Source organism: Leopardus geoffroyi, chromosome C3 (genome assembly GCF_018350155.1).
Source record: "Leopardus geoffroyi isolate Oge1 chromosome C3, O.geoffroyi_Oge1_pat1.0, whole genome shotgun sequence".
Lineage (NCBI taxonomy): Eukaryota > Metazoa > Chordata > Mammalia > Carnivora > Felidae > Leopardus > Leopardus geoffroyi.
The window spans coordinates 61,664,113-61,735,733 of record NC_059338.1 but is presented as its reverse complement, the minus strand read 5'-3'; the positions used below and the strand labels follow the sequence as shown (position 1 = coordinate 61,735,733).

The 71,621-nt window shown below is 42.0% G+C and overlaps 2 protein-coding genes across 5 annotated transcripts; both read right to left on the bottom strand.

Moving 5' to 3' along the window:
• Positions 1-14,004: 14,004 nt before the first annotated feature.
• LOC123586583 (microtubule-associated proteins 1A/1B light chain 3C-like) lies at positions 14,005-18,120 on the bottom strand. Its single transcript, XM_045455811.1, has 4 exons — positions 17,808-18,120; positions 17,642-17,697; positions 17,370-17,485; positions 14,005-14,365 (listed from the first exon to the last, which is right to left on the bottom strand). The coding sequence occupies exons 1-4, from the start codon at positions 17,863-17,865 to the stop codon at positions 14,005-14,007; spliced, it is 591 nt and encodes a 196-aa protein (XP_045311767.1). The 5' UTR covers positions 17,866-18,120.
• A 10,854-nt stretch (positions 18,121-28,974) lies between these two features.
• EXO1 (exonuclease 1) lies at positions 28,975-70,225 on the bottom strand. 4 transcript variants are annotated; one of them, XM_045453111.1, is made up of 16 exons: positions 67,382-70,225; positions 66,583-67,019; positions 64,506-64,679; positions 63,526-63,645; positions 60,431-60,554; positions 59,295-59,432; positions 58,150-58,362; positions 56,381-56,568; positions 55,711-55,807; positions 50,482-50,707; positions 45,291-45,534; positions 39,996-40,086; positions 39,306-39,884; positions 36,000-36,101; positions 32,206-32,399; positions 28,975-29,541 (listed from the first exon to the last, which is right to left on the bottom strand). In XM_045453111.1, the coding sequence occupies exons 3-16, from the start codon at positions 64,664-64,666 to the stop codon at positions 29,400-29,402; spliced, it is 2,619 nt and encodes an 872-aa protein (XP_045309067.1). In that variant the 5' UTR covers positions 64,667-64,679; positions 66,583-67,019; positions 67,382-70,225; the 3' UTR covers positions 28,975-29,399. The 4 variants fall into 4 exon arrangements, with proteins under 4 accessions (XP_045309067.1, XP_045309068.1, XP_045309066.1 ...); XM_045453112.1 differs by having other exon boundaries at positions 39,306-39,892; positions 40,004-40,086; XM_045453110.1 differs by having other exon boundaries at positions 39,306-40,086.
• Between the last annotated feature and the right edge of the window lie 1,396 nt (positions 70,226-71,621).

Below are 71,621 nucleotides of genomic sequence, written 5' to 3'. Positions count from 1 at the left end.
CTCCGAGAAAGACAAATAAAAAGAAAGTCATACCTAAACACACCACAGTAAAACTGCAGATAATCAAAATCAATGAAAATATTTTAAAAACATGGAGGGAGGAAGGAAGGGAGAGAGAGACCGACAGAGACAGAGAGAATGAATTACCGTCAAAGCAGCTATAGTTAATTTGATAGCTAACTTCTCATTAGCAAAGATAGAAACCAAAAGAATATACAAGGACTTCATTAATGCATTCAAACAAAAGAATTGCAAACCCAAAATTCTATACTGAATGAAAACATGTATAAGGATGAAGATAAAACAAAAACATTTTTAATTTTTAGGTCAACAAAAAGAGAGTTTGGGGGGATGGGCATTAAGGAGGGCACTTGTTGGGATGGGCACTGAGTGTTATACATAAGCGATGAATTGCTAAATTCTATTCCTGAAATCATTGTTATACTATATGTTAACTTGGATTAAAATAATAAAAATAATTTGCAAAATATTGGATAATTGTTGAAACTGAATAATGAGCCATTCAGATTCATTTCATCATACAATTCTGCTTTTTTTAAAAAAATGTTTAATGTTTATTTATTTTTGAAGAAGAGAGAGACAGAGTGTGAGTGGGGGGCGGGGGCAGAGAGAGAGGGAGACACAGAATCCGAAGCAGGCTCCAGGCTCTGAGCCGTCAGCACAGAGCCTAACGCGGGGCTCGAACCCACAAACTGCGAGATCTTGACCTGAGCCGAAGTCGGACGCTCAACCGACTAGCCACCCAGGCACCTACAATTCTACTTTTATATGTGGTTGAAAATTTTTATAATAAAAGTTAAAAATAAATTTTTTAAAAAAGAAGAGGGCTTATCACCAGCAAACCTCAATAAATGAAATGATAAAGGAAGTGGCAAACTTATGGCACAATTAATGCCTGATGGGGCTTAAAAAATCCTTAAAGAAAGTGTAATGGTGATTTTCAAGGGCTGGGGGAGGGGAGAGTGGAGGGTACAGAGCTTCAGTTTGCGAAGATGGCTCACCCAGGACACAGGGTGATGGTTGCATAGGAAATGCGAATGCACTGAAAGCCACTAAACTTAAAATTGATACATCTAAATGGCCATAAATAGCGTTGGACAACTCTGGAAAACAGTACGGAGGTTCCTCAAAAAACTAAAAATAGAACTACCCTACGACCCAGCAATTGCACTACTAGGCATTTATCCATACAGGTGTGCTTTGAAGGGACACATGCACCCCCATGTTTAGAGCAGCACTATCAACAATAGCCAAAGTATGGAAAGAGCCTGAATGTCCACAGATGGATTAATGGATAAAGAAGATGTGGTATATATATATATATATATATATATATATATATATATATACACAATGGAGTATTACTTGGCAATCAAAAAGAATCAAATCTTGCCATTTACAACTACGTGGATGGAACTAAAGGGTATTATGCTAAGTGAAATTAGTCAGAGAAAGACAAAAATCACATGCCTTCACTCATATGAGGACTTTAAGACACAGAACAGATGAACACAAGGGAAGGGAGACAAAAATAATATAAAAACAGGGAGGGGGACAAAACAGAAGCGACTCATAAATATGGAGAACAAACTGAGGGTTCCTGGAGGGGTTGAGGAGGGGGGATGGGCTAAATGGGTAAAGGGCACTAAGGAATCTACTCCTGAAATCATTGTTTCACTATATGCTAATTTGGATGTAAACTTTAAAAAATAAAACATAAAATAAATTAAAAAAAAAAATTTTGTTGGACCACAAAAATACAAGTCCGAGGAAGTGGGCAGGTACAGGTCATTTACCCGTTGTTTTCTCTGCGCCTGAAGCCCTGGAGGAGCTGGGGAACCACACCTCCATGTCTGCAACCCGCTGCCCCTGGCATCTCTCTCTTCCATGTCCCTCCAGCCACTGAGGCCCCCGGGGGGGGGGGCGCAGGGGGGACTCACTCCCTTCCTGCTTTGGGCCCCAGGGAGGCCCAGAGCCTAAGAGCAGCAGCAGGTGCCCGCCTGAGGTCTGAGGCTCCCTCCATATCCTCAGTCTCTCTTCTCTTTCACCCCTTCTGCCCTCTAGCTAACCTTCTTCTCCGTTTTTCTCTTCCTGCTTTTAAACATCTCATGGCAAGTTTCTTCCATCAAACATCTCTGCTTACAATACCCAGAGCGGCTCTGTTTTGGTGCTCTTCATGACCCTCTCCCTGCCTCAGCCCCCAGCTCCACCTGGCACTTCCTTTCATTGTCACCCCTCAGCTCCTGCGTCGCCAGACTGGGTTTGCAGTTCTGCTCCACCCCTGCCCCTCTTCTGTGCGGGAGAGAAGAGTCCAGCCCACGGAGGGGCCCTGCTGGTCTCCTCACACAGTGGGAGAGTCAGGTCTCTTTGGATCGAGGGGAAATCTCCCCAGTGATCTTGAGTTTTTCCTGAAACAAATCTCAATCGGGATAGAACTTGGGGGACATTTTGTGAGTGTTGTTCCAATTGCTGGGGAAGGGTCTGGAAGGGACTCTGTCCTGTGGCCAGAGAGCACCTGTCTCCCTCTGGGGCCTCAATCTGAGCTGTGGTGGACAACGGGAACTGCGGCATCCTGGGTGAGCCTGAGGCCAGCGTCTCCGGGAGCCTGTCCAGTTTTGGGGACTGGTTTTCATCCTGCCTCCCAGTGACGCACACGGCCCTCCTGACGCCCACGCGTCCCTCCCTCCCAAACCTTCTCCACCTCCTCAGTGCCTCGTCTTTTTATGCCCTGAAACTTCCTCCAGAACATCATACCCCTAAAACAGTCATCAAATTCCGTCATTCTTTTCTTCAAAAATCTTTCAATGGCCTATTAGCATATTTTAAAATAATATCCTTCGTAACTTCCGGACAGTGGCCTATCTAAAAAGAAAACTGAAAGCTTCCAATGGCTTTCTTTCTTAGGCAGAGTGATCTTTCTAACAGGAGACCTGGACCACGGCACTGCAGTCTTTAAAAGCAGTAACCATCCCTTCTGGTCTTCTCAGGAGAAAGTTCACTCTTTTCATCTATCCTTTATTAAGGTCCTTACCCCTCTACTGCCTCCTAGCGCCCTGCTCCTGTTCACTCCACTCACTTCTCAAAGGTCCAGCCTCATTGAAATGATTTGTGCTCTTCAGACAGTCCATCCCATTTTCTGTGACCACAATATTTTTCCTCGTCTTCTTGGTCTGCCTAATGCTTCCTCATCATCTATCTGCTCTGACATCACTTCCTCCAGGGGTTATTGCCAGACTCCAGATTTGAGCTAGACTCTGTAAGTGCTTATCTAGAACACTGCACCCCTTACCACACTGCCTTGTCAAGTGCTAACCATTGTGAGCATGCAGTAGGGATCTGTTTAGTGAATGAAATACAGTTTGAAAATATGTATTTCACTATGAACCTGTGGTATGCTACTTTCTAACTAACATCAGCATGATAGCACTTTTAAAAGTAACTAATACATGTGTTAGGTGGCTCAGGAATGCAGAGGACTGGAGGAAGACAGTACATGAAAGGTGAATAGTGAGGGAATATGCATTTATTCATGGATATAAATTAAGAAAAAAAAATTTTTTAACGTTTATTTGTTTTTGAGAGATAGAGCACCAGCGGGAAGGAGCAGAGAGAGAGGGAGATGTAATGCCCGACGTTCCAAAACCTCCCACAAAAGACCACCAGAGTCATGAGTCAAAGCCAAGCGGCAAGGGTCGTTTATTGCAGGTTCGAACCTGGACCTCTGCACACTCGTTGCCGGTGACGCTAAGAGGCCTCGATTAGGGTTGGTACAGCGTTTTTATAGACAGGGACACACAGCATGGGTGAGGTTTCAAATTATGAGGGTCCTGATTGGTTGATTTTAAAGTAAGGCCATTTGTTGTTTTCTGACTGGACTGGGCGTCCTTTGTCTGTCCTTCGGCGGGAAGGCTCTGTCCGTTGATTGTGGCGGGAGAGAGAAGGGGGAAGGGGAGGAATGTGTTAAGCAAGCAAGATTACAGAAGCGAGAGACGCCAGTTGGTTTAAGTACAATTACTCATTTCATTACATATCAGACTATATTCATTTAGGAAGGTTTACAACCCATTCTACTACACAGCGGGTTACATCCAGGAAAGGTCTCACAATGCTCATAGCAAACAGCAAGCAAAACAGACTTCTCAGCAATTGTATTTTTTATCAAAAATCCATAATAAGCAGAAAAGAGAACCTAGCTTTAAACTAAGGTAGGGCTGTCATTTGGATTGCTCCTTTCATTCCCCCCTTTTTCTTGTGCCTAAAGAGCCAATCTTGGATCTTCAGTTTTCTATTTGTAATGTCTCGAGTGGTTGGTACTGAGTTCGTAAGACCATTAATTGTATAGCATTGAACCTGTCTTGGACAAAATTAATAATTTTGTTTATGATGCAGGGTCCGAATGTGAGAGCGAGAAGTAGGATGGCCAAAGGCCCGAGTAAGGCGGAGAGCAGGGTAGTTAACCATGGGGACGCCCTGAACCAGGATTCAAACCATCCAGCCTCCTGTTCTCTTTCCTTTTTTCGTTTATTTAGCCCTTCTCGGACCTTGGCCATAGAATCTCTTACTATTCCTGTGTGGTCAGCATAGAAACAACATTCTTCTCCTAGTGCTGCACAGAGACCACCTTGCTGTAGGAACAGCAGGTCTAATCCTCTCCTGTTTTGTAAAACTACTTCCGAGAGGGAGGTTAGGGATTTTTCAAGCGAAGTGATAGCAGTTTCTATTTTTTCTATATCTTTGTCAACCGCTTCTCTAAGTATACTAAATCCTTTGTTTTGTATAGTTAAGGCCGAAATCCCTGTCCCAGTTCCGATGGCCCCGAGTCCAAATATGGTGGCTAAAGTTAGAGTCCCTGCAGTAATGAGTTCTCGTTTAGTCACTTTTTTAGGTGCTATCCACATCTGGTCTACATATTCAGCTGTGTGGTATATGATTTTTGGGAACACAATTACCATTACACAGAATTCTGACTGATTGAACATATCTTTATAGAGGCAAGGGGTTAATCCCGCATGAGAACAAAGCCACCATGCGTTATTTGGTGGAATAATCCAGTTCACTGAAGTATTGAATATATTTCTGTTACTTATGCATAAGTGGCTATATTTTGTTGGTACTGCTCCTATACATGTCCCGTTTCCCGTAAGCACTGGTAGTGTGAGGCCGGGTCTTTTCTGTCCCCAACTGCAAGCGTCTGAGTTGTTTGCAGTGCTATAATTTCCTATTATTGCTACCGACTCGTAAAATGGAGGTTTTGTGGAATAACACAGCCAACAAGCTTCTGTTTCATTGGGTTTAGTATGGTTTAAGGCCTTATAAGTGGTATTCATTATTACCCATAAGGGGTCATCTTTGAATGGGATTTGAATTTTCGGGGCCTTTTTTTTGGGGGGCTACTTGGGTGTCCGAGGAGCCAGTACTCCTGCCTGTGATGGTATGGGGCCTAGTAGTGGGTTTTGGAGATGGCTTGTTAGGGCCCTTTCCCATGGGGCTTGGTCCCACTAGTACTGGTGGGACTTTGGGCTGTGCCTTTAATTTTATCTGAATGAGGGTTCCATAGAGAGGATACTGATATAAATAGAGTCCCCAAGTCAGCCCGTGAACCCATCGAGGGTCCTTTTTTCCCTCTTCTGTGAACTGCACACGGATGAGATTACAATTTTCATTATACCTAGTGCGAGTACATGGTCGGACATAGGACATTTCAATGAATTGGGAGGTTACTTTCCACTTCCATTCCCCATCATTAGTTGTGACACAACTCCATGCGGCGCAATAGAGAGATTCTATCCCCCCACAGGTGCGTTTCATCTTTCCTGGTTCCCTAAATCCCGGACATGCATAAAATCCATTTCTACTGATTGACACCCTTCGCTGTTTCTTCCTCCACTCACCCCCTTCCATATCTTCTAACGGACTGACTTTTTCTAGATTAAAATATAAATCTGGCCACCAGGTATTCAGGGGGACATCTGTCTTAGTGGTGACATTATATATTTCATGGGTTTCTAGGTTAGTAATTTCCCAGGTTAAAGTATAGGGTGTATGGGGGTTACTTGCAATGCTTATCAGTCCGTAGGAGGTGAGCAGGAGTACGCTAATGAGGGTTCCTCCGATCATTGTAGGTCCGGAGCTGCTGCAACAGTCCTGGTATGGGACACCCAGGCCTTTGGTCTTAGCTGGTTTTCGGGGTCAGGTTTTCGACGCAGAGTCAATTTTAAAGGATGGGTCTTACTCTGGTCAACCGTCCAGGCGGTGTTGGCTTCCGGCACGAAGTCTTTTTGAACCGCAAAGGTATCAGCTGGTCGGGCGTGGGTGTAATGGATCCAGGTAGCAATTCTGTCGACTTTGAGAGCAGTGGGTGTGGTTAGGATCACAATGTAGGGTCCCTTCCACCGTGGTTGGAGGGTCTCTTGCTGGTGTCTCCGCACGTATACCCAATCTCCGGGTCGGTAGTGATGCGGCTCAGGAGGGGGCCCGTTCTCATAAATGGCTCTCAGTCTGGGCCAAACTTCCTGGTGGGTGTGCTGGAGTTCCCTCAGGGAAATAAGAAGCTCATGATCATCAAATTCAGTTAACACATTAGACTATAGGTTGGGAATTATAGGGGGGGCACTCCATACATGATTTCAAAAAGGGGGTTAATCCACGTTTGTAAGGGGAGTACTGCACCCTGAACAGAGCGTAGGGGAGTAAAACTACCCAGTTAGCGCCAGTCTCCATGGTCAATTTAGTTAGGGTCTCTTTTAGGGTTCTATTTATTCTTTTTACCTGTCCTGAGCTTTGGGGTTTATATGCACAATGTAGTTTCCAATCGGCCCCAATAAACTACGCTATCCCTTGTATTACCTTTGAAACGAATGCTGGTCCGTTGTCTGATCCTATTAGGGTAGGGAATCCGTACCTGGGCATGATGTCTTCTAACATCTTCTTTGCTACTATCTGTGCAGTCTCATGCTTGGTGGGGAAGGCCTCTGTCCATCCTGAAAAGGTATCTATAAACATTAACAAATATTTATATCCATATTTTCCAGGCTTTACCTCGGTGAAGTCTACTTCCCAATAGGCTCCCGGCCTGGTTCTGCGAGTTCTGGAGTCAGGGTTTTTCCCGTGGTTGGTGGCGTTAGTTAGTTGACAAGCTTTACAGCTAGTAACTATCTGTTTGATTTTTGTCCTAGAGTCTTTGATGGTGATCCTAGCATGTCTTGCATTTTTCTTGTGCCCATATGAGTGGCTCGGTGCATCTTGGATAAGACTTTATTTCCCATTTCCTCTGGGAGGATTATGCTACAGTCCACTGCTTTCCACCATCCATTAAGGCACTGAGTCATAGGCAATTTTTGGATCCAGTCTAGGTCTTTTTTAGTGTAGGTGGGGCTTTCTGGTAAACTAGCTGGACCGGGGTCTGGTAGGGTGGTCATTAAAGCACAGTCCACCTGTAAGGCCACCTCTCGGGCCACCTGGTCAGCCAAATTATTTCCTCTGGCCACCGGTGTGATCGGTTTTTGGTGGCCTGGGCAATGTATGATGGCTAGTTGTTTAGGCAGCCAGAGTGCTTTTAAAAGAGCCAATATTTCTTGTTTTTGATGGTTTTCCCCTCTGCAGTTAACAGTCCCCTCTCTCTGTATATAGCTCCATGTATGTGGGCCGTAACAAAAGCATATCTGCTATCGGTGTACACATTTAGTCTCTTGTCTTTTCCCAAAGTCAGTGCCTTGGTTAAGGCCACAAGTTCAGCCCGTTGGGCAGAGGTGCCAGCTGGCAAAGGCTCTGCCCAAACAGTCTCAGTTTCAGTTGTGACTGCTGCCCCCGCGTACCTTTGACCCTGATGTATAAAGCTGCTGTCGTCAGTGAACCAGGTAACTTCGGCATCTGGCAGCGGATAGTCCTGTAAATCTTCCCGAACTCCATGAACCTGTGCCAATATCTCAGCGCAGTCATGGAGAGGGGTATCTAAGTCCGGGTCTGGTAACAGGGAGGCAGGGACGTAAGATGCCTAAGTCTAGGAGGCGACGGATATGTGGTGTGATGCCATTTTTGGCTTCCATTGACATCGGGTATTGTCGGACCCGAACTGGATCTGCCTCCGGCTTCAGCTCTATGAATAGAGCTGGGCAATGTTTAGCCAATCTCATACCCCCGGTTTCAGCCCATGCTTCCAGAAACTGCTGGAGCCAGGGCTCTATGTTTTGACTTTGTGAGGGTGGCCCCTGATGGAGTCGATATTCATCTTCTAATCTCAGAGTAAGTATGGTAATGGGTTGGTTGTGAGGGCCAGTCACTTGGGGGCCCCCTGGCGTAAAATGAATCTGGGCCCCCATTTTAGTGAGTAAGTCTCTTCCCAATAAGGGGCACGGGCTGTCAGGGATGACTAGGAAGGAATGGGTAACCTTCCCATTTCCTAGGTCCACAGTTCTTTGGGTGGTCCAGGGATATTTTTTATTCCAGTAGCCCCTTGGACCCAGGAAGATTTTTCAGAAATTTTTCCATGGGGTCTGATCAAGACCGAATGTTGTGCCCCTGTGTCGACCAAGAATTGAATTGGGTTCCCCTCCACTTGTAGCGTTACCCTAGGTTCGGGGAGGGGATCCGAACCCCGTCCCCCCTATTCTGCATCTTGAGTGAAGAGGGCGGGTGTGGTTTTTGGCTGCCACGGTTTTTGACCATGATGTGGCTTTTTCTTTTTAGGGCATTCTTGGGCCCAGTGGCCTTTTTCTTTGCAATAGGCGCATTGGTCCTTATCTAGGGGCTGGTGTTTATCCAGGGGCTTTTGGATAACAGTAGCCAGGACTTTGGTCATTTTCTCGGTGGCTTTAAGTTGCCTGTCCTCTGGAGTTTTTCTATTATTATAGACACGCTGGGAAATGCGGAGTAAGTCCTGAATCTGTTTTCCCTCCAGGTCCTTTATTTTCTGGAGTTTCTTTTTAATATCAGTGGCTGCTTGATTTACAAAGGCCATTACAACAGCAGCTTGATTTTCGGGGGCCTCAGGGTTTATGGGGGTATACTGTCTGAAGGTTTCCATTAATCTTTCTAAATAAGCGGCAGGGCTCTCTGTCTTACCTTGTATTATTGAATACACCTTTGCCAAATTAGTGGGGTTGCGTGCAGCAGCCCGGAGACCCGCCATTAGAGTCTGGCGATAAATGCGCAGCCGTCCCCTACCTTCTGCCGTGTTGTAGTCCCAGCCATCCTGTGGGGGTCAGGTCAAGGGAAAAGCTGCATTAATGAGATCAAGGTTAGCAGTGGGTTGGCCGTCATCTCCAGGAACCAGCTCTCTTGCCTCCAATTGAATTCGTTCTCGCTCCTCGGTGGTGAACAGGATTCGGAGGAGCTGCTGACAATCATCCCAGGTGGGTTGGTGAGTAAACATAACGCTGTCTAAGAGGCTTATTAAATCTTTAGGGTTGTCAGAAAATCGGGCATTCTGGGTCTTCCAGTTATATAGGTCACTAGTAGAGAAGGGCCAGTATTAAAGTCGGGGATTCCCCGTATCATTGGGAGGCCCTATTTCCCGTAAGGGTTAAGCTACGGTGGAGTCAGGAAGGCGGGGTCCTGGCTCACGTGGGGCCCACCTACGGGTATGTCCAGCCGGCCCTTGGATTTCGCCCCCACTAGGCATGGGAGCGGGTTGAGCCTCCCTATTCTCCAGTTCTCCTATTGGTAGGGCTATGGAAGGCTCTGCCGGCGCAGCAGGGATAGGGGCAGCTTGCGGAGTGCGAGGAGGAACCTGATAAGGGGGAGGGTCAAGGAAAGGTAAATCTTGGTTGTCGGGGAGATCAAAGGGTGCAGCTGGAGTTGGCGGCTTGGGAGGGTTTTTTACTAAATCTTGCCACACCAGAATATAGAGAATCTGATCCGAGTGACCTTCTTTCCCTGGTAGGAAAATTTTTGATTTTACTTTAAGGACCACAGGGAGGCAGAAGGTTCCCTCTGTAGGCCAATTAACCCCAAAGGTGGGCCATTCAGAGCGGCAATAGGTAATCAACTTCCTTTTGTGAATGTCTAGGCTTAAGCTGTGTCCTCTAGCTTTTACGTCCCTGAAGTTGGCGAGAAGGAGGGAGAGAGGGGTGCTCTGCGTTTGGCCCATATTATGATTCTGAGGAAGAGGAGAGGAGAAGGGGGGCGCCGCTGGCCAGGGGGCAAGAAGGAAAGCCGCAGAGAGCTGAGGAAGGAGGAGAGAGAAACAAAGGATGGAATAATTAATTCTGATCAGCCGAGAAAACACTTAATTCCAATAAAACATCCGACCCATGAAAGAAAAACAAGAACTAACAAAAATCTTTCGCAGCGGTTCCAACTTTCTTGGCTAGCCCGACAGAAAGGGTTACGGCGGTAATTACAAGAGCCCCGGGGTGACAATACATTTAGACTGACAAAGAAGCACTCTTTAGACTGACAAAGAAGCACTCGTGTACTCGCCCGTCCGTGTCCCTCGCGGGAACTTAGGTGCCTCTTAGCATGGGCGGGCAGGTATAAACCCCCTGCTCGGATCAAAAAGATTTTGACCGCCTTAAGCCGTATGAGGATCACCGCGGAAATCGGGTTAGAGCCCACTCGAATCCCGTAGCTTATGCTGTGGGACTACACATAGGGTAAGTCAGGCGCGTGCCCCTGACTCCCAACAATCATTCCATTCAACAGACAGACACACAGACATACATCACATCAAAATACCGGTAACAATTGGCATGCCTAGATGGTTTTTCTTCTTTTTTTTTTTAGACGCCTAGAGATATTTTTTTAGCACTCTGGAGGTTCATAAAGAAAATGAAAGTATTTAGTTCGCAGGCGCGTTGGGCGTAAGCAGCCCACAGAAAAGAATCCAGATGGGCCAAGCAGCCCCCAGATGGACCGAGCAGGTCCCCAGATGGGCCAAGCAGCCCCAGATGGACCGAACAGGTCCCCAGATGGACCGAACAGGTCCCCAGATGGGCCAAGGAGGCCCCCAGATGTCAGTGGACGTCTCCAACTGACCCCGGCTGGGTGCCCTATAGCGCGTCCGCCAGGGTCACACCAGCTTCCAGACAGAACCGGTTCTCCAGAGAAGAAGCACAGATCAGAGAGAAAAGGAAGAACGTTAGAGCCGGCTTACTTACCGATCGGAATCAGATACGACCCATTGATCAGAAGTCTGGTGGGCTCGGGGGAGGTCTCGGTGGAACCTCCAAATGTAATGCCCGACGTTCCAAAACCTCCCACAAAAGACCACCAGAGTCGTGAGTCAAAGCCAAGCGGCAAGGGTCGTTTATTGCAGGTTCGAACCTGGACCTCTGCGCACTCGTTGCCGGTGACACTAAGAGGCCTCGATTAGGGTTGGTACAGCGTTTTTATAGACAGGGACAAACAGCATGGGTGAGGTTTCAAATTATGAGGGTCCTGATTGGTTGATTTTAAAGTAAGGCCATTTGTTGTTTTCTGACTGGACTGGGCGTCCTTTGTCTGTCCTTCGGCGGGAAATCCATAATAAGCAGAAAAGAGAACCTAGCTTTAAACTAAGGTAGGGCTGTCATTTGGATTGCTCCTTTCAGGAGACACAATCCAAAGCAGGCTCCAGGCTCTGAGCTGTCAGCACAGAGCCCAACTGTGAGATCCTGACCTGTGCCCAAGTCAGATGCTTAACTGACCGAGCCGCCCAGGCGCCACTGTTTCTGGCTATAAATTACAGGAAGCATAGGGTGTGGCTGGTGGAGGAATAGGTTGTGTGTGCTTGTTAGAAGTGTATGGTAAATGAAATAAGGTCACCAATTCTTGGATATTTCCATTAAGAGGTGCTATTGGGGGCACCTGGGTGGTTCAGTCGGTTAAGTCTCTTGATTTCGGTTCAGGTCACCATCTCATGCTTCGTGAGACCGAGCCCCTTGTCAGGCTCTTCGCTGACAGCGCGGACCCTGTTTGGGATCTCCGCTTCGGTCTTTGCCCCTCCCCCGCTTGTGTGTGTGCTTTTGGATGTGCGCTCTCTCTCTCTCTCTCTCAAATAAATATTAAAAAAAGAGGTGTTGATTTCCCCACACCTTAAACACAGGTTTGACCAGAGGATGTGGCACAACGAACACCGGGCAGGTACCAGGGCCGGGCCACAAGGACACTTGCAGCTTGCACTTTTGCGTCCTTGGAACGCAGCCCCAAAAGCGTGCTCTCGGGAGCTGGCCCCGCCTACTGGAGGCTGAGAGGCAATGCGGGTGGTCCAAGCCCGCCAGCCCACAGCCAGGCCCACCTGCCCGCGCCGGTTTGGGAGGATCCTCCCCCCTTCCCACAGCATCACGGAATTCCCACGGTATCCATGGGGAAGACTAAATCCTCCTTTTATGTCACTAAAGTTTAAGGTGATTTGTTATGCAACAGCAGTTAACAAAACCTGGGGTGTGGTTTGTTTTGTTTCCTAATTTCCACCCCCCCCCCACCCGGAGGGTGAAAGGCTTGAAGGAAAAAGGAAGAGGCAGAACCCAACTGGAACATCAAATGGGGCTTAGAGCAGAGGAGACAAAATAGGTCCTGGGGGGATCTTCTTTTGGATCTTCCCGCATCTGTCCTGCCTGCCCCTTCTGTTCCAAGATCCCGACACCGCCTCTGAGCCCCGGGGGGGATACTCTTCACTGTTGTTTCATGTGTAATAGCTTAACTGAATGTAATGCCATCGCTTAGAATAATGGTTTAGTTTAATTTGGTTCAATGTAAGTGTTCCTTGTTCAACAAAAACTGGCCCACATCACTATTGTTTTTGCAGGGGTGGCAAAGAAACGGTCAAATGGAGTAAAACGAAGAATGAGGACAGAGAAAGGAGGGCTCATTGGAGACCCAGCGTCTGGAAAAATGACCAAATGAAGGAAGATGCCAGTAAATATTTGCTGAACTTGCCCTGTGTGCCCATTGTAGATAAAGCCACCGAAAATAACCCTATCCAACCGGACAGAGAAGCCAAAGCATGTAGGGAAGCAGCAGCAACAAGGAGACAAAACAAAACAACGCAAACCAGAAACCAAAATACCACCTCTGCTCACCACCACCCTGCACAGGCTCTGCCCACCGCCATCCTGCAAAACGTACAGGCTCTCCTCCCAGATCCACGTGGGACTGGCTCCTTTGTACTCAAGGGACTGAGTGCACATGTCACCTCCCGGACCACTGAGGTAAGGTGTCCCCACACCAGCCCTATCCCTGACCCCATTTCATTGGTCTTCCTACCACTTAGAATGCTTCTCTGTATTTTCTTTCTGTCCTCACTAGACAGAGCGACACGAGGCTGGTCGCTTACCTGTCTCACTCACCATTGTCGCTCCCACTGTTAGAAGCGTTTGGCACACAAGACATGCCTATTTGATGTTTATTCGCCACAAGTGAATTAAAAACAAGAAAAAGAAATTCCTTCCTAAAAAAAAGGCTTTTCAGTCTCTAAACCTAGGTCAAAGTTCACAACCTGGGACGCCCTCTGTGACCAAGCGTCCCTGCCTTTCGGCTGCCCTGTAACTAGTAGTTAACTGTTCTTACCTGACCAAGGTCCTCTGCAGGCATATGTCTGCCTCTTTGTCTCCTGTGTGGACAGGTGAACAAGTGGAATTCAGCTTCAATTCAAGATTAGCAGGTTCTCACCAAGTGAGGAAGTTTCTGTGTTATGAGCCTGGGTTCTACACCAGACTGATTTCAAAACCTAGTTTTGCTGCTTGCCAGCTGTGGGAACTTTGGGGAGTTTCTTGACCTTTCTCTGACCCAATTTCCTTATCTTTAAAATGGGAATAAAAGTACTTAACATGTAGGACAATTATGAGGAGTTAATACCTATAGACTACTTTGAACAAAGTCTAGTCCATAATGAAGATTTAAATGAAAGCCATTATTTTAAAAAAACTCTATTCTAAGGAAAACTGCTCATCCAAATTATTTGGAACTGAGTAGTTGCATCTTTGGCATAAATCCGTGTGGCATAAACAGATGAAACAGAATCCGAGAGGAAATAAGCCAAGTGGGAGTAGACTGGAAACACAACAATCATCTCGGGAATGGCACAGATAAGGACCCCTGCCCCCAAATGAGTGGGTTCATAAGGCCCCACACGGGGATTCCCCAGAGACCTGTCCCCAGGCTGAGGTTCCCAGTGACCGAGCCCACATGGAGTCCACCCACATGGGGTGACACCAGGCTCCAGACATGCTCTGCAGAGGATGGCAGGGTCTTCCCAGAGCCCAGGCAGCCAAACATCTCCTGGGAGGCGTAGGTCACGTACACGAAGCCGTCCTCATCCTGGTAGTCCCTGTAGACCTCTGCCATGGTCACACTCATGCTGACCAGGCTCTTATTGTTCACCAGCAAGTAAAAGGCTTCAGAGGCCCCCAGGACCAGGCGGCTCCTGGGAGGGGTGGGGCCGGAAAGGGAAACTTTAACTGGGCAGGGAATGGACTCCTGACCCAAGGCCTGACTTACCTCTGTTTGTTCACTGCAAACATGTCTACCCAAGGAGCCCACCTCCCCACTTTGGTGCGAGGTCCTCAAACTTGACAATGACCCAGGAGTGCCTGCTGAAAATGCGGATTCCTGGGCCCCACTCCAGATTTGGGTTTAGTAGATCCAGGAAGCAGCCTGGGAATCTGCAGGATTGTAAGAGAGGCACACCTGACTTTGAGAAAGATTATTCGAGAAGCACAGTCCTTCCACCTGCTTCCCTTGCTGCTGCCTGGAGGCTTTCAAAGCGTCAGATACATTTCCCTGCCTCTACCGGTCACTGCTGAAACAATAATTTATATGTGTCATTACTCAACTTTTTATACAAAACTTCATCTCTTGTCCCATTTGATTTCCTAATAACAGATAAAGAAACCAAAGCACAGAAGTTAAAGGGTTGGATAGAGGGAACCAACTGTCCATCAACAGGCCAATGGATAAACCAAAGTGGTTTGTACACACAATGGAGCATTAGCCTTATAAAGAAGGAAATTCTGACAAGAAATTGTTACAGCATAGATGAACTTTAAGAACTTACTCTAAGTGAAATAAACTAGCCAGGAAAAGACACTGTATGATTCCTCTTGCATGCTGTTCCCAGGGTAGCAAAATCAGAGAAACAATGTAGACTGGTGGTGGCCAGGGGCTGGGGGGGGGGGGGGGGGGGGGAGGGGGGGCGGGGGACACAGTGGGGAGTTAGTGTTTCATGAATACAAAGTTTCCATCTGGAAAGATGAAGAAGTTCTGGAGCTCAACAGTGGTGATGATTGTGCAACTGTGGGAATGTACTTAATGCCACCGAACTGTTCACTTAGAAATAGTTAAGATGCATTTTTATCACAATTAAAAATAAAAGAAAGGGAAGAACAGCGTTCTGCAGTATCTCTGGGGTGACAAGGGAGTTGTTGGAATCCTGCAGAAAGACTGTTCCCTTCCCTGGGGATTAAAAATGCCCTGGGACCCTCTGACGGGCTCAACATGCAAGGCCACCCCATCACTAGCTAGAAAAAGTATTCACAGCACCAAAATGCTAAGCAAATAGGTCTCTGTTTGCTATGAGTTTAAAGCAAAGAATTTCCTGTGTGGTGACAAGAGAATACGGAAAGCTGGGGATTCTGACGTCATTTAAGCAGCTCTGGGGTAACATTTGGAAAGGAATTACTGCCCTAAGGTCTGAAATTCCTCCCCTCGGGTTAATGCTGTAGAGAAACAGCTCCATTTGGTTGGAGTGCACGGCTGGATGGGTCTGTTGGTAATGGTTAGCCCTGTCTACTCCCCCTCGCCCAAACATTCGGGGCACAGCCACGGCGCTCCTGGGATACAGTGATGAGGGCTACATTTATGTGGTGGGTGGGAGGGGAAATAGTTTTGGATCCTGGTTACGAAAAGGTGGATAACCTGAAGACCAAACCCTGACCACTGCGCTGCTCTCCCTCAGGGAGCAAATGGCCATTCTGCCTTCTGGGAAAGGGTAAGGCTGGGGGGAGGGGCTGTTGCAACCTCGCGCCTCAAAATTGCACCTTCACCTTCATTCTTCCACCAGGCGGTCCTTTTGTTAAGGTTGAGGGGTCCCCAAGAGTGAACGCTGTGGTTCGGAAGATGTTCAGGGCAGGGATTTTCATCTGTTTTGTTCGGTGTTCTTCCTGCAGAGCTCGATACACAATGGGTGCTTAGTATCAATGTGTTTAAATGCATTAATGTAGAGATTCAAAGTTATTGGGATGGAGAATGGGGAGTGCCTGAAAATTGGAGGCACATCTATATGGAAAAAAGGGGGAAATGGGGTCAAAACTCACTTTCCAGTAAAGCCACCCATTGTCCCCCAGCATCTGGAGTCTGACCAGAGTTGGGATCTAAGGCTGACTTTGGTTTTCTTTCAGTTGCCCCCACTTTCCACTGGATCAACCTAACCCTTAGCGGGTCAGAGGAGAATGCGGAGTGTTCTAAAAGGGCTCATAAAAAAAAATCATAATAAACACTGTGAAGAAACTGTCAGCATCAGCCAAAACCTTTGGGAGGTGGTTTCCAGTACAGGGAGACTCACACCAGCCATATTTACTGAGCCCCAGTCAGCCACTTTTAGTTTTCATGTCATTTTTTTATTGAGGCCAGCTGGCAGGTGACAACTTCCATCGCTTAAGCTTTATTTTTAAAGCCAGCAACACTTGTCTGACTTCGCTCTTCCTTGTTCTGAGTGGGAGGAAGCTGGATATGGGGAAGGTCTGGCTCCTCTGCTCAGTGACTCCAGCAGGTGGGCAGACCATTGCTCTACCAAAAATTCCTTAGAGGCAAAATGCCGTCATTGGACATTTAAAACACCTGACACTGGAGGGTTCTTTGGACTCGTTTCCAAAGTTCCTTTGGAAGATTCTCAGAGAAATTTGAAGCCAGAAATTAGAACACAGTACCAGCAAAATTTTGAAAAATAAAAGAGAAAACAGCTCTTCTGTCGAATTGAGAGCCCCCACTCTCTTTAGAGTTGTAAGGTCCTTGCAACCTTTTAATGACTGGTTATTCATGAGACCATCCTTTTTATTTTTTATTTTTTTCTTAAAAATTTTTTTTGAAATGTTTATGAGAGACAGAGAGAGAGAGAGCGAGCGTGTGTGAGTGGGGGAGAGGCAGAGAGACAGGGAGACACAGAATCTGACGCAGGCTCCGGGCTCTGAGCTGTCAGCACAGAGCCTGACGCAGGGCTTGAACTCGTGAACTGAGAGATCATGAGCTAAGCCAAAGTTGGACACTCAACTGACTGAGCCACTCAGGCACCCCAAGACCATCCTTTTCAAAGGCACAATTGAAGGGAAAAGGGCCAAGCAGGACGACTTCCCTGCCTCCCTCTGCTAGATCCTATTGTTCTAAGAATCCTGGGCATACACAGCACACGTGCCAATGTGCGCTCTGTCACCTCCCAGATGACACTGGGGAAGAGGGTCATGGTCAGTGCCTGCAGGACCAGGAACCGAGTCTCGTCCAGCGGGGGCAGGAATCTCTCCCTGGGGTAGTGCTCCACTACTACTCTGTTAAGAGTCTCTGCGTGAATCTCTTTGGAAGCAAGTGTCCAAGAATGTGCTCAGTTCTCTGTGTCTTAGGAACTTGGAACAGAGAGAAGGTCATTGGGTGACTTTTGGTTTTTCAAAGAACAGGATATTGCAGGCACCACTCAGGAAGCACAACGGAGTCTTACCAGGATCTTGCTGGGGAACTTCGCCTGGATTCTAGCGACTTCCTCTCTTCTGGTTGCTGTGAACATGTAAGTTCAAATTAATACATCGGCATGTAATAGAAGTCTGTATCTCCTTTCCTCCCTGTCTCAAGGGCCAGAACCCAGACAGCTACTCTGAGAACTTTACCTAAACTCTTCCTCTGCTTGAAGGGTCTGAGGCTTTGGGTTTTCTGTGGAGGCTGCATTTTGCTCAACAGCTGTGTCTGTGTGTGACTTAAAAAAAAAAAAAAAAAAAAATCCCACAACCAGGACCTAATTCATTCCTCCAGCTGCTTCCAAACCACCTGCAGGAGCCTAAAGGAGGCCGTTAGGTAGGGCTGTGTCACATCAGGCATCTCCAACCCGCCTTCCCCTCCCCCTCCCTGGGCAGGAGGAGGTCAGTCCTGAGGAAGGACCTGGAACAGCCCCCTGCTTGCTGGTCTGAGAAGGCCGCTTTGCTCACAACCCGTAAGGAATTTGTTTTTGTTGAAGAGATTAAGATTTACAATGTAGTGCATTGGTCCTCACACTAATGCTTACCGATGGGCCTAAGCTTAGGACCCCTGGGTAGAAACAGCTTCGTGAGGACACTGAATATAGTTATGGAGCAGGTTGAAGATCGATTTCACCTCACCCCGAAACACACTGCTATTGTTCACGTAAGAAATAGATACTCCAGAAAGGTTGAGTGATTTTCCCAGATAAAAAGAGGTGGAACGGGATAAAACCCAGGTATGTATGAAAGTAGCATTTTACTCTGCAGTTTCCCAACACGTTTTGTCATATTTATGCGGTTCTGGGAATGTGGGTAGGACAGTTATGCTCATGCTCAGGGTCTTGTATTTAGAAAGTGATAGAACTGGGATCCACAGAAACGAACTCACTGGCCTAAGATCCAGTAGACAGGCAGATCCGTTCTCCTTTCTGGGCCACGATGTTCCACCCCACTGTGCTTGTCTTATGCACCAGTGTGGCTTTAGTGACTGCTTCCCCTTCAGGAACACAGTATTGCTACTGAGGTCAGCTGCCTCCTCACCTCACATCCCTCTGTCTTATTCAGACCTATCCCTGTCCTGAGAATAAACAGGACCCTTTGCACCTCCTGTCCCCGGCACCATTCCATGCAGACACCTGACATTTGAAGAGTCTTCTGTCAAATGATAATGATGTAGAGGAAAGTGACCAAACATTCTCCAGGTTGTTGAGGGACAGAAGGAAAGGTAGTATTTTATATAATTTTTTAAAATCTCTTTTATTTTATTTTATTTTATTTATTTTAATGTTGCCTTTCCTCCTGCCTAGAAGGCTGGGACAATGATTGCTGAGCTCACTCTGAGTCTTTGAGTCCACAGAGAGGAAAGGGAACGTGAATTTAGTAGGTAGAGCGTTTCTCAGTGGTTTCAATACAAGGGCTCCTTCTCCACGGACAACATCATTCCCTGCCTGTCTCGGCCCAGTGGGGGAAGTCAGGGCAGAGACTTGAGGTACCAGAGTCCAGTTGCAGGCTCTGGCATATCTTCCACAGAGACCCAACTGCCTTGGGACCTCTTTCTCATTCTTATCTTAGCCTCATGTCTCTTTCTTCCCTGTCTCCATGCATAGCATTCAACCAATCCCTTGAGCTGTGGGCTTTCAAATTGTTTCTTAATGTTCAAGAAGAAAGAATTCTATATATTCCATATCAACCTCACGAGATTTCTTTCCACGGTTATCTATACTTTACTTGGAAAAAAGGATCATTACTGACATTTAATGACTTTGTAGTTAGAACATGCTGTGCAATAAAAAATATACGCCACATCCATTAGTGAAACATAACGAAAGCTTCATTCTTCCCACATCACAGCGCACCTCACGTGGGAGGCTTTCCTGTTTGGCTCTCTTCCAGAAGAAATTCAGGTGCCCATGTGACTTTACACTTGCAATTGTGTCTTCTCAAAATCCTTTGCTTACACATGTTCAGAGGAGAAAACTAATTTGCTTTTTCTAAGCAAATTCTTTTTTCCCTCTCCTCTTTTTTTTCTTTTCTCTTTCTTTCTTTCTTTCTTTCTTTCTTTCTTTCTTTCTTTCTTTCTTTCTTTCTCTCTCTTCTTTCTTTCTCTTTCTTTCTCTCTCTTTCTTTCTCTCTCTCTCTTTCTTTCTCTCTTTCTTTCTCTCTCTCTCTTTCTTCTCTTTCTTTCTTTCTCTCTCTCTTCTTTCTTTCTCTTTCTTCTCTTTCTTCTTTCTCTCTCTCTTCTTTCTTTCTTTCTTTCTCTTCTTTCTTTCTCTCTTTCTTTCTCTTTCTTCTTTCTCTCTCTCTTTCTTCTTTCTTTCTTTCTTTCTTTCTTTCTTTCTTTCTTTCTTTCTTTCTTTCTTTCTTTTTCTCTCTCTCTCCCTCTTTCTTTCTTTCTTTCTTTCTCTCTCTCTTTCTTTTCTTTCTTTCTCTCTCTCTCTTTCTTTCTTTCTTTCTCTCTCTTCTTTCTTTCTTTCTTTCTTTCTTTCTTTCTCTTTCTCTCTTCTTTCTCTCTCTCTTTCTTTCTTCTTTCATTCTTTCTTTCTCTCTTTCTCTCTCTTTCTTCTTTCTTTCTTTCTCTCCCTCTCTCTTTTTTTCTCTTTCTTTCTTTCTTTCTTTCTTTCTTTCATTCTTTCTTTCTTTCTTGTTGGTTAAATTGATTTCTTGATTGACTTATACAATAGCTTGTTCCTAACTGATTTGGAACTTGTGGGTCACCTAAGAATGTGAATACTAGGAGGCAGGGATCATCAGGGGCCATCATGAGGCTGGCTACCATAGGAAATATTTTCTATGAGCTCCTGTTTCCTCTTCTATAATAATGGAAATAATTATTTTAACTCCACAGCAACATACTTTTATTCATCCATTTACCCACTCAGAAAAAAAAAAAAAAAAAAAATCCTTAGATACCTACCCTGTCACAGGCACTGTGGTAAGTGCTAAGGAAAGCAGTCATTACAGTTACATAGTTACTGTCTTTCCATCTTCATTGAGCTTACAGCTTACTGAGGAGTAGACAATAATAACAAATACACAAATAAAAGTAAGATCTCAAGTGAGGACAATTACCTGGGGGTTGCCAGTGGGCATTCTGACTGGAACTATATTTCAGTGACTAATTCTTGGCCTACCCATCCCTTCCCTTTCCTACCCACTCACACCCAATAACTGCTCACTGGAACTGCCCAGAGTTCAAGTCCAAACTCCAGTTAAGACCTTAGCAGTCTGAGCCCCTTCCTGAACTTCCAACCCCCGTCTTGCTCCCCTGGTGCAAACCCCCTGATCTGGCTCAGCTGGTCTGTTTTGTGCTAACACTCTGTGCATCTCCTTCTCTAAGCTTTGCTCACACAAAGTCCCTGTGCAGAATGCACTCCCCACCCCACTGCCTCTTATCTATCTCCATCACATACATCCCATTCAAGCTCCGTCAGGTTGTAAATCCTAAAAAGTCCCAAAGAGGGGCCTATCCTTTACCTTAGAAATATTTGCTGTAGGTACAACTCATTTTACATTGTCAGACATATTTATATTTAGCTTCTCTTGTGTACATGAAATGCGAATAACTCTGGCTCATTTCCAGCAAATATTTCCTTAACATTGCAGAGGATACAGAGATAACTAAGACACAGCTCCGACCCACACTGGGATGACCACACTTGGTCACTCCTTTCTTGTCTTTGTCCTCTGCATCAACAAGGCCATTTGTTGCTTGGGTCTAATCCAGTCTAGGACAAAAATACACTTGTAAAATGCCCTAACAGGCATGGCATCCAGGATGATTTACATCAGGGAATGGAGTAAATCTAATGCTTCCAAGGAAGGCTGCCAAGTGCTTTTCCCTTTTAGTCCCTTTTCTATAAATTGACTTCATATATTTGTGGCTAGTAAAATTTTAAAAACATTCCTACTTTGGTTAATAAATTAGCTTTAAAATCTTACTTACTATGAAATCTTGTGAGGCTCTTCATTTTTTTTTCAAAATGCAGTACTGAAATATTTGAGGAAATGTTTGAATACTGAAAAAAAATCTAAAAGTCATTAATTGAGAGACAAGTAAACCATGACACGTGTTATGGAGAACAATTAAAAACAAGTTAATCTATGTATATTAACAGGAAAAGATATTCAAGTCACATGTAGATTTTAAAAAGTTAGCTGCAGAAATCATGTTTTAAAAAATCACATAAAATAACACTTCATAATTTTCCATCAACCTGATAATAGGGGGAGGGGATTAGGATTGGGGTACTAATCAAAAGAGACTTGAAGCTGGTGTGTAATGCTAGAATTTTTGTAAGTGAGACTATATTTGTGCTCTATTTGTATAACTAAAATAAATAAAAATAAAGCATCGTACAAGAGGATTTTTAAAATAGACTTACAGATTCTTGTACTCGCCCTTCAGATATCAAGCAATGTGGAGGGGCTGCCCTCTTGTGGATCTTGTGGAACAGTCTTTAAATGGTTACTCAGGAATCAATTTACTGTGTTTTATTCACCGAATCTTGGAGTTGTAAACTTCTGAGTTACATGTCAACCCCTCATGTTTGTCCCATGAGAAAAAAGAAGACAACACAGCTTCTGTGGTTAACCCAAAGTCACTTATTTTAGGCAGCTAGATTACTATCTGGAATTCTTCAATGATTCTTCTGCCTCCCCTAAATCATAAGTCAACAAGCATTAAACACCAAAGTGTGTTTTGAAAGACACGAGGTGCGGTATAATGTTCAGCACTTGGTAGCTAGACGTCAATAAGAGGAATGAGGAACCCTGGCCCTTTTGGCAGGATCTTGCTGGGAGTTGAGAAACAAAGGAGGATAATGCTTTTATTATGTAGTGGATTGCAAAATCTAATATAACTGACACATTTAATAATAGGGTAACCTCAAGGCTGTACCTCATCAATAAACAAGCACCAAATAAGGAACAGCGGCCTACTGCTGGGAAGGGGCAAGGGCGTGGAGAGAGACCCCTTCTGGGCCACAGGTGCATGAGGAAGGCTGACGCCGAGGGTACTGCAGGAACACTGATGAAAACAATACAACCCTGGCACCAGAGCCCCACCCAACCACAGGCAACGCTAGACGAACATGAAGGCAGTGGTGCCCTTACGATGATTGTAGTAACAACAAATCCAACCCCATTAGACTCCTGACTAGCTTTCCCAATGCTCTGCTCTGATGAATAGAAGAGGCATGCCCACTTCTGGGCATAGACATTATTTCAGTCACTATAGTTCTATATCGGCATAGATGGCATTCAATCAAAAACAATGACACAAACACAAAAATAAATAGGGCAAAAGAAACTGTCAAACACACATGATACAGAACCAGACTCAGAGATGAGCCAGATGTTGGAAATATCAGACAAATAATTTATAATAACTATGGTGACTATGTGTTCCAGCAGGAAAAGTAGGTAATAGGCATGAACAGATGGGGGATATCACTAGAGATGGACACTGTAAGAGTAAAATAGAGAGGCGCCTGGGTGGCTCAGTCAGTTGAGCATCTGACTTCAGCTCAGGTCATGAGCTCACTTTCGTGGGTTCGAGCCCTGCGTCGGGCTCTGTGCTGACAGCTCAGAGCCTGCTTCAGATTCTATGTTTCCCTCTTCTCTCTGCCCTTCCTCTGCTCACACTCTGTCTCTCTCTTAAAAATAAAGATTAAACAAACTTAAAACAAACAGTAAAATAGAAACGCTAGAAATAAAAACCAAAAACACAGCAATAGAGATAAAGAGCCAAGTAAAGAACTGGTAAACTTGAAAATGGATCTGTAGAAATGACCTAAACTGAAAACCGAAAAACAGAGTAGAAGTTAGACATAACAGCATTAAGAGTATGGGACAATTTTGAAAGTGTGACACAGTGTAACTGAGATCCCAGCAGCAAAAGTGAGAATGGGAGGCTGAGCAGAGAGATGGGACTGGGGATCACACTGTCAGCTTATCTCTCATCATTCCTTCTTGCCAACAGCAACACCCCACCTGTCCCTCCACTATGCTCTTGGTCTTTAAAGTTCAGCAGCTGTCTGGTGCTGACTGTCCAGAGTAAACTTCAAGTCAGTGGGAAGTGAGGATAGCTGCTGGATTTTGTGTATGAGGGACAAGACCTGTGATGTCTAATTGCTGCATTTCATCTATTCTAAGGTACACATTGTAACATTTTTGAAAATAGTGTGTCTTAAAGTTGATGGTGTCAGTATAACAGATTTTCTTCTTTCAATGGTAAAAATAAAATAATGGTGCCCCTTACAATCAATTACATCTTCAATATGATGAATTACTATTTAAAAAATATCATAAAACAGAAAACTACACAAAAGAGCTAAATAGCTTATTATAAAATTGCCAGCCACTCCCAGAATCCCCTCCATGTGCTTTTTCCTAACATCAATGCCCTCCTCCTCCCTGGAGTAACCACTCGCCTGAATTTTAGTTATCACTGCCTTGTATCTTTATTGCTTTATCAACAGTGTGCATCCCTAAACAATCTATTTCAGTTTTTATCCAGCTTTCAAAAAAAATATGGACTTCCCCTCCTTATCCCTTTCCTTAGCTCGCCTGTTGAAAATCCCAGCGTATTGAATCTGTGGCTTCCCATTCTGGACTGTGCTAACTGCACATTTAAGATACAGTTCCACACGTTCCTCTGTCCTCCTTGTTCCTACATTTTGGCAGCTGCACCTAGACGCATGATCAGACTCCCCTCCCATCCCTTGGCAAGACTGTAAGAGGATGCTGAGTTCTTTCACTAAGAGGTATAATGTGTCCAGCTGTCTCTTGGGGTTTTAACTGCAGCTGACGCTCAACGTGTAAATCCATTAATCCACCAGGGGCTGCAAAATGGTGATTGTGATCTCACTTCTTTTTCATTATTGGAACACTAAAAAGTTTTCCTTCCCTCCTTCATCTGTTTGGGTACACAGTGGTGCGGTTCAGAGGAAAGAAGAAAATGATTGATGTTTCTCCTTTATTTCCCTGTTTTCAAGATGACGAGTTGGACACCCTATCACTCTGAAGGTGATCATTTGTCTTTAATCTGTTTCTGATGCATTTCAGTAAGTTGCAATTATTACCCTTTTTTCAAGATCAACTTTAACCATATTTGGGCTTCTTCAAGTTGGCTCCCGTCTTAGCTTCTGTTTTAATAAGCTATTCCAGGGCTTTCTTATATATTTTCTGCCAGGCACTTTTTCCCCCCAAGATGTTCTGGTTTCCTTTGATAAAAAATAGTATTTTAAGACTTAAAGTTGAGAGGGCACCTGGGTGGCCCGGTGGGTTAAGCATCTGACTCTTGATTTCGGTTCAGGTTATGATCTGTTTGTGAGATTAAATTGCTCATCAGGCTCTGTGCTGACAGCAAGGAGCTTGCTTGGGATTCTCTCTCCCTCTTTCTCTTTGTCCCTGCCCACTCACACTCTCTCTCTCCCCAAATAGACATAAATAAATAAACAAACAAACAAACAAACAAATAAATAAATAGGGGCACCTGGGTGGCTCAGTCAGTTGGGTGTCTGACTTCAGCTCAGGTCATGGTCTTGTACTCCATGAATTCAAGCCCCACATCGGGATCTGTGCTGACAGCTCAGAGCCTGAAGCCTGTTTCAGATTCTGTCTCCCTCTCTCTCTGCCCCTCCCCCACTCACCCTCTGTCTCTCTGTCTCTGAGAAATGAATAAACCTTAAAAAAATTAAAAAAAAAAAGAAAAAAATTTGTTTAAAATAAACATTAAAAATTTTTTTAGAGACTTGTTAAACTTAAACATTAAAAAAAAATAAAGACTTGTCTAAAAAAAAAAAAAAAAAGCCTATAAGCTGAGCAATGCTTATTAGCACTGGATTAGTTAATTTTTCCTAGGTCTCTTCAGCATGTATACATGCAGCATATATGCATATAACGAGGGTATACATACACACATATTTAAGTTTCTATCACTACTTCCAACTCAAATTTATAACTACAGGGATTAAAGGGGCGCTTGGGTGGCTCAGTCAGTTGGGTGCCTGACCAGCCCAGGTCATGATCGTATGGTTCACGGGTTTGAGCCCCACATCAGGCTGTGCTGACGGCTCAGAGCCTGGAGCCTACTTTGAAGTCTGTGTCTCCCTCTCTCTCTGCCCCTTCCCTACTCACACTCTCTCTCTCAAAAATAAACAAACATTGAAAAAATTTTTTAAAAATATCCCATAAATGTCCACATTATACACCCAACAGTCTAAACTAACAACACTATCAGATACCATGAGCTAAGCCAAATGTTTCTGCATCTGCTTTCCTCTTTTTTAGTTTTACTATCATCTGGACATGAAGCCGTTGCACATCACACTGTCTTGTTTGTAACTCCAATTAAAATACAATTTTTTTTTTAATGTTTTAGTTTTGAGAGAGCATGAGTGGCGGTGGGGAGGACGGGGAGGGGAGGTAGCAAGAAAGAGAGGGAGACACAGAATCTGAAGCAGCCTCCAGGCTGAGCTGTCAGCACAGAGCCGGATGTGGTGCTCCAACCCGCTAACTGGGAGATCATGACCAAAGCTGAAGTCAGATGCTTAACCACCTGAGACAATTAGGGGCCCCTTAACTCCAATTTCTATATACACAGGCTGCTATATTAAATGCCCACCACTAGTCTTTATGATGCTATTTCTCTAGTTATTTTGGTTTTGTAAAGGAGCTCATTTTCTGATAGGTTCTTTAGGAATAACTTAAGGGAACACTATTCCCAAATTCTTGCCTGGAGTATGTTCAAAATGTTCATTTTTTTTTTTTAATTTTTTTTTAACGTTTATTTTTGAGAGAGAGAGAGACAGCATGAACGGGGGAGGGGCAGAGAGAGAGGGAGACACAGAATCCGAAGCAGGCTCCAGGCTCTGAGCCATCAGCCCAGAGAGCCAGATGCGGGGCTCAAACTCACAGACCGCGAGATCGTGACCTGAGCTGAAGTCGGATGCTTAACTGACTGAGCCACCCAGGTGCCCCCAAAATGTTCATTTTCTTCAAGTAAAAAGTAATTGTGGAAAAATCTGTTTTTGCTTACCCCAAGGATTTCTTTTTAAGTAACTTTGTTACTTAGGTCTTGGTGTTGCATGTTTTGGATCAATAATCTTGGGTATGAGAGTGCCCTTTAAAAAGTTTCAATTTTTTTTTTTTATTAGGAGAGTTTTCTGAAATTACAATTTTTTTCCTTTAGAGACTATTACCTGTATATTGCACCTTCTGTCCCTATCTTCAATATTTGTTGCTTCCTAATCTTTTTTTTTCTTTCCGTTTTGTCCAGATTTTTACTTCCCATCTTGTAAGGTATTATCTGTAGTATCTGTTATCTTGTATTACTTCTGGCTTAGTTTTCACTTCTGAAATGTCCATTTCTAATGCTTTTCTGGGTTTACCTTAAATTTTTCCCATTCTAAATTTCCTTCATATCTATATTCCTTTTTAATTTTTACATTTTTCAAACGGACTGTTTTTCATCTGCTCTGTGGACTTTTTTGGGTAGATTTTCAATATCTATAAAGATGTTATTCTGCTCTTTTTAAATTATCATATGAGATTGATCCAAAAGCTTTCTCGTGGTTTCAAGTAAAATTAGTTTTCTTTGAAAAGGAAGCACAGTTCATGGGAGCTTCTTGAACATCAAATGTTTCTAAGTGTTCAAAAACAGGTATTCTGTGGAGATTTCTTGGTCACCCATTGCTCCTCCCACTATTTCAACCATCTCTCTCTCCTTTGCTTCTGTTTATCCTGCTCGATTTTGGGCTTCCTCTCACCAGTTTTCTTCCGTGGGGGACCCTGTCCCAGAAGGAGCCTTGGCCAAGTCGGCAGCTAAGTTGCAACAGTTCACGTGGACCAGTCAGCATTAGTTCCTTCAGAGGTCATGCAGGCCCCGAGCACTTACCACGGGAGTGGGAAAGGCTTTCCTGGGTCCAACGTGACCTACTATGTTTTAATGGTTATTCTGAAATTCTGTTCTCAGCTCCAGTGGACTCCCTGTTGCCTTCCTGATTCTCCATCCTGTGGTCTTGCTGTTGGGAGCTTGTCTTCACCCACTTATATCTTGGGATTTAAGGAAACTCCATCACCTGTGTCGTAATGCTGTTCATAAGTGTTTCATTTTGATATCCACTTGGTTATGTGGGGATTGGGAGGCTGATAATCCATGGCATGGCTGCCATCTCCCCACCCTCCTATACCAATTTTGAATGTTTTCAGCCAGCTCCATTTTCAGATTTACCTCCAGCCCCTGGTTTTGAAGGAAGCGGTGTTGCCAATTGCTGAGCCCATCTGAAGTCTGCCTCCTGTTGGCTTCTACCACTGCAGAATTGATCATTTCTTTGCTAAATCACTCACCACTTATCCATCTATTTCCTTGCCTGATGTCTCTTCCTCGGTTAACCTTTATGGATTTAAACTGTTTTATTCCTTTTCTGTCATTTAAGTGGCATTTTAAATGGGCAAGGAGATAAACATTTGTAGACAACGTTTGACTCACATTCTTAATTTGTTCTATAACAGGAAACATTCATAGAGTTCAAATTTTTTTTTTCCAATTGTTGGTTTTAAAAAATTTTTATGGTGTTTCTTACAACTTTTTTTTTTTCCATTCTGACTCTTTATCCAAGAGTCCTCTATCACATCTTATTTAAAAATTAAAATAATTTGGATCTCTTTCCTTTATCCTCTGTATCTCAGGTAAACCCTCTGCCCCCTGCCAGATTTTTCCTTCCTTCAGATATTCACCTGCATGGCTGGTTTTTTCTAGGTACCTGACTGTGGGGAAATAGGTTCTACTTACATAAATGGGTTAGAAAAACAGCTTAGGGTGGAAAGCCGCCACCACTGGGCGAAAGCACCCAAGGTTAGCTAGTGACATATTGTAACGGGATCATAAGTAACTTGTTATATCACCTGCAGGAAATTGCTTTCCATCTGGAGCCAATATACCTTGATCACAAACTCCGCTTGCCCCCTAGACCTTTTGATTCTTACACATACAAGTTAATGATTACGGTCTGATTGTTTTCTCCAGGTTCACACGTATAAGGTCTTGTTTTCCTCATGTTCACCACATGGGTAATACCTTATGAGCTCAATAGATATGGAGACGAAACCCCTGTTCCGGGCTCTTGTCTCCTCCTGGACATTAGCCTCTCGTATTCAATTCTGCGTCCACTCTCTTTCTGGACAAGAGAACTCCAGACTCATAGTCTGCGACACCTGACCACCCCTGTCGAGTGTACTCTTCACAGACCCTAATGCTTTAGTGTCTTATACCACACCTAAGACTCTAGTTAAGGGATTTTCAGCTCACACTTTAACCTTTCCAGCTACCTCTCCCATTCCAGAAACTTTATTTCCAATTCAACCCTGAGAGGAAATACAGTGATTCCCTCCAGGATAAAATGATTACAGAATTGTGGCTTTTCATTTACTATCCTTACACTTGACAACATGACACAGAAACCTTCAGAGTAGATTTTTCTAAATTCCAGGGGCCTTGCCCCAAAACATCAAAACTTCCAAAAACTGTCAAAGATAAAATTATTTCTCTATTTTAGCTTCTTACAAAATATAAAAAGCTGAACAAAAGAAATAGTTACAGTTAATATACAAAATGTACTCTACTTAAAAAATGGCATTACAGCTATGCATAAATCTTTCAGTCTGGTAACTGCCCCTTTCCCAAACAGCACTTCAAATTGATAGAGATTGTCTTGCAGGCAATAGCCTCCCAGCTGCCTGCATTTATTGGAATATTGCTCTCTGAACACGCATGCATTCAGATTTGTTAAATATATCCTCTTCTGCTTCTGGAGTTAGTTGGATGTTGTCTTTGACTGGCGACAGGGGATCTGGCTTCTTACAAGAAGGAAGCTTTTCAAAATCTCTGCAAAATACAAGAAAATGAATTTGGTGTTTTTGGGGTACTAGTTATTAGAGAATAGTCTACCTAGACAAAAGAGAGATATATGAAGACAAGACCTTCTAATTTGTCTCTCTTCTGAGTATCCCAACAAAATGTGAGTTTTGCTTCTCAGTTCCCCCTTCCTGCTTCCTAAATCACCTTTTAAAGCAGGTGCAAGGCCACTACTAAATATGTACTAGCTAAGAAAGAATGATTCCAATAAAGAACCTTTAGTTCCTTTCTCCTTAGCACCCTTCTCCAGTCTGGCTAAGAACCAACCTAAGTGAAGCATGAATAAGGTTTAAGCCCTATCTTTTACTCCTGCCTCCTCACAACCTTTTTTTTTTTTTGGGCTGAAAATCTCTAGGTCTATAAACATCCTATTAGGAACACACTTAGGAATACTTCTGCACCCTCAATTTCTCTTTAGTAGCAGTTCTCGAAATACGGCCCACGGTCTCCTAAAAATTCTCAAGACCGTTTCGGGGGTTTACAAGATCAAAACTATTTCATAATAATATTTACACTTTATCTGCCTTTTCCACCGTGGTGACATGTGCTCATCCAAAAGCTGAACTGACGTAGAAGCTACTGGCAACTTAGCATGAGTCAAGACAGCGGCCCCAAACTACACGAGAAATACAAGCAGTATTTGTATTCTCCAGCTCCATGCACTTGTAGTTAAAAAAAGCCAGTCTTAAGAATGTTCTTAAAAAAGCAGTAAAAATCATTAATTTTATTAAATCTCAACCTTCAACCTCTTAGTGTGAGAAAATGGGAAACCAAGGAGGCACTTTTGTTGGTACTGAAGGATGATGATGGTTATCTCCAGGAAAAAAAGCACGTGTGACACTATTAGGATTATTCAAATTTAGGTAATCGACTAACAGTATTTGTTGCCGAGGATAAAATTCAAGCTTTCAAGAGAAAGTTAAGATTTTGGAAAACTTCCTAATACTTAAAGACTTTGCTGATAAGATTGCGATTTCTTTATATTGTAAAATGAAATGTGTCAACATTTGGAAGATAACTCAGTAAGACAACATTTCCTAAATGACCACTTCATGCATGAAAAAAAGAGGCACTCAAGGTGCAATCTGGACCAATGGATGGTAATGTAACAATATGCAAAGTTGGCTGACAAGTTTCAGACTCTACACTGCAACCTTTAAGAAACCATCACTTGTTGGGGTGCCTAGGTGGCGCAGTCGGTTAAGCGTCCGGCTTCAGCCAGGTCACGATCTCGCGGTCCGGGAGTTCGAGTCCCGCGTCAGGCTCTGGGCTGATGGCTCAGAGCCTGGAGCCTGTTTCCGATTCTGTGTCTCCCTCTCTCTCTGCCCCTCCCCCATTCATGCTCTGTCTCTCTCTGTCCCAAAAATAAATAAACGTTGAAAAAAAAAAATTAAAAAAAAAAAAAAAAAAAAAGAAACCATCACTTGTTGAATTTTGGTATAATGTCAAAGTAGAAAATTTACAACTAAACAAAAAGTCTATTAAATTATATGTTTCCCAGCCAAAAATATGTGTGGAGCCAGATTTTATTCCTATACTTCAACCAAAACAATCTACCATAACAGATCGAACACAGAAGCAGAGATAAGAATCCAGTTCAGTCCTGTTAAACCAAAGTAAAGATTTGCAAAAAAACCATACTTATTTTATGTAATAATATACTATTGATTTTAATATGGGCTTGTCACTATTAAAGATAAATATTTTAAAATGTCCATTTTAATTTCTAAGATAGTTAAGTGCTGACAAGTATAATCATGTAAACCAAAGTATTATGGGGCCCTTAGTAATTTTTAAGGGTGTAAAGGGTGCCTGGAAGCAAATGTTTGAGAACTGCTGCGATATGGTATAATCCTAGGCTTTACACAATGCAAAATAAAAAAATAGTTGTCTGGCACTTGCTTATTTAAAGTGTGTCCCCTCATACCATCCATTTCATCTGCATCTGATTGTGACAACATTTCTATTAGATAAGATTTAATCCCACCACCAATGTAAGTTTCCCTCCCTCTACTCTTAGCACATTTGCTTTATTGAGAAGAACAAGAGAATAAGTTAATTATAAATCACAGCTACTCCAAGGCTAATTTTGTAGTCTAACAGAAGGAAGTACTACGGCTCAAAAAACATACATATACAGAAGATCAATTCTATTAAAATAGTGTCTGCCCTCTACATTAGAAATCTGGCACATTCATCATAGACACTGGATGATTCTCCCCACTTTAGATGTGATGATCTAGGGAAACAAATTGCTTTAAATCAAGAAGTGTGATGCAGCATTATTTTCCCACCCCCGTGTCTAGAACAACCCTACTCTCATCACAATCCTGAGTGACAACAGAAGAAAGCTGAGACACTTAGGCCAGAAAAAGTAATCTGCTTAAACAAAAGACCCCAAAGCCAGACCAGGAACTCAGGATTTTCAGTCTGGCATCTTTTCACAAGAAGGCATAGACACTAAAATTAAATATACTTAAAAAGAGCTAAAGAGAATAGAGAAAAATAATTCTTATAGGGTAATAGAAAACAAAACTGACTCATATGAAAATAGAAAGAAATGGGAGAAAGTAATTGAAGTTACAAAAAAACAATAACTTATCCTATCTTAGAAGAAGTAACATGGCAACTCACTTTTTAAATCCAAAATTTTTCCAGAGCTCATTGATTTTTATCTGCAATCCTGGCCTGTTCTCTGCATTATGATGATTTCTCTTCTGGATGTTTGATGGCTTCTTGCTGAGCCCACTGGCTCGAGCTGGAACTAGAGGCTTGATCCTGGTCGCAGAAAGATTGTCCACAGAACTAGATTTATACAGCCCGGGAATCTGAAGAATAAATGCTCCTTTTAACACTGTTCTGTTCAAGCAACTACCTTTAGTTAACTTTGAACTAGTAGCTGTAGATACCAGATACTGTTCTACTAGAACAGTAGAACAGAAAAATAACTGATAAGCAATGTGTAAACATGTTCACTTAATATATTTCGATTCTACTTAGTAATGTATCTTGGATAGTTTTCTTTTTTACATGTAGAAGTGAATTTTGTTTTGAATAAGTTGTTCAAACACATCGCTACTGACATTTAGCTTTTTCTATCCAAGGGCTGATTTTTATCCTGTGGGAAACATGGAGCCATCAACATTCTGTTGTTGTTGTTTAGGATAGTAAAGAGTGAGGAAGATAAAACAAGGCTTTCAGAATGATGCAACTACCAGAGGAGGTATGAAGAATGGAAAAGTTCACACATGAAAGATGAAATCTTGTCTTGGGGTGTTGGTGAGGGGAAAAGGGAGAGAGCAAGAAACAAGACAAAGAGAGAAAGATTAGAACTTGGATAGGTACTGGGGCGCCTGGGTGGCGCAGTCGGTTAAGCGTCCGACTTCAGCCAGGTCACGATCTCGCGGTCTGTGAGTTCGAGCCCCGCGTCGGGCTCTGGGCTGATGGCTCGGAGCCTGGAGCCTGTTTCCGATTCTGTGTCTCCCTCTCTCTCTGCCCCTCCCCCGTTCATGCTCTGTCTCTCTCTGTCCCAAAAATAAATAAACGTTGAAAAAAAAATTTAAGAAAAAAAAAAAAAAAAAAAAAAAGAACTTGGATAGGTACAGATGGGTGGTGGTTTTTCTTTATCTCCTGCAGAAGGATCGAGCTGGCAGAAAGAAAAAGGATAACCCTAAGATTTTGAAACTAAATGGCAAAGAGAATAATATAACTTATGTAACAGAAATGTTCTGAGAGGTTTGAGGTTAAGAAAAAAAAAGGTTTGGGGTGCCTGGGTGGCTCAGTTGGTTAAGTGTCTGACTTCGGCTCAGGCCATGATCTCACGATTTGTGAGTTCAAGTCCCGAGTCGGGTTCTGTGTTGACAGCTCAGAGCCTGGAGCCCGCTTTGTATTCTGTGTCTTCTTGCTTTGCCCCTTCCCCGCTCACACTCTCTCTCAAAAAGGAATAAATGTTAAAAAAAAAAAAAAAAAAAAAAGGTTTTATTTTAGATATTAAAGATGGATATTGGGGAACAAGGGGGAAAATTCTGGGGAGTTTCACTAAAACAGGAGTGACAGACCCCTGACAACTTCTGAGAGCAAGAATAATAATAAAAAGATGGCTTAATGTGCAGACATAACTTCTTTTGCGAAAGTACTTTCTACATTTCCAGTCCTGTCGCTGTAAATAATTTTGGTGTCTTTCCGACTTTCTACTGTGATTATATAAACATAACACAGTGTGCCTGAGTATTTGTGAATATTTAAACAAACATACCGTGTCATACATACGTTCCATGTTTTTTCTCTTTACTCAAAAATAAAATGGAGGTGCCTGGAAGGCTTAGTTAGTTACAAGTCCAACTTCAGCTCAGGTCACCTCAGTTTGTGAGTTCGAGCCCCACATTAGGGTCTCTGCTACCAGCACAGAGCCTACTTTGGATCCTCTCTGCCAACCCCCTGACCCTCCCCTATTTGTTCTCTCTTTCTCTCTCAAAATAAACTTAAAACAAAAACAAACATGGATACCTTTCTGGGACAGGATGTTTGAAAAAGGCTTTTGCACTCAAAGATTTAAAAATAATCTTTTTTTAATGTTTTATTTTTTTTGAGTGAGAAAGAGTGACAGAACACGAGGAGGGGAGGGGCAGAGAGAGGGAGACACAGAATCCAAAGCAGGCTCCAGGCTCTGAGTTGTCAGCACAGAACCTGACACAGGGCTTAAACCCACAAACCATGAGATCATGACCTGAGCTCAAGTCAGACGTTTAACCAACTGAGCCACCCAGGAGCCCCCCAAAATAAGCTTATATTTACATATTCCACATTTATATATTTAATATATCTAGGATTTATATTTGTATAGTAGGAGATGGGGGATCTTCTTTCAAATCGATATGCAGACCATTTACTGAAATTTTTAAAAGTTTTTTATGCTACTAGAAAAATAATATGTTCACTATGGAAAAACAGGGGAAAACAACAGAAAAAAATTCACTTATATTCCTAACACCTGAGAGCTAAAACCAGTAATGTATTTAATAATTCACCCCCTTATTTTTAGATAGGCAATTTTCAATTTTTCACTATTGTAACTAATGCAGGCTAAGTGTTCATGTACTTTTTTTTAATGTTTATTTATTTGTTTTGAGAGAGAGAGACAGCACAAGCAGGGGAGAGGCTGTGAGAGAGGGAGAGAGAGGGAGAGGGAGAGAGAGGGGGAGGGGGGAGAGGGAGGGAGAGGGAGGGAGAGAGAAGGAGAGAGAAGGAGGGAGGGAGGGAGAGAGGGAGAGAGGGAGGGAGGGAGGGGGAGAGAGAGAGAGAGAGAGAGAGAGAGAGAGAGAGAGAGAGAGAGAGAATATGAATGAATATCCCAATCAGGCTCCATGCTGTCAGTACAGAGACCGACTTGAGGCTCAAAGTCACAAACGATGAGATCATGACCTGAGTCGCAATCAAGAGTCAGTCGCTTCACCAACGAGCCACCCAGGTGCCCCAAGTGTTCATGTACTTAAACTCTCATGATTTCCTTAGACAAGTTCTAGAATTGGAACTTGAATTATTTAAATTGGGTTGAATTATTTAAACTCATCCAAATTGCTTTCCTGAAATGGCAGAGCAATTTATACACAATTAATATGTTTATTTGTCTCGCTATAGTCTCATAAAAATGAGTACAACTAAAAATATTTTTTGAAAATCTGAGAGGTAAGAAATTATGTTTCATTATTTTAATTTGCATTATTTGATTATTAATGAGGTTGAACATGCTTTTATGTGTTAACCAACCATTTATACTTTTTCTTTTGTACTATATATGTCCCTTGTACATTTTTGAGTTAGAAATTAGCATTTTTCATATTAATGGGTAGAACACTTTATACATAAAATATGCTTTAGCTTATGAGCTTTCCCTTTGTAGTCATGCAAATATTTATGTATCTTGATAAAAAAAATAACCTGACTTATCGGATATACAGTTTCTAGAAAGTCTTTTGGCAATATACATCAACGCTCTAATTCTGGTGCCTTTAGACTAGCAATACCACTCCATGGAATTCATCCCTATGAAATAATCAAGAACGGCACGTAAATATTTATCCACAAGTTCTTGGTTGCAGTCTTGTCTGCTACTGCAAAAAATGTTTAGTTAAATGACAAACATAGAGGATCGGCTACACTCATCCAATGGCTATTACTCAGTCATCATAAGTAACGCTCTAGAAGCACATGAGAAAAAGAGGTTTATAGTGCAGAAGATAAGGGTTTCTTCAACAACTTTACCACCTACAATCAGGCATAAACATGGCCCTAGAAGGACTGAAAGTAAACATTTCTCCTGTAAATTAAAATATACGCATTTTCATTTTTAATTCTGTTGATATTTCTCATTTTTTGGTAATAAACATAGACTGCTTCTGAAATTTAAAAAAATTAGATGTTTGTTTTACCTTGTTTTTTAGAAGTGTGACTTTTCTTGAATACTGAGATAAATGTAGCTTGGATTTCAGATTACCTTCATTCTCAAATGACTTATTATTGCAGTCAGATTCCTAGATTCCCCAATAAAAAAATAAAATAAGATTTTTACTATGGATTTTTTTTATGACAAGTAACCAATATTCAACAAACTAGCAAAATGTTTTACCTCAAGTAAATTGTATAAAAGAAACGATACATTTGAATTTGAAGACTTTTTCTAACCCTTTCAGGAGCCTGTCAAAATGCTGACTCTGATTAGACAAAAGTCTCCTGACTTGCTTACCCAAGCTCGGCTAATAGGTTTTGTAAACTACTAGCTACAAAAAGCTGAACCAGTACAGCCAAATCTTTAATTGTGGGACACAGTCAACATTAAAGAAAAAAAAAAAAAGGCATCTGCTTTCAAGAAGTAGAGTAATATTGCGTCAAATGCAGTTACTTTTCCCAACGCCACTGAGATCTAACCTCTGCCCTATCCCATCATATAAAGCTTTTCTTTACACAGAAAAATCTGGATTCCCACGGAACTCAAATAAAAAAAGGACAATGAATGAAGACTTCACATTTCTGCATTTTTCAAGAGGATTTTTTTTTTCAATTTATTTTGGGATTCTTTAGAGTATTATATACTTAAAAAATAATCCCAAAGTGAAAAATACTCCATTAACATGACTGTAATTTTCAGAAACTCTAATATTCCTTGCTCATAGTTAACAGTAGTGGTGACTCAGGGATAAATCATTTGCTTATTTTTCTTTCTTCTTTTTTTTTTTAGTCGACACATGTTACATTAGTTTCAGATGTTAAATCATTTCTTAAAATAAAGGTCATGAGTAAGGCCAAAAGATTAATTCACCTCAAATAGGGTCAGTGAACTCAATACACACAGAATCTAAGATTGTTGCTTTTCACAGTGAACTACCAATGGAAGGCCCCAATACAGAAATATTTTCTTCAGAGCCACACGGTAAAAACTAGTATTAAAGATGAAGCCCAGTGGCACTGTGGCTTTCTGACACATTTTCTGAATCAACGAAAGATTATGTAATTTTATGTTAACTGTTAGTGTTCTAATTCTTTGAGAATTAACAATTCATTTATCCTAACAGGAGTTTACTCCATCTGGTGGCAAGAGAGGACTTAATGAATGATTTCTAGTTTAGGTGGGTAGTTGTTTTTGTGGGGGAGGAAGGGAGAAGAGGGTTCATGTCTCTATAACTGATTAATACAAAAAATGGTTAGCTAGAAGACAGAAATGTGGAAAGTTCATCAGCATGACCAGCCCACAGCCTGTGAACTGGTATGCTTCTCAGCAACACATGGCTAAAAGATTACAAAGTGAAACAGGAAGATGTCTGTTGAAAAAGGAGAAAGCACTTGCCTTGAAAGAGCTCAGCAGACCTAAGAGTAGTCTCATAAATAGATGACGTTCTTATGAAAGATGTTCAAGAGACAGCTACTGTGTTGGCACCCAAATGGGGCCAAGGGCAAATGCAGTATGCAGTACAAAATGAAAAGGATGGTGTTAAAGTGGAGGATTGTAGTATTGTTTTTTTTTTTTTTAACGTTTACTTATTTTTGAGACAGAGAGGGACACAGCATGAACAGGGGAGGGTCAGAGAGAGAGAGGGAGACACAGAATCTGAAATAGGCTCCAGGCTCTGAGCTGTCAGCACAGAGCCGGATGCGGGGCTCGAACTCACGGACCGCGAGATCATCACCTGAGCCGAAGTCGGACGCTTAACCGACTGAGCCACCCAGGCGCCCCTATAGTATTGTTTTCAAATGTTTATTTTTGAAAGAGAGCATGAGCAGGGGAGGATGAGGGAGAGGGGGACTGAGGATCCAAAGCGGGCTCTGCACTGACAGCAGAGAGCCCGATGTGGGGCTCAAACTCACAAACCGTGGGATCACGACCTGTGCCGGAGTCAGATGCTTTAACTAAATGAGCCACCCAGGCGCCCCTAAAATGGACGATATTAAAAGAAACAGAAAGAGTGTTGCAGACCAGTATGGATGAACTGAGGGCAAAGCAAACGAAAGGAAGAAGAAAAGCACACATCTCCAAGCCAGCCCAGGGGTGGCCTGGCCTACTCTTCACACTTCAATACCGCAGGGAACAGTATGAATTCAACATATTAACTGATTTCAGCTTTCTCTAAATGAAAACAATTTGTTCTCACATTGTAAGTTAGCTTTTTTCTTCACTTTGAGTCCAATACAACTCAAGTTTCCTTTGGAAACTTGAATAAAATATTTTCCTTTTGATAAATACAAGCTATCCTGATAGACACACTCCAAAATTGAGGATTATCAAAATTCTCTCAAGTAGTACTGCGGCTATAACTGTTCTTATAACTTGGTAATTACAGGTGGTGAAGATAAAACGAAGTATGTTATATTGGTAAATCTGAGGTAACTCAGATGTAAAGGAAGCTATTCTGTCGTCATGTCATTTTACAACATCACGGCATCTTATGAGCAGTAGATACTTGAAGCTTTAAGTCAGACTAAAAGATATTTCATAAACAAGGGAAAAAATGGTTAGGATGCTTTTATTAACTTAAAACAGAATGACAAAATCACATTCATTACCATTTTGTTTTGTTAGAAAGGGGAAGTTTAGCAGGACTAAGAAGGGTAAATGAAAATATATTTCTAAGTACTAAAACCTTAAGATGAACATCGTCAAATTAATAAGGCCATTTGCTTATAAGGTTTCAAATGTTATTTGAATCCAAAAGTATATTAAGGAATTAAATATTAAATGTATTGTAAGTTACCATTCTGCTTACGTCTTAACTGTTCCACAGTATGTAAGTAACTCAGGAGATAGAGTTAGATTGAATGTACAAGAGTTTAAAGTATTAAACATACAGAGAAGTCCTTACAATGAATAAAATGTGAAGTTTCTACACAGTAAGACCTAGAATAAAAAATTCAGACAGCAGGGGTGCCTGGGTGGCTCGGTCAGTTAAGCCTCGGACTCACGATTTCAGCTCACATCATGATCTCACGGTTTTTGAGATTGAGCCCCACATCCAGCTCTGTGCTGACAGTGCAGGGCCTGCTTGGGACTCTCTCTCTCTGTCTCTCTCTGCCCTTCCCACACTTGCGTGCATTCTCTCTCTCAAAATAAAAAAGTAAACTTAAAAAAAAAATTAAGACAGCCAATTATTTCCATAACGTAGGCAAAATTTCCCCAGTGATCTGATTAATACCAGATCTTCTCTTATGTATGGATTTGAAAACAAAGGCTTCATAATGTGACTTACCTCTGAGTCGGAATCCTTACTAGAAGGCTGAGACAGTTTTGACACATTTAAATTGTGTGGTGACAGTTCTGGGCTTCCTTGAGACTTTGGACACCAAGCCGCTGCCCGCACGGGAGGCGCTCCATCACCAGACTCCTCACTCTTTAACTGGGACACAGCAGACGCTTCCCTCTGGTCCGGTGCCGCAGTGAGGGGATCGGTCCTTCTCCGGAACTGCTGCAGTGCTGCGCCTGGAGAGGGGCTTGAAGTTCGTGAAAAATCTCCAAGACTTCCAGACCAGCTAAAACAATTTCTGAGTGTCCCCAGGGTGGGTGGTGAGATGGTCCTTGTGAATTTGCTGGTCTCCAAACACAGAGAGTCGTCAGCAATCATAGTTGCATTGTCTGGAACCTGATCACCTGAATTACATGCTCCATCTGGACCAGCCAGCTTCTTGCCATCCTGACAGTCTGATTTATCTACACTGGTCTCTTCATCTGCAATAGAACTTTCATCTGGAACCTCATCATCTGAATTATATGCTCCATCCGGACCAGCCAGCTTCTTGCCATCCTGACGATCTGGTTCAGCTACACTGGCCTCTTCATCTGTGACAGAACTTTCATATGGAACCTCATCATCTGAATTATGTGCTCCATCTGGACCAGCCAGCTTCTTGCCATCCTGATGATCTGGTTCAGCTACACTGGCCTCTTCATCTGTGACAGCACTTTTTTCTGGGGGCTCACCGCCTGCTTTCGCTGATACACAGTTGGCAGAATCCAGAGAACTGCAAAAAAACCTAACAAAAAAAAAACAATACAAAGAATGCATAAATGTTTTAGAGTTTTCTCACAAAGGTGATAAGATTCAGATAATGAAAAATGGAAAAATGGTCTTGTTTCTTCAAGAAAAAGCCTCCTAAATACATAATTTCATAAATACAGAGAAAACCGTTCTTTAAAGTTTAAATTTTGATTATAACAACATTCACACATTTAGAAATTTATTTGAAATCCTGAAGCTGTAGACAGGATTTCCTAAAAGCAGTCCTCTCTACATACGTGTATTTGGAACTGGCATAATTTATCTATACCTCATCATCATACAGGTATCCTTTCCCCTAACCTTCACTGAATAGACTCCCAACAGACCAGAAGCTCCTTGAGGACAGCTACCATCCAAGCCATTGTGTCCTCCACAGTACCTACAATAGTGGCTAACACACGGCTGACAGTCAAATATTTGAGGAGATATGGAAATATGCAACAGAAAGGACAATTTACAACTACTGTCTCTTACTTTGTAAATGCAAAATAAAAAAATTTAGTCATTTACTCTTTATCTTGGCTTAGTCCATCGTAGTGAATCATCTGGGAACTTGTAGTGGTCCATACTCTACTGGCTTTTAAAATAAATATCCTATAAACTTTCACACTATTTTAAATATGTGAGATTATGACTTTCACCATCAATCATTTTTTTAATAAATTTTTTAAAATGTTTATTTATTTTTGACAGAGACCGAGAGACCAAGCACGAGTTGGGGAGGGAGGAGGGAAAGATAGAATCTGAAGCAGGCTCCAGGCTCCAAACTGTCAGCACAGAGCCTGATTGGGGGCTTGAACTCACAGACTGTGAGCTGAAGTTGGACGCTTAACCAACTGAGCCACCCAGGTGCCCCTCACCATCAATCATTAAATTCTGTATTAATAAGAGGTTTTACTCAGTCTGGCAGCTTTAAAACATCACTTATAAACACTCCAATAGAAAAGAAAGATGAGTATCCTTATAGAGAAGATATATTCGGAGAGTTTTTAGGTTAAAAAGGAAATTCCCAGAGTATATGATCAGATAAATAGGAAGCCTAAAGAGAAATTACTGCTTTAATTAGTTCAAATCCAAGATGATAAACAGAATATGTACTAAATGCCAGAGAGTAAAAATACCCTCTCTATCCTTCATCTAATCCCCAGCTGAGGTGTGGGTACAGGGCAGGAAGGAAAGGTCTTACTAGGCTAGTCACTAAGCACAAAACAGCTCCTAGATCTGATTACATAATTCATTTTTAAATAATAACCCCTATGATATCCAAGTATTCTTCCAGGTGTGATTTCATAGGTAAGAAAAGTTATAGTAACAGTGCCCAAGGTTATAAAATTAATCAGCATGAGAGCAGAATTAAAACCCAGAACTCCTCCCAGATCATGGCTACCTCTTCCCAATTAGTGTATGTTGTTGCTTAACTTATATTTCTAGATCTCAAAAGATAAACTGGCATGTTGCTAGGATAAAGTATCTATATAATAAAAGAGTTAAAACAGACTTCTAAAAAAGCAGGCAGGATGAAGACAAACTTTGGCATATTTAATACCTCCTGTTGCATTAGGTTAATGTAGTGGGGTGATATTACATTAAAGAGTGGGGTGATGATAAATTCTCGCAGATATATTACTGAGTGGGCACTGTGTCAGGTGCTTGATATACCTCTGCTAGTCTTCAGAACAGCTGATCCATATTTTATAAAGAAATAGGCTCAGGGAAATTCAATGGTGTGAAAGATCACTCGATTAAATTTTTTTTTTTAATTCATTTATTTATTTTAAGAGAGAGACAGTGCAAGCATGGGAGGGCCAGCGAGAGGGTGAGAGAGAATCCCAAGCAGGCGCTGAGCTGTCAGCATAGAGCCAGACGCAGGGCTCGAACTCACAAAATTGTGAGATCATGACCTGAGCCAAAACCAAGAGTCAGACACTCCTATGACTGAACCACCCAGGTGCCCTGGATCACTCAATTAATGTGATGACACAGTGTGAATTCACATCCAGGCCGATCAGATCACGTGCTCCTTTCCACCCACCATGCTGAGGAGGACCAGGACCTCTCCCATCGTCAGTCCTAACTATGCCACCCTGGGAAAGTTTTTTTTTTTTTTTTTTTTAAACCTCTTGGAGCCTGAATGTCTTAACCCAAAATGGAGAAAATAACACCAACCCTGAATGTCTCATAATTTTGCTGAAAGGAGGAAGAGAGTATGTTAAAGAACTTTGAAAATTAGCTACGAATACCAACTTCCTAACACTTAGTTGTTATTAGATGTTGTTATACCACCCAGGTCAGAAAACTGTAGAGACTTACAATTATTATTTCACAGGAAAGTGACAGAAAAAAACTGTTATTTTTCCGAACATCTCTCAACAATTTATCAGTGCCACATCTACCTAAACTATTAAAGCAGCGATGTGCAGCTGTGAATGGAAATTTGATTAAGCTTTGCTGGTGACTAGGTGAGGCCTGCAGAGATATGCGAACTCTGTTCTCATTAGCCCGTCCTCGAAGAAGAGGTGGGCACTGAGTGACAGAAAAGGGAAATTTTATTTTCTCCCACATGGAAAAACAAAACACAAGTTCTAAAAATTTCTCCAAGAAAAGCCAACTTTCTAGAATGTTATTAATCAGTGTGTATCATCTAGAGCCTTCTTCATCTTTGGCAGCCTCCTTTTTCATCGCTGCACTGGTAATGCCATCTTTAATGACAGTGACTAGGAAAGGCAGAATCAAAATGATCCTTTAATTGGGACGAGGCTGTTCCCTTAAGAAGGCCTGATGGGAGATGCGAGGTTCAGGGAGGAGCAGTGGGTGGTTCCTTCCTGCCCACTTCCCACAGTCATGGTCAGACAGCCTGGCTCAGCCTGGTGTATACACTTGAAGACAACAGCCTCTCCAAGTCTCCTAGGGGAATGCGGGGGCTGCTCGGTTCTCAGAGTTGCTACCTCATGTGCCCACATAACTTTCGACACTGAGACGTCCTGTTGCTCGTTGTGACTTCACCACCCAGACAACAGAAGAGCTATTCATTGTGTACTGATCATCTATCAGGTACTGTTTTAGGCACCTTTATTTACAGTATTAATTTAATCCTCTCAGTGGCCCTGAGGTTGTCAGAGATGTTGGTCCCATTTTTTAAAGAGGGTGCGCCTAGGTGGCTCAGTCGGTCAAGCATCAAACTTGATTTTAGCTCAGGTCATAATATCGTGGTTTGTGAGTTTGAGCCCCGTGTTGGGCTGACAGCCCAGAGCCTGCTTGGACTTCTCTCCCCGCTCTCTCTGGTCCCCACACTCACTCATGCACATGCTTTCTCTCTCTCAGAAATAAACATTTAAAAAAAAAAAAAAAAAAAGAGGGAACTGAAGCACCCAGAAGTCCGCTTACCTAAGTCAAACATCTCATGAGTGAACAGGATGGGATTCAAATTGAGGCGGTCCAATCCCAGGGTATAAACTCCAGACCCCTACATTATCCTGACCCCAAAATCTCATCATCACTCACAGGGCCTACAGAACAGCCTACCCAATCTTTCTGTTCCACTTTGGCCTTCTAGAATCCATCCTTCATGGCACACTTGGAGTGGTCCATCAAAAGCAGGTATGATCAAGTCATACCCTACCCTGATCAAAACCCTCCAAGTATCTCCTGTCACCTCTAAAGATGAGAAGTTCCTTAGCCTGGCTTGCAAACTGAACTGGCCTTGTGCCTATTTCTGCTCCCTCAGCATCCTTCCAGACTTGCATTTTGGCAGCTAATAAGAGCGACTAACAGCAAGAAGCTGTCCCCATGCCTGCTCCATGCCGTTGCCCAGCTCCATGCCTCTGCCCAAGCTGCCTGCCTCCACTGGGAAGGTAGAGGCTGCATTCTTTGTAATGGCACCTGACCCCTGCCCCTTCCTTCTGACCCTTTCCAACCACCCAATCCGCATGAGACATCCATTTAATGCCCCCAGAACACCTCAGGCATACTTCTGTCACTGTACCTACCACACTGTATAGATTTCCTTTACAGATCTATTTTTGCAACTGGAGTATAAGCTTCTCAACAAATACTAGGTCTCTCATTTTTGTAACCCAATGCTTAGTGTGGTATTGGTTTTCAATTAATATTAGAGCTCTATAGTCATCTGTATTTAAATGTACTTCTAAAAATACCTTGCATCCAAAATCTATAAAGAACTTATTAAACTCAACACCCAAAAAACAAATAATCCAGTGAAGAAATGGGCAAAACACATGAATAGACACTTCGCCAAAGACATCCAGATGGCCAACCGACACATGAAAAAATGCTCTACATCATTCATCATCAGGGAGATGCAATTGCATTACTAGGCATTTATCCATGGGATACAGGTGTGCTGTTTCGAAGGGACACATGCACCCCCATGTTTATAGCAGCACTATCAACAATAGCCAAAGTATGGAAAGAGCCCAAATGTCCATTGATGGATGAATGGATAAAGAAGATGTGTTATATATAATATATAATGGAGTATTACTCAGCGATCAAAAAGAATGAAACCTTGCTATTTGCAGCTACATAGATGGAACTAGAGGGTATTATGCTAAGTGAAATTAGAGAAAGACAAATATCATATGACTTCACTCATATGAGGACTTTAAGACACAGAACAGATGAACACAAGGGAAGGGAAGCAAAAATAATATAAAAACAGGGAGGGGACAAAACATAAAAGACTCTTAAATATGGAGAACAAACAGAGGGTTATTAGAGAGGGGTTGTGTGTGGGGGGGATGGGCCAACTGGGTAAAGGACATTAAGGAATCTACCCCTGAAATCGTTGTTGTACTAGATGCCAATTAACTTGGATGTAAATTAAAAAAATAAAAAAATAAATGCTCAAAATAATAATAAAAATACCCTACCAAATTGTTTTTAGCTCTTAAAAAAAGTAGAAACAAAGAAGCAGGGGACCCTCCAAAACAAGAGAATTTTTCTAATGCAAAATATAATAAGTCGACAGTTCTCATTTTGCGTCCGCATGACAAGAGCTGTGCATTTACGTCAGGACTACAGCTACACATGATACAAATGGTCAAGGGATTAAGCCAAGACCACACCTACTCCATGGACTGCTTATTTAAGACAGCTGAAATAAATATCAACAGAGTAGACAATACAACAGACACACAACATCCTGTAGATAAACTGTACCTGCTTCTTGTCCCTGGAACCACAACCGCACCACTTTCTTCATTTTTTCTCTGTAAAAATGCTGCAAATTTATTTCTTGTCGTAGGTGGTGTGCTTATGTTTTTTTTAACAGTAGTTCCATCTACCAGGTCAGGCATGAGCATTTCAGAGTTCAATGATTTATGACCTTCACAGTTACTTTTCTTGGTCTTCTTTGTGAATGAAAGGGAATACTGACTCAACAGATCGTCTTCTGACAGCTCCTCTAAACAGAAACAAAAACAGTCTGTAAATCTTTGTGCCTGCCGTGTGCAGACTCAGCCTTAATGTTACAGCCCACATCTCACTGTCTTAAGGATGAAGTCTTATTTCTTTAACAGTGCATCCCGAAAGGAGATACAAGAATGACTTAGAAGAAAAAGGAAATTCCCTTAAGCTGTGGTTTACAATTTCACAAATTAGTTAAGATTTAATGTCCATTGTTTTTATGATTTTATGTGAAATTACTGAAACCAAAATTTCAGGATACGATCAATTCTGTAAGGCTATATACTTATTATCCTAAAGGCTTGATTTTGAATGAAAAAAGAAATTAAGGCAATTTACATGCCAATATATGATTTACTGTTTGACTTTTATTTATTTATTTTTTTTTGGTTCTACTGTTTTTTTTTTTTTTTTTTTTCAACGTTTATTTATTTTTGGGACAGAGAGAGACAGAGCATGAACGGGGGGGAGGGGCAGAGAGAGAGGGAGACACAGAATCGGAAACAGGCTCCAGGCTCTGAGCCATCAGCCCAGAGCCTGACGCCGGGCTCGAACTCACGGACCGCGAGATCATGACCTGGCTGAAGTCGGACGCTCAACCGACTGCGCCACCCAGGCGCCCCTACTGTTTGACTTTTAAAATGTTCCAATAAGACAGCTCAGAGCCTGGAGCCTGCTTTGGATTCTGTGTCTCCCTCTCTCTCTGCCCCTCTCCTGCTTGTGCTTTAACTAACTAACTAAATAGATAATTAAAATGTTCCAATAAAACCAGCAGCCATTTCTACACACCGTCCATACGTTACAGTCTCGGAAGTAATCTATGCTCCAGTTCTGATCCTCATTACCGAGTTATGGGGCCCTAGAAACCTGTGTGATAGATGTATTCTATGGCATTAGAATAAATCATAAGACTAAATAATATTATAGGTTGATGCCTGACATAGGCCACCAGAGACAGTGCTAAGGTGCTTTAAATCAGTCCAACTAATTCTGTCTGAACAGCCTCACTCACGTAGGAATAAGTACTCACTACTTTATGAGGTCAGAAAAATGGTTGCAGGTACCAAACACTAGAGAGACGATGATGCCTCAAATTTAAAAACCTATAGATTTTTAAGAAGCCACAGATCTGCAAACTTGATTTTGATTCCTGGCAAAAGCCTAAATTTATTTGTTATGCAGAGAATTGTGAGCCCTTATGGAAGAAGGAAACAAATGCTGAGGATCCTCAGCAAGGTTTCTCCAAGAAGCAGCCATGCCAGGCTAGCCTCATTTTCCTTTTGTGATAAGGTTTTAGACTAGCTATTTGGGGGAATGCCACGGATTTAGCATATTTTGAATTGAGCAGGACACCTCAGTGTGTCTCATTTTATCCTGGTGGACAATGCAGAGCAAAATAACTGGATATGAGCTATTATGTGGAATTGCAGCAAACTGAAGAACCCCAGAGACTGCAGGCTGAGGGGCAGTCTGGAACCTAGTGTACGTTCTCTCAATGTCTCTACTTGTGCTGATTCCATCAAATGTTACACAAGCAAACACATTTTAACACAGGGAGCCATACTTCTCCAATTTCCAGGTGACACGGATAATACCCATGTATTAGTAGACAATACGAAGATTTTTTTTTTTATAAAGGCAGAACAATGGATGATAGTGAAGACTGCCTCAATACAGATAATTTACTTCACATTCAAGTTTAAAAATATAACTGTACCTGGTTTAACAACTAGTGGATTCTGATTATAAACAGTAAATGCAGCAAAATGACAGGAATGTTAATAAAAGCTAATTTTTGTAATATTAAAGCATAGTCTCTGGGTGAAGGGCTGAAATAGTGACATAATTCTTAATTTTTACTGTGCTCTGTGGTAAGAAGACTGTATTTCAACAATCACTGACTATAATAGTCACGCAATCATTAAGAACTACATTGTATCCAAAACACCACATGGTACTAAGAAACAGCTTGGGAAAGAAATTTAGGAGAGTCACAGTGGCTGTCTCTAAATATATGACAGGCTGCTGACTAAAAGGGGTAAACTTATGGGGCTCTTGGGTGGCTCAGTTGGTTAAGAGTCTGACTTCGGCTCAGCTCATGATCTTGTGGTCTATGGGTTTGACCCACATCAGGCTCTATGCTGATAGCTCAGAGCCTGGAGCCTGCTTCAGATTCTGTGTCTCCCTCTCTTTCTGCCCCTCCCCCACTCAATGCTCTCTCTCTCTCTCTCTCTCTCTCTCTCTCTCAAACAAACAAACAAACAAACAAACAAAAACCTTCAAAAGCATTTTTTAAAGGGGTTAACTTACTGTTTTCTGTTCTGTTGTTGTGTTTAGATGTGTGTCCAGGGCACAAAATCCAGTGATAGGTGGTAGTTATAGCATAAAGAACTTACAGATAAGAAGCTCCCTACATAAAATGAATAGCTGATTTTCATGGGAACAGAAGGGAAGGAAGGAACTAACATGTATACTGTACTTGATACATACCAGGGGCTTTTAGAGGTTACCCTATAGAACATATACAAAAATTTGTGAATAGGCAACATCGTTCCCATTTCAGAAAAGGAAACAAAGCTCCAGAGATATTATCAGGAAAAGATTTAGGTGCAGAAGGAATCAATACATTTTGACAAAAGATGAATAATCTATACCTAAATTTACAAAGGGCTTGTTTTATTTTTGTTGTTAGACTTTCATTCATTCATGTAGCTACCTGAGGAAAAGAGAGAGGGGACAGATTGCAATTATCCTTTCTAATTCTACACAGTTTCTAGGAGAAAAGTAAAACACCTTTCTTTGCCCAATACTTAGTATGCCACTCTCAGTACTTCTGTTCAACATTGTACTGGAGGTTCCAGAAGACAAGAAAAAGAAATAAAAGAAGGAGGGGAAAACAAATGAACAAACAAACAGCATCTAGAGTGGAAAAGGAGAAGCATGACTAATCTACATTATTTGCAGGCAGTATGGTCATCTATACAGCAATCCTGCAGAGTCTACAGAAGAGACACTATGAACCAATATATAAATTTAGTAAGGTTGTCAAACAGGAGATTAAGCACAAAAGTCAATTGTACAGTTGACCCTTGAACATGAGAGTTAAGGGCACTGACCCCCTCCAGAGTCAGAAATCTGTGTATAACGTTGGACTCCCTGAAAACTTAACTACTAGTGGCCTACTCTTGACCAAAAGCCTTACTGATAACATAGCTAATTAACACATATTTTGTATGCTATATGTTGTATTGTAATAAAGCTAGACAGAATAAAATGTTAAGAAAATCATAAAGAGAAAATACATTTACTGCACTGTATTTATAAAAAAAAAAAAAAAAAATCCACATATAAGTGGAACTGGACAGTCCAAATCCTTGTTCAAGAGTCAACTGTATTTCTAGCAATGAATAACTAAAAATCAAAATTAAAAGTGTTTGCAATAACATCAAAAATCTGAAACATAGTGATAAATTTGACAATATACGTCACTAAAATTACGCACACTATACGCACACAATATACGCACACTAAAAATTACAACACACTGCTGAAGAAAAATGAAAGACTTCACTAATCAGATCAGAAAATCCAAAATAGTGGAGTGCCTGGGTGGCTCAGTTGGTTGAGCATCCGAGTTTGGCTCAGGTCATGATCTCGCAGTTTATGAGTTTGAGCCCCGCGTCCGGCTCTGTGCGGACAGTTCAGAGCCTGGAGCCTGCTTCGGATTCTGTGTCTGTCTCGCTCTCTGCCCCTCCCTGCTCATACTCGTCTCTCTCTCAAAGATATAAACATTAAAAAACAAAACAGACAAAAAACCAGTATAGTTAAGGAGTCAATTCTCCCCAAAACTGATCCATAGATTCAACCAAATTCTAATCCAAAATCTCAGCAGGCTTTACTTATTAAAAAACATTTTTTTAAATGTTTATTTATTTGAGTGTGTTGGGGGGGTGGCAGACAGAGAGAGAGAGGGAGACACAGAATCTGAGGTAGGCTCCAGGCTCTGAGATGTCAGCACAGAGCCTGACTCAGGGCTCAAACTCAGGAACCACAAGATCTTACCTGAGCCAAAGTCGGATACTCAACTGACTGAGCCACCCAGGTGCCCCTATTTATTTATTTATTTACTTATTTATTTATTTATGTATGTATGTTTTTTTTTTTAAACTCTGTCTTTTTTTTTTTTTTTTTTCTTTTCAACGTTTTATTTATTTTGGGGACAGAGAGAGACAGAGCATGAACGGGGGAGGGGCAGAGAGAGAGGGAGACACAGAATCGGAAACAGGCTCCAGGCTCTGAGCCATCAGCCCAGAGCCTGACGCGGGGCTCGAACTCACGGACCGTGAGATCGTGACCTGGCTGAAGTCGGACGCTTAACCGACTGCGCCACCCAGGCGCCCCGCCCCTATTTATTTTTAAATTGACAGCTGATTCTAAAAATTGTATGGAACTATGAAAATCAGAGAATAGCCACAACTTTGCAAAACACGAACAAACTTAGAGGACTTCTTTTACTTAATTCCAAGATTTACTATAAAGCTATGGTAATTAAGACAATGTTCCAGCATGAAGATGGGAAAAGACCAATGACACAGAATAATAGAGTCTAAAACAAACTCACAAATATGTGGTTAAGGTCAACTGATTGTCAACAAATGTGCCGAGGTAATCCCATGGGGAGAGGGCAATCTTTTAACAAATGGTGGTATAACAAGTGGATTGCCACATACACAAAAAGTGAACCTTGATCCTTACCTCACACCATATGAAAAATTAATTCAAAATGGATCAAAGACCAAAATCTAAGACCTAAAACTATAGAAGTTCTAGGAAAAAATAAAATAAAATAAAGGAGAAAATCTTACTGACCTTGGGTTTGGCAAAGAGTTCTTAAATGTGATCAACACTAATATTTCACAATATGTACCACAAGCAAAATACATACCACTTCTTGGTCTTTTCACAATGGATGACTTCCTTGGAAGATTTAATCCTTTAACACTGATCACTTGTTCAATGCCCACAGTACTTGGACTTTCCTTCAATCTTACAGCATCTGAAGCAATATTCAGTTCAAGTCTAGGGCAATAATTCCTATGCCAAATGCTATTAACATTAGATGACTTCTGGCATGTTTTGTCATTCCAACTATGACTTCTTGATTGGGCAGGCTAAAATAGTAAAAAGGAAAAGGGTTACTTGAAGAAGGAAAATAGCCAAATCATTTCCCTTCTCAACATAAATTATAAGTAAATAATTAACTTATTCTTTTGAATAGTTTTTGAGGAAATATCTGTTCTTTTTTTTTCTTAATATTTATTTTTGAGACAGTGAGAGAGAGAGAGAGACAGAGAGAGACAGTGTGGGGGGGGGGGGACAGAGAAAGAGGGAGACACATAATCCAAAGCAGGCTCCAGACTCTGAGCTGTCAGCAGAGCCCGATGTGGGGCTCGAACCCATGAGCCGTGAGATCATGACCTGAGCCAAAGCCAGACACTTAACCAACTGAGCCACCCAGGCACCCTGAGGAAGTATCTGTTCTTTAATAACATTTTCTATTTTGATGTACTACACTTTTCCATTAAATGTGTCTTGTATTCCTGGGTCTGCTTCTCGTAAGGAAACTCAAGTGACCTTGTTAGCTCATTTCTAAGAAAAAGTGAATCTTCCTAAGATGAACAGTGCAAGAAATGAAAATGCACTTGAACAATTGTAGCCAGAAAAAAAGTACTTTCTTTTAAATTTATTTTTTAGAAACATTTTACTTATTTTTATTTTACAGAGAAAGAGCATGTGGGTGTGTGTGCAAGAGTCAGGGAGCGAGAGGGAGAGAGAATCTTAAGTAGGTTCCATGCTCAGTGCAGAGCCTGACGCAGGACTCGATCCCAAGACCCTGGGATCATGACCTGAGCTGAAATCAAGAGCTGGATGGTTAACAGACGGAGCCACCCAGGCACTCCAAAAAAAGTACTTTTAAAATTCCAGTATTATTTCAAAAAATAGTAATTAGTTTAGCAAGCATCTGGTAATAAGCCTCTGAATAGTCATTTACACACCCTTTACAAAGCACCTGAAAGTTAAAACCATAAAACAGTGCATTTAAAGTAATCAACCATCCCACCTCTAGAAAATGGTTGAATTCAAACCCAAACAATCTAATTTATAGAACTCTAGTTTCTATTGGACCCACACTTGGTACCATCTTCAGTGGACAATCTGGAGAAACAGAAAGCTACTTTGGTCTCCACTGAGTCTTGCATAAAACTTTCTCTGACATAGAGTTTACTGACAGTAAGTGCTGGTAACAGTCATTCTTAATGCTAATACAAGTTATTCACAATGACATCATGGATCTATTAAGAGGATGTCAATAAAACTCTAATAGAGAGGCAAAGGGAAAAATTAACAAAGGCATAAAAAATGTTGGTACTCAGGGCATGAATTCCAGTCAACAAAAATCCCACCTAACTTGGAATGAATCTAAGCTCTCAAAGAATGGATAAAAATAAATAAAACAAGGTGACATTATTCAGGATACGCTTTGAGAATTAACAAGGAAGGTAATTTGGAATAAATGAGGAAATGGTTATAAAAAAACAGCTTAATTGTAACGGCTCATGGCAATAGATCCCATTGACAGTTTTACTGAAAAAGACAACAGGCAAGTAGAAAACCAGACTGGGAAGACTAAATTTTAAATAAAAAGGATTAATTCGCTTGTACAGTTAAGGATTCCTACAGAAATTTCTCTATAAAGGGATGGACATCTTAGTGAGCCATAATACTCTCATTAATGACTGGATAGATTCGATACAGCCAAATATTATAGAGTTTCTGAGACAAACAACTTAAGAATCATTCCTGATGAAATTATAATATCAATAATTCAAATGTGTAAAGATAGCAAAGTATACACTTTTCAGTCCCCTTCTTTTGATTATTATCCCCCAGAACAAAACACAAACTCCATCTGCAGTAAAATTAGGAGATATCTGTGTCGATCAAACAGAGTATAGACAGAGGAATTTTAAGAACTCAGCAGAAGAGAGATCAAGCCCAAGTGTGTGCAGAAAATACCAAAGAGAAGTCAACTTCACCTGCACACACATGAGAAAAGCTCAGGAATTGAAGGCACCAGCTACCACACAGGATTTACATGGGGCAGGGCTAAGAAAAGGAAGATTATTTGACCCTTGGGCCTTTATCTTCCAACTGACCAGTCAACTCACACCTACCTGCCTTAAGAACCAGAGCAACTGTTCAGTTGAAACCCAGAAACAGAAGGCACTTCAGAAGGTGGGAAGATCCATTTATCTAAAGACAGATATCAAATGAAAGGCTCACCCCAACTCACTTTCCCTAACCTGCTCTTAAAATGGAAACTGCCATGGGGGCACCTGGGTGGCTCCTTTGGTTAAGCGTCTGACTTCAGCTCAGGTCATGATCTCGCAGTTCGGGAGTTCGAGCCCCATGTTGGGTTGTGCTGACAGCTCGGCACAGCTGTCTCTCGCTCATGCTCTGTCTCTCGCTCTCAAAATTAAACATTAAAAAAACGCAAACTGCCACGTTTCCATGTGCAAGAAGAAATTGTAGGATCCCTTTTTGGAAAAATGGAACTGTGCAGAGAAAACATGCTGACATTTGGGACTTCACAAAATCAAGCCAGCTTGTTGGCAACCAGATCACCCAAGGGTAAAGCCCAAAACTGTAGGCCCTGCTCGTTCACACAAATCTTCTCGAGCTTCTCAGTGCCTCTCTCAAATAGGAACAAATAGACAAGAGGCTTCAGATGTTTGAAGAAAAGTCTCCACTATGAAAGAGAAAAGGCCAAAACAAGTAGAAAAAAAAACCAAAAACAATTCAGAGCAGAAAATGCAGACAACAGCAGAAAATGTGCAGGAAATTATAACTGGTATTCTCAGAGAAAGATCCGTGAAACAGAATCTTTAATAGGCCACATGTGGCCACTGGCTACTACACTGGATAGTACAAAGTTGGAAGACAAACGTTTCCCAGAAAAAAACAAAGGACAAAGACATGAATAAGAAAAACTAGAGGACTAAGAAATAACATCTAATTAATAGAGAGGTTCTAGGAAAACAGGAAGGTTTACATGATTTGAGATGATCAACATAAGGTTCTTTCCTAGTATCATTAGGGATTTGTGTCCTCTTGGTAGGCTTGGTTTATTTCAGCTGACAGTAATGATTTCTTTTCAACGCTCAACTGGTCGCCAGTTTATCAGCGGCCACCTTCTCCAGGCTCACCTCTTTTTCTTTCTCAAGGCCCTCTGCTTCCTTCACATGGAACACTAGGACATTCTTGGGCCATCCATAATGAACTGCTTACTACCCTCTTCCACTCATGCTTCAACCTGGAATCACTCATCATCTTGAAAATCCCCACTGACATTTGCAAACCCAGGACACGTGTTTCTCCACAAGGAGACAGCAAAGCTTGGCCTGGGATCATAACTCCCCAATTATTTAAATGTGTGATCTGGGCAACTTCCCTAACCTCCCTCTTGTTGTTTCTTCATTTGTAAAATGGGAATAATAATATTGACCTCACAGGCTTGTCGAAGAGTAAATGAGTCACTATGCGTAAGGTTATTAGAATAGTATTTAGAACATAGTAATGCCCCGTAAATGTTTGCTACTATTATTATGAAGAATTCTCTCCAGTGGAGTTAGGTGCATGGTCTTTTTATTTTTTCATGGAGCCTAGCATACATCTCTACTACAGAACTTACCTTATTTCTATCGATATAACCACGTCTCCCTCCCCTAAGGAATGAGCACCAGAGAGGAAGAATTAGATTTTATTTTTGTTTATATTCCAGAACACTAGCTAACCTATGCTAATTACAGTGCTTAATAAATGCTAAGTCAGGAACTGAATTAGTGAGCAAGGGTGGGAAGACCTGGATTAGACCAGAAGCTTTGTGAAAGAAGAAACTATCCTTCAGGAGGACAACTTAAAAGCAAAAGGACTTAGCAATGAAAGAGCAGCCAAAGTTTATTTCCAAGTGTTCTAGTCTGAGAATGAAAGAGATCATGTAGCTGATATTCATTCCTTCCATAGATAAACATGGTAAAAATAATATAGCAGTGAAGTTCTTAATGTCCTGCCTTTATGAAAATTGCACTCTGCTGGGAAGACTCACAAAGTCAAGTATTGAGATGTAATTTATGTAGTGAAAAGTGCTAAAAAAGAAAAAGGAGAAATGTTATTAAGGAAAGCTGATAAGGAATGAAGAGTTTTTTTTTTGTTTTTTTTTTCGTGTTTATTTTTGAGAGAGAGACACAGCGTGAGTAGAGGAGGGGCAGAGAGAGAGGGAGACACAGAATCTGAAGCAGGCTCCAGGCTCTGAGATATAAGCACAGAGTCCAACGCAGGGCTCGAACTCACAAACCACAAGATCATGACCTGAGTCAAAGTCGGACGCTTAACTGACTAGTCACGCAGGCGCCCCAAAGAGTTTGTTCTTGACTGTGGATGGATTTAAGGTTCTAGGAAAACATTTACGCAGAAATCCAAGAAACATTCAGAATTACGTGGCTGGTACTAGACTGGAGATAGGGTTAAAGACGTGCGAGGTTTCTGCATGAGTAAGTAAAGCCATCTGAACTTATCTTAGGAATAGATATGAACAGAAAAGAGAACAGTCAGAGAAAGGAGAGAATGGTTGGGGGGGGGGGGGTTGTCAGAAGGGATATACACAACTGGGAAAAAGTAGAAGAAAACATGGAGGGGCTCAAGGACAGAGCTCAGAGGCACTCAATATGTGCTCAACGAGCAAAAAAACCAGCTTTTCCTTCCAATGGTAGCATTGCTAGGTTTCAATCTTCAAAACGCCAAAGGCCAGAGGCGAATGGGGTGGGATGAGAAGAGGCTTGTAGACACAAAAGAAATGTTCACATCTAAAGGTCTGGTAATATATCATGTGGTTGCTTTTTAACTTAAGGAAATTAACCAATATACCTATGTTCTAAGACAATTTCTCTAGCATCAAGTTGTTTTAAACCCACACTGTGCAAACAGCTGGGATACAGCAATCCTTAGAAGATGTTTATTACATGAAGATTTGCCTTTAGTCACAGTTCCTAAGACATAACTAAAACATGCTAAAAGTGAAGTCACTTAAAAAAAAAAAAACTCATTAAGACGTTACCGTAGCAATGTCTGGATTGTAGTTATCGATCTGTTCAAAAGTATTTATATCTTTATTTCCAAGTGCTATTTGAAGAGCTATGGAATCATCAAAATACCTAGGTTGGTAAGTTTAAGGAAAAATGCTTTCATTAACAACCAAATGAATGTAACTATGATAGAAAAGTGTTTCCTATCGTTGCAGAAAATGCTCAGGTTTAGGGCTCCAGATCCTGACTTTCTACCTTCAGCATTCCTGAAACCACAGGTGTCGTTCACTAGCGTCTACTTGTCACTAGTAGATCACATACGTGACCCAGGGCTCTGAACCACACTGAGTGTATGTAGCCCGGGTTAGGAGCAGGGCACACGGCGTGCACACGTGCCCAGGACGGCCCTCCTAATAAATCGAGCTTGTTTGCCGAGAAATGCCGCCCTTGCCATGGGTACCTTAAGTGACTGACTCGGTACATGTTTCTGTCAAGTCAACCCAAGTAATTAGCAAGTTATAAACAAAAAGCTGCTCTAAATTTTCACCAGCATGGTATTTAAAATTAACAATGATAGGCTTCACTATAAAAAAGCAAGCAGAAAACAATTTATAGGCTTTTTACTGAATGTTTCACTAAAAATATCTCCACAAAAATAAGAAAGAAATACAAAATTCTACTATTCTCGTTCAGAAAGGATACTGCCCAGCGTAGCTCAGTGTTTCAGGATCAATGTCGTCTTCATATGCATTCAGAGGGATGAGTTTCCTTTTGATGGGATCAAAAACTAGCTGATAAAGAAAGGTATTGTTGGCCCGAATAAATCCTTTGATGTAATCTTCTGGTACCGTTATATTCATCTTAAGATAGTGTCCAATTTTCTTGATGACCTAATAATGGATGTAAAGATATTTACTGGTTATCTACAAATACAGAATAGGGAATGTATCATCTCCAAGACCAACTGGTTCACATTACAGGAGGCTGAGGCGAGACAGAAAATCAACTAATTTTATCTACATTAAAAACCTCTACCAGAAAACACAATCATGTTGCAGTACTAAAAATTGTCTCTATGACAGTATCTTCTTTGATTTTTCTATTAACCCAAAGAATGAACAATTCAGTTACAACGTCAAGTTTATATTCCCACGTGTGATGTTAAGACACATCCCTCACCCTCAAAGTCCCTTTTATCTAAAAAAGCAAAACAACACACAAAACCTGAGAATTAAAAATGGAGTCACCATCGCATCACACTCACAGGTGAAGGGCCAGGGAGTGAGAATCAGTAGCCCGGGAGTCACAGGCTAGTTAGTGCCCACGGCTCCATTCCCAGCTCCACTACCAACTCCTGATGAGAACTGCGCAAGGTGGGTGGCGGAAATTAGCTTAACATATACTTATTTTTTAAGGTAAAGCTATCTGGAAAATGACAGAGTGGTGATGTAGGAGTCTCAGTTTTCCAGAGGATACCCTGCACATGATATTGCATCAGATTGTATGAGGATGTAGATGTGAGAACTCAGCTGTCTCCTATCAAGCCATGTTAGAGATTTACATAAATGTGCAATTCCTGTCATTTTCATGTTTTTAGAAGACACGGCTATTTTTCTTTAGAATATGCTATATATGTTGAGAGTGAGAGCAAGAGGGAGAATCCCAAAGAGGCTTTGCACCGTCAGCACAGAGCCCGATGTGGGGCTTGATCTTACGAACCATGAGATCATGACCTGAGCTGCAATTAAGACTTGGACACTTAACTGACTGAGCCTCCCACCAGGTGCCCCATGAATTTATTATTGTTAATTTTAAATTAATAAACATTTTAGTTTTGTTTGAATTTCATTCAGTAAATATCAATAGCTATAACCCATTAAACAAAAATTATTGCCACAAAGAGCTTTTAAGAGTGTAAGTGGTGGGGCGCCTGGGTGGCTCAATCAGTTGAGTGTCAGCTCTTGACTTTGGCTCAGGTCATGATCTCAGTTTGTGAGTTCGAGCCTCACATCGGGCTCTGTGCTGCTAGCACGCAAAGTCTTGGGGATTTTCTCTTTCTGCCTCTCCCCTGCTTGTGTGCTCTGTTCTCTGTCAAAATAAATAAATAAACTTAAAAAAATTAAAAAAACAAAAAAAAGAGCGTAAGTGGATCCTGAGACCAAAAAGTTTGAGAACCACTTACAACAGACAATAGGACAGAAACTGAAAGATAATTTTAACATTAATTTTATCTAGAACACTTTACCCTTAAGTCTCTTTAAGTCTTCATTTAAAAAATTTGTCAATTGCTTAAAACAGGTCCATCAGTTGCCAAAAACAAAATTCTAGTGTTTTAGTCATTTTTTCCTTTCAATGACATAACATGGGCTGTTGACAGGATAGAATATTTAAAATTCATATTCTGAGGGGTGTATCTATGATGGAAGAAATGGTTTGGAAACTGAATATGGCACTTGGTGAATCACTCCCACCTTTACAATATCCGGATTATTGGCTAGTCTGAGCACTTTGCAGGCCTTTGCTAACCCGATCCCACGCAGTGAGGAGAGGTAGTCACAGCCTGAAAGTATGCACATATACCGGAACTTCTCCTCCGTGAACACGTCCCCAAGCTGCCTGCACATTCCCAGCCGAGCCTGGTCAATTTCTAGTCCATTTCCAAACTGGTCCATTTTTAAAATCACCTTCAAAAGGAAGGGAAATTGTTAAATACCTAAGTACCTGTAAGGGTCATTTTAACGTTTCGTGATCTAACCCATTGTAATATTCCTAAGAATTCTTTCTTGTTATTTAGCATCACATTGAGAAGAGAGATAGGCCAGGTAATCACTGTGCAATTTGTAAATAAATTAAACTGAAACATACACTGTGTCTAGATAGGGTCCTGCACCAGGACTCCCTTGCCCTGACTCTGGTAGAAAGAGCCTCTTACCCCCTACTGACATTCAGAGTTGTCATGGCGATCAAATAACACTCCATACAGAAATCCTTTCTCTTAGAGTAATACATGTTCATTGTAGAGAATTTGGAAAACAGGGAAATTCAGGAAGAAGGAAACCAAAGTTGCCTGACACCTCTCATTTGTCACTGTTACCCAGCATTAACCCTTCAACAGATCCTTCTAGTCATCTATAAAATATATAGATAATATGAATAACATTGGCAGTAACAAAAATGAGATCATCTTATAGTTTTGTATCTTAATCCTCCCTTACTATGTCATGATAAAACTTTCCATTAAACAGTTTTATACATAATTCTAAGTAACTGCAAAACATCCTGTTAGATAAGTTATTTACCTCACCTAGTTGAAAAAAAATAAAGCATATAAATTATTACCAAAAATAAGAATAGCAAGTCTACACTCTACTGAAAAATTCGGATAAAACAAAACCTTTTAACCGTAAGAGCTTACTCTGAAAAAGTGTCCAGATTACACAAATGTCAAGCAGCAAAACCCTGCATTTTAAATAAAATAATTATTAACATTGTAAAGTAGATATTAACTGCAGGTATTAAATAAAATAAAGTGATGATTCCTGGAAAAGAAAAACCTCAGTACCTTGATTTACACCATTGCCAACTGCACAGAAAACAGTATGTAGTAGTAAAGTACCTTTTTACAGCCAAAAGCGAGGAGATCAGAGTCCTCTGTGATTATGGCTTGTACAATACCAGCTTTGTTAAGATAGGCCAGCTGCGCGTCTGCTTCGTATGGAGCCACAAGACAATCTACTCCCTGGGACCGGGCAGCCTGCCAGAGAGGATCATGGTCAATCTCCAGGATGGCATCTGGAGAGCACTGAACAATTTCCTGTTTTACTACCAGCCTCAACATGCACATGCTGATAATTGTTTTCAGAAATCATTTCCTTTGAAGTGTTTCTACTTTTAGTCTTAGCAAATATTGAACTAATCATATAGCCACAAAGAATTTAAAAAATTCTTTTTTAAAAAATCACTTTATAAATTTGGAGAAAATAGCTGTACATTCAGAGGGAGAAAAAAAAAAAAATAGAAGCCAGAAAACTTTAATTATTTCAAGTTGTAGAAAGCTTGCGTCTTCAGAATGGCTATGCTCCAAAAGCATACAAGACATTTGTTTGGAGCTCTGGATGTATTCTCCCTATGAAAATATATTTTCTTTTCACACTACAGAAGTCTACCTGACACAGTTTTGATAAAACTACAGAATTTAATCACTATATTTATTTTCCTATTTGTTTACCAAGCAGTTTGAACAGAGGCCTGAAGGAGGGTAAGTGAGGGCTGGGACTTTGGGCCACTGAAGTAGGTCTATGGTTGTAAGACGCTTTTAAGCAGAAGCTGATTGAGGAAGACTAGGGTCGGAAAGTTCCGGAGTCAGTGAGGCTGGTTCTATAGACCTGACGGCCTACAGAAGTGAAGGTTATACATGTTGAAGACTACAGGGCAGTGGGGTGAGACTGATGCTCCAGGAATTAACACTTCCGTCTCTACGGAACAAGGTGCCCATGGAGCTCATCTAAGTCACTTATCTAAAAAGGGAGAGTGTCTCTTAGTCCTTAGGATTTCTCCCCCTGGAGACTGTTGGACTCTTCTCTGTCACAAGATCCTGCTTCCTCTTCCTGAGACCTGCCACTTCCTTGAGGTTAGACCGAGAGTAATTTCCCTCCCTTCATTTTCTTGCTCTCCCATCAATATACAACTCATAACTAGCTTCGATGAAGTTGGCCATTTGTTCTCTTTGGCTTCATTTCCTATTGGGCTTACTTTAATGACTTTGTGGGCCATCACATGTGTGATATTGATGGAACGGGTAAAACATTCTCTGGCTTCTGAAACCTTCCCCTCACGAAGAAGCTGCTTTCCCTTAAGAAGATTGGCTTGTCGTCTTCTGCAAGGGGAAAAAAAAATATTAAGAGGCTGACTTCAAGAAATTCAAGAAATTTTCCTAGGGGAAAAAAAATAAACTTTGACTCATTGGACAGTGTGTACCAGGTGCTTGAGAACATTAATCTGGATCTTTTGGGCTTCGAGTCAAGAAGAACACAGGTAATTTATCATGTATGCACACACAAGCGTATCCTCAGACTTTTTTACATCATGCTTTATGTCAAGGGAAAATGCAGTAATTAAGACACTTAAGAAAATATGAGTCAAGGGTTTTATATCATCAAAACTTTTAAGTATAAAGGGTGCACCTTTATGGACATATAAAGAACTTGAGAAATACTGTTTCTGAGCTTTTCTGTGGAATCTACTAGACAACAAATTTCAGAAAAACCAAAATAACATCTGCATAAAAACTGTCAATAATAAGTATGTGGTAATTTGTAGAATACTAAATACAGGTTAAACAGGGAGACAGTGATAACACACGTTCTAACAATATGGAACCACTATTTTTAAATGGGAAGAAAGCATATGCAAAAGGAGAAAGAAATTTTAACCATTTTTTTTTTTTTTTTAATTTTTTTTTTCAACGTTTATTTTTATTTTTGGGACAGAGAGAGATAGAGCATGAACGGGGGAGGGTCAGAGAGAGAGGGAGACACAGAATCGGAAACAGGCTCCAGGCTCTGAGCCATCAGCCCAGAGCCTGACGCGGGGCTCGAACTCAAGGACCGCGAGATCATGACCTGGCTGAAGTCGGACGCTTAACCGACTGCGCCACCCAGGCGCCCCACCGTTTTCAATAATCATATTGGTAGGGGTATCAGTATTTTATTCTGAATCTATTCTTGAGTATAATAAAATACGTGCATTTATTTTGGGATAGAACAAAGGAGTAATTATAAGATACTCCAACTTCGTCATCCCTTTACCGTTGAAAATAAGGATTCTAGGTATGAAGAAAGGAGGTGAAGATACACTGCAGAAGAGGTAAAAACCCTGAGTCCTGAGTTTGACTTGGAAGAATCAGTCTGAACTTATGAGGTTTTTATCTTTAGGTAAATGTGCGCATACATATACAAATTCCCTAGTTCCACAGACTGGGCTCCATGGAGGAAGAGACTTGTAGGAAAGGATTTTAAGTGCCTCCTCCCACTGCTACAGTGGCACAGAAAAAGCTGATCTTACAAAGACAAAAAGAATATACAGGACAGAGACAGGCAGCTGAGACATTTTTTTAGCCATTCTTGAGCTTAGCAAGAGAAAATTAGTAAGTATCTGCAATTAGAATTAAGACCCGGTGGGCGACACCCGGGTAGGATGTGGTTTGGACTAGTCTCTCAGCCGCTCTGGTTTAGGTCTGTCACCAATCCTTTCAGAACTAACCTAGAATGAACTAACTTTTATTGAGAGTATATTTGGTAAACTGTACATTATTTGTAATAGAATGTGGGCTCGCACAGTTTCAGTTATTCCTTTATAAACAGTCCTTATAAAGTTCTGGCTTTAAGAATCAGAACCCTCCAGCGTGAAACTGATCTGACTCTGTATGTGAATCAGAGCCCTCCAAGTACAGCTAGGTTCCAAAACCTAGGTCTGAAAAACTCTCTAACCTATCTAGGCCGAGAGAGAGCACAGCCAGGACAGCAGCACCCTAACAGATGGCTCCCTCAGCGAGGCTTACTTCTGTCTGGGTGTGATTCACGCTAGCTCTGACAACTAAGCCCAGGGGTCTTTCCTATACAACACAAGGACTCTGGGACCTAGAAACACAGATGGGAGGGGGGGGTGTGTGGGGGGAGGGACAATGAGAGCAGATGAATATGGGGAGGATACCTGTTTTATTAAAATACAGAAGTTCTTTCTGAGGCCTGTTGTTAGAAACTTACCAGAATCTGTGAAGTTAAACATGAATGATAAAATTTCTGGGTTAACTATTAAGGGAAATAGAAGGCATTACTTTTCAACTAGAAACAAGAGACGATACAGATAGAAAAAACAATCCAGAAGTCAAGCAAGGTAGGGGTTAACCTCCCCCCACAAAAAAAGAGAGAGATGGACAAATATAAAATACCAAGTAAGAGAAATAATGTATTAAAATACATTAGTAATTAATGGTCAATGTGAAAAGAATAAACTCTCCATTTAAAAGATTTTCAGGGGCACTTAGGTGGCTTAGCCGGTTGAGTAGTCTGACTCATGGTTTCAGCTCAGGTCATGATGTCACAGTTTCAAGAGTTTGAGCCCTGCCATTTGGCTCGGTGCTGGCAGCGTGGAGCCTGCTTGGAATTCTCTCTCTCTGCCCCTTCCCTGCTCGTGCTCTGTCTCCCTCAAAATAAATAAATAAACTTAAAGAAAATTTTTTTTCTTTCAAAAAATGGCAAAGATTGACAGAATGGATAAAAAACAAAAACAAAACATGGTAATGTGTTCTTTGTAAGAGACAAACCTTAAAACCAATGAGGGAGTAAGCTGTAGGTAAACAAATAAAAAATGACAGTGGGAACATAGAAGGAAAAGTTATGGCTACGGTTATAATCGGACAGAAGACTTTAGAACAAAAAAGCAAAACTAGGGACTAAGAGTCACTAGTAAAACAGTTACCACAAGAATGTAACTAATTCTAAACTTGAATGCAACCAATAAAATAGCTTCAAAATAAAACAAAAATGATCAGAACTATAAGGTAATTGACAATTCCACTACCCCCACCCCCCCACGACCAAAACCAAACAAAACAGCAAAGATAGATTTGAGCACCATAATCAATAAGCTTGACTTACTGGACAGACAATCTTCCTCTTAATAACTGAAAATACATATTCCTTTCTAGCACACATGAAACATTTCAAGAAATTTGTTGAAGTACTAGGCTATGAGGCAAGCCTCAATAAATTAAAATTCAAGAAAATTGGTATAGACTATAGCATCAGACCTTAACGCAATTAGAGTGAATAGAGAAATCAGCTTACTCTCTTCTAGACTTTTCCACTTCCTTTTTAGAAGGTAAAGTACATCCATCAAATACAAGAATAGGCTTGATCCCATGAGAGAGTAACATATTTACAAATTTCATACAAAATCCTACATACCTATGAAAATAAAGAAAAAAAAATTTTAGGTGCATTGCGTATTATAAAGTAATACTCTTTAAAACCAGAGGAGATGGATTATGAACAGGGAAGTTTTTTTCTTTCTTTTCTTTTTTTAAAGCAAAATGTTTTCACAGGACATGGAAACTCTAATTTAGGCTTCAGGGTTCAAATCCTGCCTTAGATCCTAACGGGCTATGTGACAGCTGATGAGTTATTGACATTCTCATCTACAGATTAAAAGGCTTTGACATCCCTTCCAGTTCTGATATTTTGTGGTTCCAAATCTTGCCCTTTTTCCATTTTTTTTTTTTGCTTTGAAAAATTTCAAATCTACTGAAAAGTTGAAAGAATAGTACAATACCTGATCCCTTCAACCATACCATTATCACACCCAAGAAATTTAACAGCAACAAATATCATCTCACATATAGTCTGTACTAAACTTTGTCCAACTGTCTCAACAACTCTTATAACCAGTGTGTTCTGGTGAAGATTTAACAACCGGTTTGGCGAGAGGAGGTGCCTGTTCGGTAGCATCTGTCCATTTCCCTGACATGAATGTATTACAACGGTGGATAAACTACCAATGTGGGGTCACGGAATGCTGAACTGGGAGAAGACGGTGGTGCACTGTGAACTTGGATGAGTTGGCTGCAGCACAGCATTGCTACATCCTACCCTGCCACGGTCCAGGATCCAAACAAGGATCAGGTATTGCATTTAGTGCTCTATCCTGGCAAAGCAATTACCTGGACAAAAAGAGCTACATCACAACTTCCCTCATTTATAAACAAAAGGATATTTAATATAAGTCTCAGTCTTAACTGGCAAAGAGTTAATACAAGGTGCAGACTTACTTATCAGTAGGTTCACCTTTGGCTAGTTTTTCAGCACAAGCAATAGCTCCTTTGTGAAGCCAGCAATATGTATCCACAGCTACTACCTGTCCTTTATACTTCCTCACGTGGATTGGTTCAGAAGCTTCTTTGATAAATTGCAGCAATCCTTGTATCCCCATTGTGCCAAGTTAACTGCATGATACGAGGGGAGAAAGGGAAAACAGCAATATTTAAAGCAAAACATATTTATCCAAAAGGTTTAGAAAAATAAGAAGAGATCAGAAATTGATATAGCGACTGTTATTGCTTATTTGAGAATCACCTCTTTAATACTCAATTGGGCTCCTCCCTGCCAACAATTTCCATTATCTATAATACTTTCGCTAATCGCTAACACTAACTCTAATGTCACTTGATAGTTCCTTAACATTTATTCTTTCCAAAGTGCTTTCTCACTTGGAATCATCATGTATGTTTCAAGCTGTTAACACACTACTAGGCACACAGAAAGTGCTAAAAGAGCATGAGTCTCTCTCTCTCTCCAAAAAGGCATTGCTAAAAGCCACAAAACCGTGCATGCTAAGGCATCACACTGCCTCTACACAAGCATGTTAAGAGCCAGCATGCACATCAGCGTAGGAGTGGAAACTCCAAACAGAAGGAAAGTAGACATTTCAACTGAGAAAATAAACAGAATTACAGAAGTAAATTGGTACATTTTTAGGACCTAAATTCACTGCCATCAGAATGTCTTATTCCAAGCAACCAACATTCTGTTAATAAGCAGCAATGGTGCCCAGCGACAACTCCATCAGACTCTCTGAAAGTTACTCCAAAGAAATGTGAAAGTGTGCTTGCTGTGCAAAATACTGATTTCAGACGAATGCTTCTTCGCTTCCTACCCCGTCCCGCCCAGAAAGAAGCCCCTAAGTCCCTTCTACACAGAAATTCTGGACAAGGAGGGGGATTATTTGCACCCACCCCTACCCAGTCAAAAATCCACATGCCTTTTGACTCCCCCCAAACTTAAAGCCTTACCAATAACATAAAGTCAGTTAACATAGATTTCATATGTTACATGTGTTATATACTGTATTCTTATAGGAAGCTAGAGAGACGAAAATGTTAAAGAAAACCATAAGCCACACTTACAGTACTGACGAGGGAGTGTGGGGCAAGCTGAGGGCTAAGTACAGGCTATTAGCACCCGCCCCACCCCCGCCAGGTGGAATATGTGTGATATTCCTCAGACCTCCTGGCTACCCAAGAACAAAGGAAAGGGGTGTAAGTGCTTGCCATGGTGATGTGGGAAACTAAGGCAAATGAAAAATTAAATTCCCTTACTGCTTACAGACCATTGACAAGTCCTTGAAAACAGTAAAGGAGCTCAGCTGCCTTGATGATGACAAAAGGTAATCTTACCTTAACATTATCCCAACCTGGAGGACACTGTCAGTTTACTTTAACATAAAAATTCCTGGGGAAACGTCCTTCATCTCAACTCCCCCAAGATACATGCTGGCAATCATACTCCAAGCTTATGACCTCCTCTGGTATGCATCTGAAGGGTCTCAGGTTTTACTAATCCCAAGTATTACTGCAGTAATTAATGGCATTTTCCTAACAGCAGCTCAAGGTCCTGGTAACCTTGCTTCCAAAATTCCTTAGAGACCTACCCTATCCTTAACCCTCTCCCAACCTGAGGGGATATAATCAGTTACCCCCAAGTTACCCCAGTGCAGCTCTTCCTGCCCATGGGTCCTGTCCCTGTGCTTCAATAAAATCATCTTTTTGTACCAAAGACTTCTTCAAGAATTCTTTCTTGGCCATCAGCTCTGGACCACCACACCATCACCCAGAAACTTCACCAGTACTGTACTGTATCGAAAAAAATGTTTGTCGTGGACCCTCACAGTTCAATCCCCTGTTGTTCAAGGGTCAGCCGGCCTACCTACTCCCCCACTCCCACTCCTCATGATAAAAATTGAAAGCAATGAGGCTGAACAGCTGCTTGGTGTTTCCTAACATCAACCTCTCCCACCAAACTACGTTTGGAAGGAAAGGAAGAAAGCACAGGGTGGCAAGTCAGCCTCACCTTGATGCTGTATCAAAACTCGGATGCTCTAGTTCAGCAGCGCATTCACCAGCTGCGGAGCCAGGTAGGGGGATTCCGACGTTTAAATCCAGGTAATCTGGCTGCAGGTGCTCCTCAAGCCGCAGTTTGAGAAAAACAATCAGCCTCCCACCCTCAGACAATGCCTCTAGAAAGAGTTTTCTTCCACTTTGAGGAAAACTGACGTAACACACATTCTGTGAAGCTGATGTCTCTTCTAAGCTGGGTAAATACGCTCGCATAAACGTTTCCTCTGGAGCGTGGTGGGAATGGCCGGGGGCCGCTGCGCAGGCATCATCTCAGGGCGCCCGCCAGCGACACGCCAGCTACAACACCGGCGACCTCGCCGCCCCACTCCTGTTCACAGGCTGTGCACAAGCGGCCCGCAAGCCCATTCCAGAGAACACGCTTCCTTTCGCCTGCACGACATCAAGAAGACAGTTCACTTTCCACATTTAAACGCCAGGGGAGACTGCTAGGTCGGCGGCAGCCCTGCAGGAGTCCCGCACGCAGGAGCCTGCGCCCGCGGACCCTCCCTGTCCTCCCGAAGGGCAGCCCCGGGCCGGCCCGCACCGCGATATGCTCTCGGGACTCTGCGGCCGGGCCGGGAAGACCTGGCCGGACCCATCCCCCCCGTGCTGGAAGACAGGAGTCCCGAGAGGACGCCACCCAGGGCCCACGCGTAGCCCGCTCCGCTCCCTCTCCGGGCAGGGCTCTCCCCGTCCGCTCCAAGGGAGCCGTGAAGGGGCTCCGAAACCCACCCCCGACGCGCCCAACTCACCCTGGGCCAGCTCGCCCGAGGCAGGCGGCTCGGAACACAGAGGGCCGGGTGGCAGCCGGGCACCAAAGACTTTTCAATTTGCGCGGGAGAGCCCGAGGCCCCGCCCCAGCGGAAGTGACGCCAGAACGCCCCTCCGCGACGCCGGCGCCGCTTCTCTTGGCCTCCACTTCCGGGACGTGAGCCTCGCTCCTCGTGGAAGCGATGGCGGCCCCGACCCTGAGACCCCGCGACCCCGCGACTCCGCGACCCCGGCCGCCGCCTCCCGCCTGCATACTGTGCTGCCTTCCGATGGCGCGGGTGGAGCTGGAGCAGCTGACCCACGGGAAACAGTCCCCGGAAGTTGGTAATTTTCACTCGCCGGCGCTGCTGGGAGTTGTAGTTCTCTGCTGATTGCGGCCTCAGGTCGGGTCTGCTAAGGTTTAAAGAGCGCCATCGCGTGTTTGTGTGGAGTTTTTTAAAACCTGAAAAAGATCCTGCTGCAAATTAGTCTCCCTTAATTTCTGTGGTGTGCTGTAAATCCCGAGGCTCTTCAGAGACAGATGCGCTGTGGGCTCCAGGGAAACAAGATGCCTCTTGAGTTATATTTTTTGGATTCTTCCTGTAGACTTTGGGGGGGGGGGGGGAGAGCGGTTAGTAAACAATGTCACTAGGAAGTGACAAAGAGTTACTTCTTGACCACACTCAGCCCAGACTGCTATGAGCCCTCCTCTCTACTGGGTCCCTTCCTCGGCCCATAAAAACTTGAACAAAACACTAACACAGTTTCTAACAGTTCAAGGCCACATCCCTAGGATTTACTGCTGGTTCCCGCCCACATCTGATAGTAGGGTCTCTGTCTCCCAGGGTTTGTAGGAGCCTAACTTCTACAAGGCTGGTAATAGTCCCAGGTGACTCACTTACTCTCCCGTCCTGAATGTTGTCCTTTTTCACCTCCTGGACTCTACTGAGCCCTCATTCACCCCTCCCTGTTCCCTCACTCTGTGTTCATTTTATTTTTTTTAAGTGTGTTTGTTTGCTTGTTTATTTATTTAGAGTGCAAGCAGGGGAGGGGCAGAGTGAGAGGGAGAGAGAGAATACTAAGCCGACTCCGAACTGTCAGCACACATTACCACGTGGGCCTCTCACCAACTGTAAGATCATGACCTGAGCAGAAATCAAAAGTCCCTTGCTTAACTGACTGAGCCACCTAGGCGACCCCCTCATTCTCTCTTTAAAACAGCCCTCCCCTTGCACCGCCTCAACACAAATCAAAGTTAAAAGCTGGACTGTATCCTGCTGCAATAGCATAATGCTGATTAAAACTGTCCTTACCACTTTATCTGGTGTCCAGCTTTGTTCATCTTTGACCTAAGTCAGGGGCAGGAGGGAACCTTTATTGCCAAATAATCATGGAAATGAGCCTTATGGTTTGCAGAACTTAAAGACAGTTTGGACTCTGGTAATCACTTGGGTGAGGCTTCCTGTCCTCATAACACTCTAGACCTTGTATCTGTCCTCTTCTCTTAGAGCTACTGTGGTAAAAAATTGGGAAAGAACCTTAGACCAGACCACAAAGTGTGTTCTGGACCCAGGGATGGGGAGGAATGATAATTCCTACTCAATTTAAAGAGCTGATGGGAAAGAATTAAGCACATTTAACAAAATGCTCCCCATTTGATGAGCTTCTCTACATGGTTCCCTCCTTCTTTTAAGGTCTTTCCGTGATCAATTTAACATCAAACATGCCAACATTCTCCCTTAGAAACTGCTGAAATGGTGCCACTTTTGGGTTATGTGCTCAGGGCTGCTTCCTTCCCTGGTCTGGTCTTTAGAGCTGAGGCTAGGAGAGGAGGTCAGAAAAGTTAGCTTTCCTTGTGCTTCCAACAGCGATGGGTAGACTTCATCCTGGACCAGCGTGGAGCTGACTGTAGGGGAAGCTGGGGGTCAGTTCCAAACTGCAATAGGGTAGAGAGGAACTTAAGGGTGGGTGGGGTGTGTTTGTAGAGAAACGTTCTAAAAGTCACTGGACTATCCGAGTTGTAGCCAAGAATATGCCACATATGGGTCCCTTCCTGACACCCAAGCATCAGAAAGGTGCCCATTCCAGCCACGCTGAATCCATCATGAAGCGAACATAGAAGATGGCTGCACTGTAAACAGCTCATACCTTTACTGCTAATTTGACTCCTTAGTGTCAGACTGGATTCTTGGTTGCAGCATTTGAATTGGCCACAGCATGTGAAGGCTGAAACTAAAAAAGAAAACATGAATTTGAAAATGATTTCATCGAATAGGATGTTTTTAACTTTTTGAAGGGATAAAACCATTTGAATCAATCCATGTGGTAATGTGCCCGAGGTGTGCCTGTCATCCTAGTGGTAGCGGAACACAAAGAAATGGTCTCTGTCCTCAAGCAACTTAGGATCTAGTTATGCAGACAAAACATGTATTCATGAAAAAGGTGAAGAACAAACCATGATGGTGTGTTATTAAAATCTGCAGTGAATGGTACAGCCCATAAGTTCTCAGCTGAAGACTCGGCTGAATGCCACCGGCTTTCTGAAATTTTCCCTGACGTGCACCCAGACACCCTGTGATGACCACTTTGCCCTGATGCTTTTCATACTCTCTATTTTATGGACTTTGCCCCTAGATTTAGCAAGTAATAATAATATAGACCCAGTGAAATTTGAATTTCAAACAAACATAAGAGACATTTTTAGTTATGTCTACTGCGATATTTGGGACATAGACTAGAAAATCCATATTTATCTGAAATTCAAATTTAACTTGGTATTCTGTATTTTTATCTGGAAACCTAATTTTCATATGCCCGGTGTTTTGCACTGGTATTGATTAAAAAAAAAAAATGTCTGAATTTATGGACTAATAAATGAATGTCCTAGCTACAGCACTATGCATTCTAGAATTTCTGGGAAGCTCTGATTTTTAACCTTTTTTTTTCCCTTTCTTTCTTTCTTTCTTTCTTTTCTTTCTTTCTTCCCCCTTTTTTTTCTTTAAAAAAATTTTTTTTTTCAACGTTTATTTATTTCTGGGACAGAGAGAGACAGAGCATGAACGGGGGAGGGGCAGAGAGAGAGGGAGACACAGAATTGGAAACAGGCTCCAGGCTCTGAGCCATCAGCCCAGAGCCCGACGCGGGGCTCGAACTCACGGACCGCGAGATCGTGACCTGGCTGAAGTTGGACGCTTAACCGACTGCGCCCCCCCCCCCTTTCTTTTCTTTCAGTAGGGTCCATGTCCAACATGGAGTTGAACTCATGACCCTGAGATCAAGAGTCACATGCTCTACCAACTAAGCCAGCCAGAGCCCCTGCAGCTCTGATTTTTAATTTGTTGAAAGGTCATGCATTCTGATTTTTATTTTAGAAAATACTACCTCTGTTGTTACGGAGCAGTGTTTTCTAAAATGAGGAACAGGGGTGATTGTTAGGGGCCCCTCTGGGATGCCCCCCTACCTTTGCGTGGTTTAAGGTAGGCTTGCTACAGCCACAGCAGACTGGCACCCCCACCCCCACCACTCATAGAAAAATGAGCACTTTCCAGGAAAAGATGTGGGAACAGGGGTTCTTTTTGTTGGCAGCAGAGGAGGCTTTTTCTCAGCACCAAATTTCCGTCCAAGCCATGGAGACACGGAACTGAAAATGACCTGAGGTGCTGGGAAAGTCAGCATCCTTTGTCATAGAGTTGTGGGGACTGAATTTTCATTTCGGTCCTCTGTTGAACTCAATATGAATGTATGAAAAAGGATGCTTAGAGTGTAAGGGTGAAGACGATGGTGGTGATTGTTGTAAAGACATGGGACACAGTGCTCCTCTCTCTGGTCATTAACAGCTGTAGTTTTTTGACTGATGGGCTGGTTTTTAAGTTTTCATTTTGGTAGCTCAATTCGATTGATTTTTATTTACATTTCTTTGTTTTTACATTTTTTAATGATTTCAAGTGAATGACATGCTTTCCTTGTATTTTTAGTTGCTTCTATTATGGCAAGTGACACTTATAATTTGAAATAAATTTAAGTTGAAAATGAGTCAATTTAAAGAAGACATAGTAAGTAAATAATAGGACAGGTGTTTCTGTCTCGTGGCAAATATGAGTAAGTGGAGTTTCCCAAACAGTCATTTCTTTCTCCCAGCCTCAGAATAACCCTTTTGCCATTGTCCTATTTCTCAGCTCCCCTTGTGGTAAAATGTCTTGACAGGATTGTCTGGGGTGGGGGGTTAAAAAAAAAGAATTGTCT

Coding starts and splice junctions, on each gene's coding strand:
- LOC123586583 (XM_045455811.1), bottom strand. CDS start 17,865: ATGCAGCCTCCACAGAAAACCCAAAGCCTCAGACCCTTCAAGCAGAGG. Junction 17,698..17,807: donor CAAGCAGAGGAAGAGTTTAG/GTAAAGTTCTCA, acceptor ACATGTTCACAG/CAACCAGAAGAGAGGAAGTC. Junction 14,366..17,369: donor ACCCTCTTCCCCAGTGTCAT/CTGGGAGGTGAC, acceptor CCCCACCCCTCC/CAGGAGCCGCCTGGTCCTGG.
- EXO1 (XM_045453110.1), bottom strand. CDS start 64,666: ATGGGGATACAAGGATTGCTGCAATTTATCAAAGAAGCTTCTGAACCA. Junction 58,363..59,294: donor TCGCTTTTGGCTGTAAAAAG/GTACTTTACTAC, acceptor TTCCTTTTGAAG/GTGATTTTAAAAATGGACCA. Junction 29,542..32,205: donor AAAAATTTTGGATTTAAAAA/GTGAGTTGCCAT, acceptor TGTATTTTGCAG/AGATTTTGAAAAGCTTCCTT.